This window comes from Aotus nancymaae, unplaced genomic scaffold, assembly GCF_030222135.1.
Source record: "Aotus nancymaae isolate 86718 unplaced genomic scaffold, 86718_ANA_hifiasm-v0.15.2.pri h1tg000006l, whole genome shotgun sequence".
Taxonomy (NCBI): domain Eukaryota; kingdom Metazoa; phylum Chordata; class Mammalia; order Primates; family Aotidae; genus Aotus; species Aotus nancymaae.
The window spans coordinates 32352481-32424569 of record NW_026988417.1 but is presented as its reverse complement, the minus strand read 5'-3'; positions in this window follow the sequence as shown (position 1 = coordinate 32424569).

The window sequence follows — 72089 nt, the reverse complement described above, 5'->3', positions numbered from 1 at the left end:
ATTCTGTTTCTTTGTATTTTGAAAAAAATAGGGCTGTTGTGGACTCCATAGTTCCCTCCAAACTTTCTATGTTGAAGTCCTAACTTCTAATATGTCAAAATGTGACTATATTTGGACTTAGGCATTCTAAAGAGGTCATTAGGCTAAAATGAGGTCATTAGAATGGATCCTAATTCAATCTGACTGATACCATTATATCCTGGAAGAGGAGATTAAGGCAGAGAGAGAAACAGCAGAGATGTGCACACTTGGAGGCGAGACCACATGAGGATACAGTGAGAAGACAGCCATCTTCAAGCCAAGGAGAGAGGCTTCAGAAGAAACAAAACCCTGCCAGCACCATGTTTTTGGACTTCTGGCCTTCAGAATTGTGAGAAAATGAATTTCCATTGTTTAAGCCACCCACTCTGTGGCATTTTGTTATAGCATCTCTAGCAAATTAAGAAGAAGGTCTAGAAAAGTTAGTTTCTCACAGTGAGGGAATGTCTTGGATTCAAATCAAGATATAGCATAGCCCAATGGCATCAATACAATATACACCTAAGACACTAAAATTAATTTTCCATCATACCGTTAGTTTCTCTTACTTGTGTTTAAAAACTGTGCATTGTTTTTCTTTCAAAATGTTGACTTAGAATATCTACAAATGAAATTATAATGCAACTATTACATGAGTTTTCACTCAGAAAATTTGGAAATTCATAGTTTTAAGCTAAAATATGACATTTATCTTTGAAATGTTGACCTTTTCAAATGTAAGCAAGTTTTTCTCAGTAACAAAACAGATTCTTCTCTGGGGAAAAAAAAAAAAGCATGCTTCTTTTGATCTCATGAAATATTCAAAGCGATAATGAAGCATGTTTTGCTTTCCTGTAAACCTGTTAAGATATTATTTTTCTGAGTTTGACAGTGGTGAAAATTTTATCACACAGCATGAAATGTGTTATTTTGAAACATCGACACCATTTCAAAACATATCCTTGCACATTCAAATTTGTGACAAAGAATATTTTCCTATGAACTTAACAGACAATTTCCAAGGGATTTTTAAAAAAATATTAGTTTCAGATGAGGACTAACTTTTACACTGTTAATTGGTAAGGACACACTGATTAAAGCATTGATGATGGATTAACATCACATTATAATTTAAAGGCAAACCTGAAATGTAATTTCTGACATGGATATCCAGATAAACTGGAAAAGAGATCTTTGGAATTAGAGTAATTAACAATCTTATTTTCCAACTCTATTTACAGAATGCTTACTAAAGTCAATATGAGCTTATGATTTAAATAGAAAGGAACAATGTTTACAAAAATTTATCACCATGAATCAAAGCACCAAGAGTGTAATCTTATTGTATTTCTTTTGTTCTCCTTTCATTATCTATCTATCTATCTATCTATCTATCTATCTATCTATCTATCTATCTATGAAAAATATTTCTACTTCAGAAATAAAAGATAGATATGTGGTAGAAGTGAGGCAAAAGAAAGAGCTCTCCATACAAAAAATTAAATAGTAACAGATAATAGAATGTTATTATTTTGAATGCTACCTTTTCTATATTTGTGACCACACATCTAAAAATTTCCAAGTTTGAGCTTTCTTATCTCCTTATCATTATTGCATGCTTATTAATTCTCATTGCCACTATCTTACTTATGTAAAGTTATCTTTATTTTTTAATGGAATTCAGCAATCACATTCAAACTCATCTTCTAGTTTTCACTTTCCCCTCCTTCCATCAAATACACTTTTAAAAAGAAAATTATGCCATTGCATATGTTTCTTAAAATATTTTCTTAAAATATTTCAATGTATTCTAACAACCTCATGATAAAATACTTACATTTGATTTACTCAATGCCTACTCTCATCATTCCAATTATCCTACCATTCCATCTTTTCATTGGTTTTTACATTGGTCTCTGTTTCTGGTATATTGAACTTCTCCTCTGACCTGGTGGTTTGCAAAGAACTGTCACATACTTCTAATTACATATGCCTGCTATCAAATATCTTCCTACAAGCTGATATTTTAATAAATAAAGAAATAGTGCTGCCCAATGCCATCAGTATGATTTTTTAAGGCTCATTTTTAAAGAGTAGACTTAAAAATTCTTTCTTCATGAAGAATTATTAAATAGTTTATGGCTTCTCAGTCAAAATTAACTATTTACTTCTCCAAATTCTTGTGAAATTTTATATCATTGAAGTAATGTATCCCATTCTGCCTGCTTTTATACTACATGTGTATGTCTGTTCAAAAAGTAACCAACTTAAGAGAAGCGTTTTAATATAATGAAGAATCTACAACAACTAATGGGCAAAATAGCCAGCTAACATTAAATGACAATATTAAACTCACAAATATCAAGATTAATACTAAATTTAAATGGATTAAATGCCCCAATCAAAGACACAGACAGGCAAAATGAATAAAAAGTCAAAACCCATCAGTACGCTGTATCCAGATTCATCTCATAAGCAAGGACACACAAACACTCAAAACAAAGGGTTTGTGGAAGACTTACCAATCAAATGGAGAGCAAAACAAAACAAAACAAAACAAAAAAAAAAAAAAAAAAATGGAGTTGTAACTTTCATTTCTGACAAAATAGACTTTGACAGTAACAAAGACTAAAAGAAACAAAGAAGGACATTACATAATGGTAAAATGATCCATGCAACAACAGGAGTCAATGATCATAAATATATATGCACCATGCACCCAATATAGGAACACCCAGATACATAAGACAAGTTTTTAATGACTTATAAAGAGACTCGGACTCCTGCACAATCACAATAATAGCGGGAGACTTTGACACCATAATGTTAATATTCAACGGATCAACGAGATAGAAAATTAACAGGGACATCTATGATTTGAACTCAGACCTGGAACAAGTAAACTCAGTGAATATTTACAGAATTCTTCACCCCAGGTCCACAGAACATACATTTTTCTCAGTATCACATTACACCTATTTTGAAAGTGACCACATAATTGGAAGTAAATTGCTCTTCAGCATTTGCATAGCATTTCACAGATTTAAATGAAATATTGGTTGGCTGTTTGTTTGTTATTTTCTTCTCTTATTTCTTCCTGTCTCTGCTGTTAAGCACAATTATCGGCAAAAAGGAGGTTTTTAACACCTATTTTTAGATTGCATTCCATCCTGGGCAATAGAGCAAGACTCCTGTTCTTTCTCCCTCTTTCTCTTTCTCTTTCTTTCTTTCAAAAAAAAAAAAAAAGAAATTCCTAATTTCCCACCTTTTTATTTCTCCAACTTGTACTCTTTCTCATTTCCTTTCTAAATTCTGCCTTTAAGGTCATTTTACTATCATATTGTTCCTTATTCTACCCATTCCTTCCCCTACTCTAGCCTCACAAAATAAATAAATAAATAAATTAATTAATTAATTAAAATAAAATAAAACTGTGACCAAGCATCAAAAAAATATATATATGTTTGTATAGCTTCTTAGGATTTAGCATAGTGTCTTTTATAGTATCACAATGAAAATAATTTTTAATTGAATTGAATAAATATTAATTCATATGGTAATTTCACAATTTATATCTGAATGCAAACATGCACACATACATATTTTCCTTGATCAAACCCTTTTGATAGGAATCAAATGTAGGCATGTGTATATATACAATGTGTGTGTGTGTGTGTGTGTGTATGTATATTTTATATATATATATATACACACTCTGGTATATTTTGCATATCTGTTTTTTGAGGAATAAATGTCTGCCTTTTGAGGAACAAACAACAAATAGAAGTGGCCTACATAAATACAAATGACTTTAGACATTTCAAGTACTGGAAAGCAAGATTATAACTATATATGAAGAAATGGAACATCCCTGCTGAAATCATCCTGCAACAAGTTGTGCTTTCATTTATAATTGAAATCACCAAACTCTAATGCTTAAAAATAAAATCTAATAGTAACTCTGAACTTTTACTTTACAAAGATCTCTTACTGCTACATAGGTTTTGGTGTCAGAAGGAAGATAAATACTTTCAGGTCACATTCTCCCTCAGGCCCATTTCTAGCTTCCCTGCTCTTTCATCTTGATAATCTACCTGAGTAATTTTAGCAAAGCCTGATTAAGCAGGGCTTTCCATCAGTTTAATATGGTGTCTGTTAATGAAGATTTAGAGCAATTTTGGGGCTGTGATTAACACCCTTTGACCTTTAGCTGAGAAACATAGGTGTTTAAATCCATGTAGTATATAGGCCTTTTGTACATGAAAATTGCTCCTAAGCAATGCATTTTGGTGACAAGGCAGAAAAATGTGAGCAGAATAAAATTCCTTTGTGTTTATTTCCTGTGGAATAGATGAATTGAAGAATATAAAGGTGTTCTTGAAATGACTGACAGAAGAAATCTTTGAGTTAAGAACATTTAAGTACACAAATGATTAACTTGAGTCTTGTTCAAGCATAACCCCCAAACCCAAACAAAATCATGTTGTTAATATAACCGAATATAGGAAATTAAATAGGCTCAAGTGGAATTTTAGTGAACTGAATTTATCTCGATTATTTCAAAAATATAAAGTGTTGGAGAAATTACTTTATAACAATTGGGCACTTGACATGAACCTTGAAGATTACTTTTGGGAATTCAAGTGGTAAATTTTTATCATTCTTGGGTCTTAGGTTGGTGGTTATAAGTACTTATCAATACCCTCCAGACACATTTTGTGCTTACCTGAAAAATTAGTCATATTGCTATTATGAAATGTTATTATATATAATAATTTGCCTCAAAGCTAATTTCACTCATTTAATTTCACTGGGTATCAGTGGGGGATTTGTTCCAAAACCCCACCATTGGATACCAAAGTTCACAGATACTCAATTATCTTATATAAAATGGTTTAATATTTGCATATAACCTAAGTAAACCCTCTGGTATACTGTAAATTATCTCTAGATTGCTTATAATACCTAATACAATGTAAATGTTACATAAATGATGGTTGTGCCATATTTCTTAGGAATTTTTAAGTCTGAATATGTTCAATACATACAACCATCTATATTTTTTGTTCTGCAAATTTTACATCTGCAGTTGGTTCAATTCCCTGATGAAGAACCCATCAAAATGGAGGGCTAATTGTAGCTTTTTTTGCTGATAATATTAAATTATTTTTGATATTAAAATAAATTAACTTTTATATGAAAATTCCCAAGGGAAACCTAGTCTGTTATAGGTGTTTTGTGCAATAAAGGCATGCATACAGGTTTTTCAAAAATGGGATATCCTGGTTAATTTATTATTTGTGTTAAGAACTACTATTGCTATACTAAAGCAATAACTTTTTAAGGTTTTGATAAGTCCCTGGAAACACTGCAGAATTTTGCTATATTTCAGCTTCAGCAACCTAGTTTTTAATATTTTTTAATTTAGTCTAATACTAGAAGTTCAAATGCTTTTTAATGGTGGCTTGAGGTTACTTACAATTTGGTTAAAAATTAATTTCCTGTTAATATGCAAATTGAGTATCTTATACAATGATATTCTGGTGATGGCAACAGAGTTCCCAGAGAAATGAACATTATGGATTTTTGGTGGCATACATGAAAAGCAAAAAGCATAAATTTTGTGCTAAGATCTGAGGCACCTTAGATAATTTTCTAATATCTAGTTAGCTATGAAGAAGCCATTGAAAACTATTATGTACTAATAGTAAAATGTATACATTTTTCTCTACGTTTTTTCATTCCTGGGAGTTCTTTCAGATTAGTATAGTCTGAGTGCTATTACGTATCTCTAATGTATAATGGTCATCAAATAGAAATAATGTATTAATTATCTGGGGTTGATTTAATGTTTTCAAGGTTTTGAAGTTAAGATTCTGTAACTCTGTAAATAAATTTGTTATATTTAATTTCTTTTGAGATTTCTGCCTGGTTTGTTTAATAGGAAATCACGTTTTATTGTATTATGTGTTAACTAGGCCCAACAACTGTATTTACTATGCCTTGTTTTATTTTGTTTTAATGCTTGCTTCAGCCCTGCCTACCTTACCCAGGAGCCCCTTTATAATTAGAAAATCTCGCTATCTTTGGGACACATTTTAACCTTCAAATTGCTGACTTATGATCGACCATAAATCATGGCAGAATAACTTTTATATGACTTCTCCATTAATAACCCATATTTCAATTTTTGAATTCAGCGGTCCATTGAAATGAGAAATTTTAAGGTAATATACAGATAAATTATATTCTGTAGAAAGCTATATGGTCTTATTAGAAAAAGAAATGAACTTGATCAAAGATGTGAATTGCAGCTTCAGATCCTCTACTTGATAAGTATCTTGATAATTCTGGATATCAATTTTGTCATCTGTGGAAATCGAAATACCAATCCCTTAGGATATTACTGGTCACTAATCCACTTAGCACATGATACATTATCATGTTGACCAAGTCATAGTTTGTAAATATCAGAAATTAAATTACTTTTCATTTTCTGTGAGTCATCCTAACTTACACAATCATACAAAGTAGTGTCAACACTATAGATTTCAAAAATGTCAAAGACAATGTTTTCAAAACATCAAAATTTAGAGGTAAAATTAACTTGGAAAGTCTTAAGGGAGATATATCATTTACATCTTCATGTACATGAAGGGCTATGTTGTCAGTTTAAATCTAGTCCTAAGTTTCACTTTCAACTTCAGTCCTATCATCCTGTTATTTACGGGTGACAGGACTGAAGTTGAAAGTGAAACTTAGGACTAGATTTAAACTCCAACAGAAATAATTGATACTAAATATTAAATATTAATAGTTATATTTGATAATATATTAAAATGGTTAATATTCGAAATGGATAAAATTATAAATTACTATTTTAATTATAAATAATGTATTTTGATTTACAAATATAGTGATTATTATCTTTTGAGGTTCTGGCCATTAGTGCGCACTTCTTCCTGACAATTTATTTATCATTGCTACATTTCTTGGGTAAATTTTCCTTAGTTTGTCTCTCCTAGTTTAGGTTCTATTTACTTTCTATTCTTGTACTATTATATAGAGAAGCAGAAATAATGTCTTCTGATGAAATATTTCAAATCATACTATTATATTATTTGTCCTCGGCAATAATCTAAATTCCTACTCTTCTTGATTCTATTGTCTTTTTAAAAATTTACTTTATTTTATTTATTTATTTATTTATTTATTTATTTAATTTTAAGAATTTTGTTATTATACTTTAAGTTCTGAGATACATGTGTAGAATGTTCAGGTTGTTATGTAGGTATACATGTGCCATGGTGGTTTGCTGCACCCATCAACCCATTATCTACATTAGATATTTCTTCTAATGCTATCTTTTCCCTACCCCCCTACCCCCCTACCCCCCAACAGGCTCCTGGATGTGATGTTCCCCTCCCTGTGTCCATGTGTTCTCATTGATCAGCTCCCATTTATGAGTGAGAACATGCTGTGTTTGGTTTTCTGTTCTTGTGTCAGTTTGCTGAGAATGATGGTTTCCAGCTTCATCCATGTCCCTGAAAAGGTCATGAACTAAACAAGCAATGGGGAAAGGATTTCCTATTTAATAAATGGTGTTGAGAAAACTGGCTAGCTATATGCAGAAAACTGAAACTGGATCCACTGTGTTAATATATAGTATTCTTTTAACTTGCACAGTTATACATCAGTCTACACATGCTATGTCTTTAAAAACTGTTGTTGACTCGAATTTACTAAAAAACTTACTTTTGGTTAAGCATATTGATATATTTTTATAGCCTATAGGTGCTAAACAAATTTTGATAATCCATTTAAAATTAAATACTGCAAGATAACTTAATTGAAAGATTATAAATACAATCAAATATGATGATACAAGATCAGTAACATGATAGAAACAAAGTCACAAAAATTTGTTTGCTTATTAATAATTAGTTTTTATCATTGAAACACAGCAAGTACAGAATGCATTTCTATGCTTTTTCATCTTAAGGAAACATTTCTATAAATAATAATTGACTGGAAGTTTGGCATAATGAAGAATGGTCTTCACTTAATACGTATAATTTGGAGGAAAGTCTTTGAGGAAGTCTTCCTTGACAATAAAATTGAACAAATCATTTAAAATTCACATATAAGTTTAGTTTAGAAACTTATTTACTGGAATATTTCACAAACACTATCAAAACTACCACATTAATTAGAATTTAAAGTGTTTTTTTTTTTTATTTCTGAAAGCAAATAAGTGGAGCACTATTCCCTAGTGAAAGTGTACCAGACATTGCCTACGGAGCCATACCTACTGATGTCCCTACAGCCATTAAATGCTAGGAAAAATTTCAATGACTGATCTGCCAAGTGTTAGGGTCCATCCATATTTTATATTTCTGTAGTTAGGAATAAATCAACTTTTTTATTATCTAAAATGTTACTTATTTTCTTTTTAGTATAACCAACTTTGACTTCTGAAACTGATATATTTGTAACAAAGCCAAACAACAACAAAAAAAAGATTTTTACACTACCATCTATGTTGAAAATTGTAAAGCATGCCAAGATGCTATAATGTTTAAAACAATCTGAAAAAGTTTAAATATCTTGTATTGTAGAAATAAATACATGGTCTTTTATGAAGCTTATATATGAACCATATTTAATATATTCCATGTATATACCTTCAAATAATAATCAGTTAAGTTTTAGCTATTTTCTTTCACTGTATCTGATGATTATCAACTTGAAAGTGGGGAAAAATCTACTCAGTGATATATGAAAAGGAGTAAACACTAACTGTATTAGATAGCATTTACCAAGAACAAACCACTCTAAAATTTGGTGGGTTGGAATAACAAATACTCCACTTATCTCTCATTTCTATAGTTGAACAATTTGGGTTAGTTTTTCACCTTCAGCTGCTCCATCTAGTCTCATTAATGCATTTGCCACCAGATAGTAGTCAACAAGATAATTGGGATATATGCTGCTGTTATGGTGGTTCACCAAGATTTCATATTATGCTGATACAAGATTTCCAAGATTATCAAAAGAGCAAGTTCTAATGCACAGGCAGTTTTCAAGCCTCTACTTATAACATTTGCTAAGGTTCTATTGTACAAAGCAAATAAGATGGCCAAGCCCAGATTCACAAATAAAGAAATAGATTCTTCATGGGAGAGCTAGAATACAACATTACAAAGGGGAAGATACTTGGTGAGAAATAATAATTGTTAACATTTTGTATCTATACCAAGAAAAATTCCAAGATAGCACCACAATAGAAGAGAATATAAAGAATAATACACTCTTTAGGAAAATCTGTGTTCTGAATTATGGCATACTATATAAAACTGTATGATTTTTGGCCACTTGACATTTGAACTTTCAAAGTTTGAAGAGTAAGTTACCTTGTCTTCATTTATACCACACTTAAAAAGCTTAAAACACCAATTCATTGACTTATTTCTTGAGCTTCACTTGTAGCAGCTAGAGTGTGGACACATGACCTTGGCTTTACCAGTCAAAAATACCTACCTTCTAAATATAGAGCTAATGATACAAAGCAAGATATACAGACCAGAAATAAAAACAAAATTACACAGTAGCAGGTGCAGCAACTTCAACCTGTTTCAAGGAGCAACACTGATGAAAATTCCAATGCCAGTTCCCCATGCACAATGTCACCAGTGTGATTGCAGTACTTCACAGATCCAGCAACGTGGTAGGGTTTAGATGAAATATTCCAGACTACATAGCTTCTGCATCAGATTTTCTTGTCCTTCTGAAATGTCTGTCATCTATCCAATATCTGTCAATACATTTCTGCCTACTCAGTCTTGGAGCACAGGGAATATTTAGGGAAGTGAAATTATTTTATGCTTGCAACTAAAATGCTAAACAAAATACTTGATAGAATACTTATACAAATTAAGCATGAATTGCAAAAAGTCTTTATACAATCATTTTTAAAAACATTTAGTTTTTCATTGGAATATTTTCAGACAAATACTTATTTGAAAATAAAAAGATGCTAAGAATCATTTTATATTATACCAGCTATATTTCTACAATGATATCAGTTCCACATGCTAGCATTGAAGAAAAAGATTGTGAACAGTCCACATATTAGATGTTCCATTTAAAGATAATTAATTATTGATTCTGTCAGTTTAGTAAATATAATTAAATATTGAGTAAATCTTAACAAATGTATCTTATTTCATAACTCAAGAAACTGTAAGTTATTGTGTTTAATGAATATCCTCTCTACACCTGAGAATTTCTTTATCTAGATTTTCTTATTATTCAAATTTTCATTCAAATATTTCTCCTGGCTGGCTATTGTGGCTCTTGCCTCTATTCCTAGTTACACTACAGGATTGGTTGAGCCTACGAGTTCAAGGTTTCAGTGAGCTATGGTTGTGTCACTGTACTCCAACCTGGGAAACAGAACAAGACCCTCCCTCTATTAAAAAATTATCAAGTAAAATTTTTTCGCCTCAGAAAGGGCTTTCATAACATTTCTATGTAAAATAAAAGACAGATTTGTTTGTCCATCAAATTATTTCTATTCCTTAGCCTGCTCCATCGTCTATGTAGCATTCTACAAGGCAATGTAACATAAAATACAATTTTGTCGACATGAAACAAATTAGAAAACAAAAACTCCATTAAACAGTGGAAAAAAGATCTGAATAGGCACCTCACCAAAGACAGATACAAATAACAAATAATCATATTAAAAGATGTTCAACATCATATGTTATTAAGGTATTGCAAATTAAACTGATGACATCCCTTTTAGAATGGCTAAAATACCCTTTTTCTAACATGACAACACCAAATGTTTCAAAAATATAGAAAAACAGGAACTCTCATTTATTGCCAGTGGGAATGCAAAATGATACAGCCACTTTACAAGACACTTTGGAAGTTTCTTTCATAATGAAACCTAGTCTACTTATATAATCTAGCAATTGTGCTTCCTGGAATTTGTCCAAATATGTTGGTAAAAACCTACACATGAACGTTTATAGCAGCCTATCCATAACTGACAAAAGCTGGAAGCAATCAACATGTCCTTCAACAGATAAATGGGTAAACAAATGGTGATACATCTGTATAATGAGTTATTATTCAGGGATAAAAAGTGAGCTATCAAGCCATGTAAAGACATGAAGGAACATTAAATGCATATTATTTGGTGGAAGAAGCCAGTCTTTCAAGGCTGCACACTGTATGATTTCATCCTTATGACATTCTGGAAAAGGAAAAGACAAAATTATAGAGGTAGTAAAAAGATCAGTGGTTTCAAGAGGGAGGGAGGAGAAATGAATAGATGGAGCACAGGGAATATTTAGGGAAGTAAAATTAGTTTATGACATTTTCATAGTACATATATGACCTTGTATAGTACATTTGCAAAAACACACAAAACTGTAAAATGCAAAGACTGATCTTGAAGGTAATGTGTGGTGGACTTTAGTTAATATTCTGTAGTTAATAATGTCTTAATACTGTTTCAATTGTGTCAAATGGGTCACACTAATGCAAGATGTTAACAAATAGGGGAAATTGTGAGTAAAAAAGAGTATGTGGGAACTATCTGTACTATATGCTGAATTTTCTGTGAAACTAAAAATCTAAGCCAATGAAGTCCATTAATTAAAAAAACAGCCTGGATTGAACCTCACCATGAGATGTTTATGCCTCTGTTTACTCCTCTGAAAAATCTGAATGAGCCAGGCGCGGTGGCTCAAGCCTGTAATCCCAGCACTTTGGGAGGCCGAGGCGGGTGGATCACGAGGTCAAGAGATCGAGACCATCCTGGTCAACATGGTGAAACCCCGTCTCTACTAATACAAAAAATTAGCTGGGCATGGTGGCGCGTGCCTGTAATCCCAGCTATTCAGGGGGCTGAGGCAGGAGAATTGCCTGAACCCAGGAGGCGGAGGTTGCGGTGAGCCGAGATCGCGCCATTGCACTCCAGCCTGGGTAACAAGAGCGAAACTCCGTCTCAAAAAAAAAAAAAAAAAAAAAAAAAATCTGAATGAAAATATTTCTTACCTGACAGTGTGATTGTGAAATACAACTAGAGTAACAGATGTAAATAGAAAAATGTCTGTCATATAATAAATACCTAACAAAACTTAACAATTACTATAGCATCCTCATTGATAATTCTCTCTCCTATTTATTTATTTTTTTCTTTTGGACTGCATCCTAGGTAATCTGAGAATCCATTAGTGCAGGAATATTTTCTGTCTTGTTCACAGGCAAAACAAAATGATTTTGAAGAGTGATTGACATATGGTAGGAATCAATAAATATTTGTTAAGTGAATAAAAGACTCAAGTGCAGTATTATTATTACATGTTTAATAATGAAAAAAGGAGCTACCACTTTGCTAGTGAAATTAATCTTGAAAATAATTTCTTCTTTTGAATTGAATATAAATTAGAGATCTTAAAATATTTAACATTGAAATATTACTCTTCATTTAATACTATAAATTCTGCGTCCTTCCCTAAATTACATTTTAAATGTGCAAATCTCCCCCTCCCTGCCCAATTATAGTGCTCAGCTAATCTATTATTCTGTTACTATGGTTTCATAAAGTGTTTTGGGATTACTTAAACAGGAGGTTCTGTTCTCATCTTTCTTAGGAATTTTTGTCAAGAAAAGCCTTCAACTTTTATTAGTCATGCTGCATATGAAGAATTATTAAAATGCTTTATAGATAGAAGTTCTTTAATATATAAGAACTTTCTTTGCTAAATTCTATTTTGCAGCCTGGCATACTGATATATGGATTTAGAACTTAACTCCAGTACTTGTTGGCTATGCGATCTCATATTACTCCTCAGAATTTTTAGCTATAAAGTAGAGGTAGTAACAGTATCAAATTCATAGGATAAAAGTGAAGATTTGGTTGTCTAGCAGGTACATATACATACATCGTATAGAACAGAATCCAGTACAGAGTAAACATTCAATGAATGTAAAAAACTATTAAAAAACACTTAAGATATATATAAATATACATATATATGTTGTTACTACATGATATATCTATATATATATACACATATATATATATATCTATATCTATATATATCATTAGTAGCAACTTTCTCATTCTAATATTTGGGGAAAAAACACATTTGAAGGTGCAAAGTAATTCTAATAACTTGGTAAAGTGGATATTAACAAAGCCTTTATTTTCATTCCAATGCCTTGCTATGCCAGTTCCTTGTTCAGTTCTTCAGCCTTTAATTGTTAATTTATCTCCAGCTAGCAATCTCAGATATTCTTTCTATTAATCACAATTTTATTGTGTAACAACCTATACAGATGAATAACAATTTATCACAACTGTCAATAGAACCAACATGAGTGCTCACAATTCTGGTAGAGAGGGAAGCCCAGGTAAACTGGTATTTTTTATAACAGAGTAAAAGTTATCTCTAAAGGATTGCCTTACAGAGAGAAGTAATCAAAGGCGAGCCTTATGGTGACATTGAGCCTAAGAAACACCATGTTCTAGAAAGTTTTTCCTGATACTAATGCAAGGATTTATATTCAAGAGATTTCTACATGAGAATCAGACATCAGAAAATGTCAGCTCTGTACAAAGTTGTGCAATTAGTGAGATAAATTAGGGTTTACATAAACATACTTTTTGTGCTCTGTTTCTTTTTTTTGATCCATATGTTATTTCAAAATGTGTTGTTCAGTTACATAGATAAGTTCTTTAGTGGTGATTTGTAGGATTTTGGTGAACCCATCACCTGAGTAGTGTACATTGTACCCACTTTGTAGTATCTTATCCCTCATTCCCTCCAACCCTTCCCCCAACACATATGGGGGTCTTTTGGAGGATGAAGAGTTGGAGGAGGGAGAAGATGAGGAAAAATAACTAATGGTACTAGGCTTAATACCTATGTCAAGAAATAATCTGTACAATAAGCCCCTGTGACAAAAGTTTTCCTTTTTTATTTTTATTTTTTTTGAGAGAAAGAAAGAAAGAGAAAGAAAAAGGGGGAGAGAGAACAGAAAGCATGTGTGGATTATTTTTTGAGAAATTAAGGTCGTAAACACTTAGAAGGTTACAAATATATCAAAAAATTTCAAACTGAGGTATTGCCTGTTTAGCCTGAAATTATTACTTATTGAAACAAAATAAGAACCAGAATCAGAAAACTTATCATAAAAATTGAACCAAAACAGAACATAATTTAGACTGAGAACAAGACAAAGATATATAATAACCATGTCATAATTAGTTACTGAGTTGAGTGAGTAAAACTTAACTGCAGAGCTATATTACATGATACATTCTGTATGTATTCAGTTTGAGTCCACTTTACTTTTTCTCTGGTCTTCACAAAGAAACAACTTCAAGAATTTATAAGAAGACATTTGTGAAATAAAATAAAATAAAATATTTCAAACAATATTAGTAGTGGTAAGTTGCAATTCCAAATTATAAATCACACGTTTCTTATTTATGTTTTAATAGCCACACTTCAAGATATGCTTCTCAAATCATCAATACCTGAATTTTGAAAAATTATTAACATATAAAATGTCATGTAAGGCAAAGATAAAAGACTAAAATTAAAAGAAAAAATTCTGCTGTCGGTTGGTTTTCTCATTGGAACAACTGAAATCATCATCAGAAATCAGAAATAAAAATTTCTGACATTCTCATGATAAATAAAAATTTCTGATCTTTTCATCAGAAAAAAGAAGAATCCCCTTAATATCTTTCTCTTCTTTCTTTCTGCATTATTACTTACCTTGTCTCAGCACTATGAGTGTCAAGAACTCAATTACTACCCTATAAATAGCCAAGTAATGAAGCTATTTTACCTTCCAAGTTCAAGAGAAACTTGGTTGTGTCATAGAAACACACACAAGCAAATGTTTCAAACATAAATTTAGAATGTGGGGAATGTATTTCTACAGAAAAAACTCATATATTCATGTGCGTTAATATTCATAAGTATCAGCCACATCATATATAAAATCCTGTTATATATTAATTTACTTATTTTATACTTCTCCCTACACACAATAATCATGAAATCTGTGAGGTTAGAGATTTACCTACAGCTCAAGTGCTCAATACTACTTATTGGAAAAATAAGAAAATGGGCATTAATAGACCTCGAAAAACTCACACACTGAATAACAGAGTCATTGGTTAAAATGGATTGCATTGATCTCGTAATAATATATCTACCATACTATGCATTGCTCACTAGACTCTCAACTGATAAAATTGTTATATTTACAAGACAGATGATAATAAATGAATATAGAAGAACCTGCATTTGATATCACTGAGTATTTATTTGGCAATCATTAGTGTTTAATATATGTCAAGAATTGTTACAAATGATTAATATAATCTGCACAGCAGTCTACTAATATAGCCATAGTATTATCATTCACGTTTTACAGATAAGAAAATGGAGGTATCAGAGGTCTAGGAAACATTCTTAATGTCATCAGGCTAAAATGTTTGAGGTTTGAATCCAAATTCCTGAAAGTAAATTCAAAATTGTACCTTTTCAAATACTCTATGTTGCTCCTGAATTTTCTCATGGATGAATTATATTTTTGGTAGCAGTAAATAAACAAAACATTTGGCACTTTGTTATTCTCTCTAATCTCTAAAACAATCTTTCTGTGCATTTGTATTTATTGTAGTTTATAAAGTAAATGATTATTTCAAAATGGAGAGTCTAGTTAAAGATACAGGATACCTATAAGTAAATGAAACAATACAATAGCAATAGCAGTGTATCCATGTATTTATTAATATTTTCAACCATTCACTAATATCTAACAAATATTTTAATACTTATTGTGTGCTATACCTGAACAAGACATTTGGGGTGCATCAGTGAATGACAGAGATGTTGTACACGAGTTCAAAAAGCTCACAGTTTATGAGAAAGAGACAAATCTGTATAAAATAATTATGGAAGTGTGACGAAGCTGTAGTCACATGAATACTGAAATGTATCCGCATTTTTTACATCATAACTTACAGAAAACTGATTAACAAAACTGTTATATACAGTGGAGGATATTTGTTTTGAAAATGATAAAAATATATGGTGAAATACACTAAAAATAAAATTATTTAGATATCAGTTTTTATTTTATTAATTTTTAAATTCAATATGGTGATTCTTAAAGTAGGTTCCACAGAGATCACTGGCATAAGAATTGTCTAGAGTATTCATTAATAATGTACATTTATGGTTTACTTCCTAGACACACTGATTAGAAATGCTGGAAGTAGATGTAGGCAATCTGTATTTTATTAGACTCCATAAATTATTTCTTTACAAATCTGAAATTTAAGGAACACTGAAAATAAACTTTAAGCTTAGTACTGTGTTTAAAAGCTTAATACATTTTAACAGTTTTGTGCAGTTTGTAATGTTTTAATTATGTTGAAAACACAATTTTTGAATTACAATATCAATGCATGCATTTTACAAAAGCAAACAAATTAAAAATCACAAAAATATAGACACCTATGAAGATCCACAATATTTTCTCCATTACTCTTTAATCCTTGCCAAATGATTGGACAACATCTGTCTATATCTTTCTCTCTCTCTCTGTCTCATGTGTGTGTGTATGTGTGTGTGTGTGTGTGTGTGTGTGTGTGTGAGAGAGAGAGAGAGAGAGACAGAGAGAAAGAGACAGAGTCAGTGAGAGAGAACTTATATTTATAATCTCATAAAGAGTAATAAAAACTATTATCCAGTTTTATATACCTAATATTTATAAGCTTTACCAATTTGGTCAATGAAAAATAATTCTTCAAAGAGCAATTTTCTTTTTAAATTAAAATGTACTTAAATATACTTTCATGTATTTATTGACCAATTTTATTCTTTGTTTTATTGCCTCATTTTAGTATTTTCTTTACTTTCCTAAGGAATCTGTTCTTTTTTATCCATGTATCATATGTGGTGATTGGATGCTCTATGTTTGATTTCTTCTCTGTGACATATTTTATATGTGTACTTTTTTCTCTTAAATAACATGACTATATTTCCTCTAGTTATATGTGAAACACCTTCCACTGTGCAGAGTAGTTGATGAGAAACAGCTGACCAGGTATAAACTATGTTTTCATCATACGTTTGAATCAAACTCAGGGAGATAGGGACATGTGATGAGTTCAAACAACATAATGTGAATAGAATGAAAGTGATTCCTTTTCAGGTCTGCATGTTTAAGAAGCTGGTGGCCCTTTATCACTCTCTGCCGGCTCAAATGAATGTGGGCCCTTTTCACGTCTGCATGATTAAGCTGGTGGGCCTTTATCACTCTCTGCTTCCTCAATTGCCAGCTGAATGCTGAGGACTATGAAGACCCAGAAAATTCTCTAGCCACAAGAGAAAAGGAAGGAGGTGGAGGCCCTGAATCACAGCATGGTAGGCTCCCCGCCATGCTAGCAATAAACTTTTACTCTGTGAAGCCACCGAATACTTTGTGATTGTTATTTACAGAAGCTAGCATTAACCTAACTAATAAAAGGGTTTTAAAGTTTTATTTGCTTCCATTTCATTTATGGCTCCTGGTGGTTTCTGTGCCATTTGTAAAAGTGCCTTTCCTATTCCTGAGTTAGAAACACATTTCTCCTTGTAAGTTTTTACACTGCCACATTTTACATTTAAATAGTTGATCCCTCTGGTATTTGTCAATAGGTATAATTGTTAAAGAAGTAAAGTTGGTTTCCTATTTTTTCTATTATACTTATTTAAAAAAATACTAAGCAGTCAATTATCAACGTTATTAAATAAAGAGGAAATACTTTCCTTACTATCTTGAGATGTCTTCTTTATCATCAGCAAAAATCTTATATACACGGCGTTACTCATTTTTGTTACACTCTCCTCATTGATTGGCAAGGCAATTCCTAAGCCAGTATTACACACTTTAAATTATTTGACTTCACAATATTTTGAAATATCTGGTAGTTTGTTATTATTATTCATTTTCAGAATTTTTCTAGTTAGCTTTGTATTTTTCTTTTTCAGATAGATTTCAGAATTATACTTTAATTAAAAACTTGTGATATGTACAGAGTAAGTTTGAATACATATCTTAAAGTTCATCCACTTCCATCTTTGTTCATTAATAGTCATATTTTAATCTGTCAGTATTCTTAGGCAAATGTCTTTCAAATCATAATGGTTCAAAATTGTTGATGTTTAAAAGTGTTAGTTCTTCTATGATTTTTAAATAGCCATTATCTTTATATACGATATTAGTTACTTATATATAGAAATATCTACATGAATTGTGTGATATTCATCTCCTTGTTTGCAAGTTTTAGATGGTTTTCTTGAGTCTTTTTTTATTACTATACTTTTAGATGTTGGATACATGTACAGAACATGCAGGTTTGTTACATAGGGATACACATGCCATGGTGGTTTGCTGCACCCAATCAACCTGTCATCTAGATTAGGTATTTCTCCTAATGCTATCCCTCCTCTTACCCCTCACCACCTGACAGGCCTCAGTGTGTGATGTTCCCCTCCCTATGTTCATGTTTTCTTATTGTTAAATTCCCACTTATGAGTGAGAACATGCAGTGTTTGGTTTTCTGTTCCTGTGTTAGTTTGCTGAGAATGATGGTTTCTAGCTTCATCCATGTCCCTGCAAATGACATTAACTCATCCTTTTTCGTGGCTGCATAGTATTCCATGGTGTATTATGTGCAACATTTTCCTAATCCAACCTATCATTGATGGCCATTTGGGTTGGTTCCAAGTATTTGCTATTGTGAATAGTCCTGCAATAAACATACATGTGCATGGGTCTTTATATTAGAATGATTTATAATCCTTTGGGTATATACCCAGTAATGGGATTCCTGGGTCAAATGATATTTCTGGTTTTAGATCCTTGAGGAATCTTCACACTGTCTTCCGCAATGGTTGAACTAATTTACACTCCCAACAGTGTAAAAGTGTTCCTATGTCTTCACATCCTCTCCAGCATCAGTTGTTTCCTGAGTTTCTCATGATTGCCATTCAAACTGGTGTAAAACTGTATCTCATTGTGGTTTTGATTTGCATTTCTCTAATGACCAGTGATGATGAAATTTCATTCACGTTGTTACCAGCATAAATGTCTTATATTGAGAATTGTCTGCTCATATCTTTCACTCACTTTTTGATGGGGTTGTTTTTTAATTGTAAATGTGTTTAAGTTCCTTGTAGATTATGGATATTAGCCCTTTGTCAGGTGGGTAGGATGCAAAAATTTTCCTCCATTCTGTAGGTTGCCTGTTTACTCTGATGATAGTTCCTTTTGCTGTGCAGAGGTTCTTTAGTTTAATTAGGTCCCATTTGTCAATTTTGGCTTTTGTTGTCATTGCTTTTGGTGTTTTAGTCATGGAGTCTTTGCCCATGCCTATGTCCTGAGTGGTATTGCCTAGGTTTTCTTACAGGGTTCTTATGTTTTTAGGTTTTACACTTAAGTCTTTAATCCTTCTGGAGTTAATTTTTTTAATAAGGAATAAGGAATGGGCTCACTTTTGGTTTTCTGCCTATGACTAGTCAGTTTTCCCAACACCATTTATTAAATAGGGAATCCTTTCCCCATTGTTTGTTTTTGTCAGATTTGTGAAGTTCCAATGGTTATAGATGTGCAGCATTATTTCTGAGGCCTCTGTTCTGTTTTATTGGTCTATATAACTGTTTTGGTACCAATATCATGCTGATTTGGTTACTATAGCCTTGTAGTATAGTTTGAAGACAAGTAGCATGAAGCCTTCAGCTTTGTTCATTTTGCTTAGGGTTGTCTTGACTATATGGGCTTTTTAGTTCAAAGATTAAAAAAGATGAACAAGTGCATTATGTAATGGTAAAGGGATCAATGCAACAAGAAGAGCTAGCTATCCTAAATATATATGCACTCAATATAGGAGCACATACATTCATAAAGCAAGTTCTTAGAGACCTACAAAGAGACTTAGACTCCACACAATTATAGTGAGAGATGTTAACACCCCACTATCAATATTAGACAGATCAATGAGACAGAATATTAACAAGGATATCCAGAACTTGAACTCAGCTCTGGACCAAGCAGACTTAGTAGACATCTACAGAACTCTCCACCCCAAATCAACAGAATATACATTCTTCTCAACAACACATTGCATGTATTCTAAAATTGACCACATAATTGAAAGTAAAACACTCCTCATCATATGCAGAAGAATGGAAATCCTAACAAACAGTCTCTCAGACTAAAGTGCAATCAAATTAGAACTCAGAATTAAGAAATTCACTCAAAACTGCACAACTACATGGAAACAGAACAACCTGCTCCTGAATGACTACTGGGTAAATAACAAAATTAAGTTAGAAATAAATAAGTTCTTTGAAACCAATGAGAACAAAGACACAATGTACTGGATCTCTGGAACACAGCTAAAGCATTATTTAGAGGGAAATTTATAACACTAAATGCCCACAAGAGAAAGTGGGAAAGATCTAAAATCGACACCCTAGCATCACAATTAAAAGAACTAGAGAAGCAAGCATAAACAAATTCAAAAGCTAGCAGAAGACAAGAAACAACTAAGATCAGAGAAGAACTGAAGGATATAGAGACACAAAAAAAACTCTTCAAAAAATCAATGAATCAAGGAGCTGGTTGTTTGAAAAGATTATCGAAATAGACCGCTAGCCAGACTAATAAAGAAGAAAAGAGAGAAAAATTTAAAAAACACAATGAAAAAGATAAAGGGGATATTAACACTGATCCCACAGAAATACAAACTACCATCAGAGATCACTATAAACACCTCTACACAAATAAACTACAAAATCTATAAGAAATCAATAAATTCCTGGACACATACACCCTCCCAAGACTAAACCAGGAAAAAGTTGAATCCCTGAATAGACCAATAACAAGTCCTGAAATTGAGGCAGTAGTTAATAGCCTACCAACCGAAAAAAAAAAAAAAAAAAAAAACCCAGGACCAGAAGGATTCACAGTCGAATTCTAGTAGAGGTACAAAGAGGAGCTGGTACCAATCCTTCTGAAACAATTCCAAACAATAGAAAAAGAGGGACTCCTCCTTAACTCATTTTAAGAGGCAAGCATCTTCCTGATACCAAAACCTGGCAGAGACACAAGAAAAAAGAAAATTTCAGGCCAGTATCCTTGATGAACATGGAAACGAAAATCCTCCATAAAATACTGGCAAACTGAATTAAACAGCACATCAAAAAGCTTATCCACCACAATCAAGTCAGCCTCATACCTGGGTTTCAAGGCTGGTTCAACATAGGCAAATGAATAATCATGATTCATCACATAAACAGAACCAATGACAAAAACACATGATTATCTCAATAGATGCAGAAAAGGCCTTCAATAAAATTCAACATCCCTTCATACTAAAAACTCTCAATAAACTAGGTATTGACGGAATGTATTTCAAAATAATAAGAGCTGTTGGTGACAAACCCACAGTCTATATCATACTGAAAGGGCAAAAGCTGGAAGCATTCCCTTTGAAAACTGGCAAAAGATAAGGATGCTCTCTCACCACTCCTATTCAACATAGTATTAGAAGTTCTAGCAAGAGCAATCAGACAAGAGAAAAAAACAACAGGTATTCAAATAGTAAGAGAGGAAGTCAAATTGTCTCTGTTTGCATATGATATGACTGCATATTTAGAAAATTCCACCGTCTCAGCCCAAAATCTTCTTAAGCTGATAAGCACCTTCAGCAAAGTCTCAAGAATACAAAATCAATGTGCAGAAATCACAAGCATTCCTATATACCAATAATAGACAAACAGAGCCAAATCATGGGTGAATGAACTCCCATTCACATTGCTACAAAGAGAATAAAATATCTAAGAATATAACTTATAAGAGATATAAAGGACCTCTCCAAAGAAAATGACAAACCACTGCTCAAAGAAATAAGAGAGGACACAAACAAATGGAAAAATATTCCATGCTCATGAAAGGAAGAATCAATATAATGAAAATGACCATACTGCCAAAAGCAATTTATAGACTTAATGCTATTCCCATCAAGCTACCATGGATTTTTTTCTGGCATCTTAAATAATTAAATGACTATGTACATATGATACACACACACACACACACACACACACGTACAAATATACACATATATATGTCTGCAAAAATATTATTTAATGTAATGTCATGGTTAGTTGTAATGTGCAAAGATAGAACAATATAAAAATAATATGTAATTTACTGTAAGTACTCTTTTCTTTAGCCTGTTTTCAATAAGAATGCTTCTAATACAGTCTCCTATATCACCATGGGGGCTTGATGTAAATTCTGGTCTGAGAGTCTCCTTGCAAAATAATTTAATAATTTTAAGAAAATTCAAGCTCTAATAAAACTATCATCTATTCTTTACAAACTATTGTATAACATAACTACTTTTTAGATGGATTTTAAATGTAATAGGATAATAATAGTATGTTTGATATTTTTGTCTGTTGACAGCTTTCCTGAGTTTCTTTGTCATAATGTCTTCAATTATAAATTGTTAAATAATACATTTTGAATGTTCTTTAAAATGCTTATTGTGTTTTTTGTAAATTGTCCTATAAGGGGCTATTGCAGTACAATCATTAATTAGAAAAACGAAATCAGGTGTGAGCTGTTGTGTTTTTCTTCAATGGAATTTTCTGAAGAAGCTATGGCAACTATAATATATAAAACTTACAACTTACAGCTTTCTAAAAATAAGATCATGATTACCATTCTCAGATTGTGTTGAATTTCCTTAAAACTGAGGTTAATAAACCTAGATAAGAACAAATCGATTTTCCATTGTGCCAGTGTAGAGATTGTAGAGGACTTTATATTTACCAGGCCAACTTAGATGTTTCTTATGGTCAGAGACAGGTTTATGACTGTAAATAATGATTATGACAATGATAGTAATACCTATCAACCAACATCAGCTTTGAGTGTGTATCTGCTATTTCCTTTGGGCATACATGCAAGATGTTAACTGAAATGAACATATTTACAAGTAAAACACTACAGTACTCTGAACACAATTAAACACATACACATACACTTCAGTGTATAAAAAATATTTCTTATGAAAGGAAGAAGACAACTTGGGGATTTGAGAGAACTTAATCTCACCAAGACATGAATTAGGAATGGCAGGTATCTTCAACTCTAGGGTCATAACCTAAGGACAGACAGCTGTTTGGGCGTTTGCTCTTGGGACTCTGGCCCTCAGTAAACACATTTGATGTTCATTCATGGTCTTTTGGTTGTGAATACTCAACCATCTGTTAGGATGGCATGGTGCCTGTTTACAAGTTGGTAAGCCTGTTCTACTAGGAGATGGGTGCCAAGTAAGCGTTTGGTTGGGTAGCTCTGTAAGTCTTGCACTGCAATTGCTATAACTAGACTATCCTCCGTGACAAGTATGTCTTTATTTGTGCAGGAATGTTCATTTTTGTTTCATTTTGTTTACTCTCAGAAGCCTATTTTGTATGTTAACCTTATATGTTTATTATTTCTTTAAGAAAAAGGATATATATTTAGCATAGCATAGCATGGCACGTCAACTTATTTCTTTAAATAGATGCTGTTCATATACTGTCATATTGTAGAAAAACAGTAAGACTGTATGATTTTTTTAAAATAACTATTGTCTGTGCATTGAGTAATTTTCCCAGTACTGTTTTGCTTTTTTATATTATTTTAGTTTTATATGGTTATTAATTTATAGACTCCTATCCAATATGTTAGAGCTGCATGTATTCTCTAGCAACATTTTAGAACAACCGTTGAATAAACACATACATTTAGGTGTTGGTTTAGCGAGAAAAAGAGTAAAATCATGTGTTGGTGTAGAATACAATAAAAATAATAGGGAACTCAGTAGTTTCTGTGCTATACTTGAGACATGATAACTATATGGAAAAAATATATTTAATAATTTTCACTTACTTAATTTGTCCTTGTGGCCTTTCAGTTAATATAGAAAATAGTTGTCTATAAGAAATGTAATCATCAGGTGTCTAATGTTATGATAACTATGAAGAAGTCATTTCATAAAATGTGGCTGTACTTTTTGTTTACTCAAAATATAAATTCACAACAAAGGATGACTATTTAAAAACATCCAGTATATCTATTTTAAGTATATGTTATGATCCCAAATGTACCACCTGATTTAGAAATTCATCATAAAAATGAAAGGAAAGCAATACTACCACTGGTTGCCACAGACTTCATGAGTCAGAAATTACAAAATGAGTGAAGTAGCATCTATCAGAGGCAGTAGAGGAACGCAATGAGCCCATACTAAAATTTTAGATCCAGATGCCATCTGTTAGCAATAACCCTTTGATGAGAAATAAATGAAAATGACTATGATCCCAACAGCCCTCACATTCTATCAGCTTTCTAGAGTTGCTAAGGATTCCAAATACATGTTTGCCAAATTTCCAGGCAAAAATATTTGTTACGATTAGCAAGATTCTGATATCAAATCCTTACATATTACCTTCCAGGGTAAAATGGGATTTGCAAGGCATGAGCATTTTATGTCTCTAGTCTTGAGATAGTCCCAAGCAATCAGCTAGTTTGACGATTTACCTAACTGCAGCCTAATTCATTTTATACTATTCTTTGATGACTGGGATGCTTCCCCTGCAAATAATTTTTTACACTTTCCTACAAAGGGTGGCAGTCTAAAAAGTTATCAAATGTGGCTTCAGACAAATCTAGCATAGAGTAGTTTTATTAAATGCCTCTTTACTTCTCCTTGGAATCTCCTTAGTCTAATATGTGCAATAATTTGTTCCTTAATAACATTTTGTTCTTGACTCCTTTAAAAACATTTCCACTTCTTCTTGAAATTAAAGTAAAATTAGAATAAAATATTTAGTTCTTCCTAAAATTAGAGAGACAATTAGTGAACTACCCAGAGGGTATTATCCTACTTTCAAGTATCTTAGCAAATAAAAACTCATATACACTGAAGAGGGACAATAGAGAGATTTCATCAGTTTGAACAGAAAGAAGTGTCAGGTCACGTGTCACAGAAGGTTACATAGGAAATTGGATATAAATAATTGAAATGGTGGTGATAACTCAGATAGAAATTATTTTCAAACAAGATATTCATGCAAAACATTCATGCTGAAGCAACAGTGAAGAGAGTGAGCTCAGGTACACAAAATTAAAATAGAAATGAGTGTTTATGGTATTGAAAGAGGATACAGAAATGTAAATGTTTATGTGGATATTCAGTGAAATGATTGCCAAATCATTTTTTTTTTGCAATATCTCCAAGGATTCAAGACACAGTAATTAATTGGGATTTGTTTTTCACCCTGCTATCGTTTATTTACTGATTCTTTTACTTATTTATTCATTCCATTGACCCAACGGCTGATTCAAGGAATTGGTTAGAGTTGGAGGAAGGATTTGTTTTTTTTTTTTTTTTTTGCTGTACTGAGAACAGATTTTTTTTTTTTTAATTGCATTTTAGGTTTTGGGGTACATGTGAAAAACATGCAAGGTTGTTGCATAGGTGCATACGTGGCAGTGTGATTTGCTGCCTTCCTCCCTTTCACCCATATCTGGCATTTCTCCCCATGCTATCCCTCCCCAACTCCCCACCCCCCCCCGCTGTCCCCCCCAAGATCAATGAGACGCAAAAGAGTTATTTTTAATATGTAGAGGAAAACAAACCTGTCAGCTTGCTAGGGCTACCATAACAAAATAGCACAAACTGGATGGCTCAAAGAACATGAATTTATTGTTTCACGATCTGCAGGTCTGAAGTCAAGATAAAGGTATTGGCAGGATTTGTTCTTTCTGGGGACTGTGAGAAAGAAATCTGTCCCACGCTTCTCTTCTACCTTCTTCTTGTTTGCTCTTAGCCTTTGGTGTTCTTTGGCATCTGCTTCATTACCCTAATTTCTTCTTTCATTTTCATATGGTGTTTTTCCTTTGTGCATGTATATGCTCAAATTTCTCTGTTTTATAAGTGCTGCAGTCTGGCTTACAGGTCTACCCTACTCCAGTGTGACCTCAACTTAGCTAATTAGATCTAGGTAAAGCCGATTGAACTTTTTGAAATAAATAAGTAATCACTGAAGTATTTTAAAGGAAGAAGTATAAATAGGCAGAAAGTTTTATATAATACTAGAGGAAAAGGAAAATTGGAATGGTTCCTTTTAGATTGCAAATAAATATAATTTGTAATGTCAGTAATATTTATAGTCATATTCATATTTATGCAGATACCTTTTATTTTTGCATAATACAAATATTGCCTTAGGTAAGGCAATTTATGTTCATTCTCCAAGTGCCCAAGTAAGCATGTCCTCTTATTTTCCTGGAGTAACTCTGAAAAAGAAAACAGGTGGGACTAGCCTTAGTTACTGGGAAAATTTATTGGCCACATAGTATCTACTACTCTTTGGAAATTAATAGATTTCCAATGCAAATGTTATTACATTAGAGATATTGTCAAAAGTTATATGATCTCCAGTATTATCTTTTACTTTCTTCCTAATTTTGACCCTCACCCATCACCAAGGAACAAAGTAAAACATAACCAAAGTGGTACGAGTACAGCCTTTGATGATTATTATACCTGAGGACTGCATCTTCTTGAACATTCCTGGACAGACATTTTAGCACCAATGCCAACATTGGAATACATAAAGGAATAATGTCCTGTTTTTTAACTGAAAAAGATGAGAAACAATATACCTCCTCTAAATAAGGATTTACAGCAATAAAGAGAGGAAAAGGAAAATTCTTAGAGTTAGCTAGTCATAAAGAATGGCACAGGTGCACAATTAAAGTTTTCTGCCCCCTAGAGTTTCCTCCAATTTTTGTCTGAGTATTAGGTTTGTTTTTGGTTTCTATTATGACCCAGTAGCATCAACCTTCTACAAATTAGCACATTTAATATTCCTCAATCCAAATACATTTGGAATTTATTTCCAGTTAATAAATTATGTTTATTTTTAGCTATTTTTTCCTATTTTTGCCATCTTGAATTATAGATTTTTCTCTAATATCTGGTTACCCTCTAGCAAATACTATTACAAGTTTTTTGTTTATATTTTTCTTTTATTTGTATTTAAAATGTAATTATCATATCCTATTGAAAACTGTTATATGAATTTTCCCTAATTATTGAAAGCAAAGCAACAAAAAGTAAAACATCAAATTGAAATGAACAGAATAAACATATATGTATGATAAATATGATATGCTACATAAGTAAAGCACACATAACAATTGATGATAACAATGGATATGTCAAATATATAGTTGGAAAATATATCCATAAGAATAATTTTCCCCAAAATAATATTAATTATTTCATGTATACTTGCAATGTATACATATCAAGTACCTACTTTATGAAGGATTTTAAACTGCATTCTAGGGATATAGTGATGAAAGCAAACAGAACCCCTGCTTTCATGAAACTGTAGGCCTAGGAATAACGACAACATTAAAAAAAATTGCTATATTGTTAAATGCCAACATGACACAAACAATTAAATAAGACAGTGATCTGTACGAATATTGAACTTAGGTGATACTAAGAAAGTGATTTTAAGTATAGACCTCATCAGGAAGTAGAGAAAATTGAGTTGGTACAGAGGAGGAAATACATGCAATGTTTTGGGGACAAGAAGTGTTTACAGATTTAAGAAATAAAGGACAATATAGCAGAAGACTCGGATAAGGCTGAAAATGTAAGAACACAAGTCATGAAGAATTTGTGTGTGGCAGAATGTATTATTTGCTCAGAGTTCATCATTCCCTTTCTTTCTTTGTTGTTATTCACTGTGAGTGGAGTAAAATTATTATCACTAAGCATGACTGTGTGACTTAGTTTAATCAATGTAATATACACAGAAGTGAGAGAGAGAAAGTTTTGATTCCAAGTTTTAAGAGGTTGAGCTTCTGATCCTTGTTTGTGATGAATAACACATAGCCATGCTTCTTCAGCTCAGAGCTAGGGTGTAAGTCTCCTGGATCTCAGACTGAGCAGAGCACAGCCTAGGTAATAAGGCCAGCTAAGAGAAACCAAATTACAACCAACCCACAGACCCATGAGTATGAAATTTATTATTATTGTTGGAAGCCACAGAGATTGTTGATTGTTTACTATGCAGCAATGTAGTTTCTGGCTATTTGTGTTTTATTTTTTATATCTAATATGCCTGTTAACATATGTTAGGATTATTAAAAAATGTTGGGATTGTTGACTCATGTTAAACTTTTAAGTTACCTTAAAAAATTGCCATCTTTATTATTTTGAGTCTCTCAAACAATCCAAGAATATAGCTGGTCTTTCCATTTATTCAAGTTTCCTTTTGAGTAATTTGTTAGTCATTTATTCATTTTTCATACTGTTATTATTCATTTTATAAAGTATATTCCTTAGTATTTAATCTTTAATCATGTTTTTGTTATTGCATTTGGTGTTTATATAAAACTCTTTAGTGAAACTTGTATCAAAAGTAGAAACAAATTATTTATACAGATTTGTGCATATGAGTTTACTTTTTTAGCTGTAATTTTATATTTTTAGGGTTATGAGTGAATTCTGATTAAATAATTTGGGCAATAATTGGTACAGCTATGGAGTAGCTGCAGGTTCAAATAAATAAACATGAATGGTTTTAAACTGTTCTCATAATATAAGGTCAAATTTAATTAAACAATGCTATTTAGAAAATTTTTGTGGATTCAGAGATAAATTGATTAATTTAATAAAAATTCTGAATGCATTGATGTATTACATGTACATGTGTGGAATAGTATACATTTTTAAAAGTAACTTATTAGTTATTATTAAGAACCAGGCAAATTTTTATACCTTTTATTAGATGTGTTACCATATTCAGTTAAGCCTCATTTCCCTCTCAGACTTTTGGCTGCCTGTGGCTACCTCCTCATTTTGCAGAACATTTGATTACCTTGGCTGCTTTGCGGTGAGTACTAAGTCTCTTGCATGGCTTCAATGGGGTCCACCTTTATGGAAACCACAGGATAGTCAATGCTCAGTTCCTACTCAACAAGTCTCATTAGGGTGCTGGCTTACACCACTTCTAAATGCAAATAAAATAGCATCAGAGAATCCTGGATTCTTAAGCTTCTGTCAGAAGGACTAGCTGATATATATCAGAAATACAAGGAGGTTAACATCTCATGACATAAACATTGGCCAATGAGAAACAGGAAAATAAAAAAAATTGGCAGAAAAAAATTATCTTTGTTCCTCCCTCTGATGGACTACTCCATGACTCAGTGCTTCCATATCTTCCAAAAGATAACTCGTGTCTTGGTCATATAGGGCCTGTTCAGAATGCCCTAAATGATCAAGACACAAGTTATCTTTTCATTTGAAGTAACAGGTCACCTTGTATTTGCATACATATTTTCTCTGCATCACATCTAATTTCCCTTACTTGCTGCCTGGGAGTTACAACTTCAATTAAGCATACCATGTGAGTTATGCTCAGAATTTTGTTTTTTTCCTAGGAAACCAAGGCTAAAACATCTACGAATTTTCAAATTCTGCTCATTAGTAAAAAAATAATTGTACGTATAAAAGCTATTCTTTTAACATAATTTGTAAAGCAGTTAGATAATAGGAGGCATATTAAATACCTAACAGCAACAAATATTTTAACTATTTTTTGGTCTACATACTGAGATTTTTCTCGTCGTTAAAATTATTATACATAGATTAGGAAATAATACTATGAGGAAATTAGGTAATGTTAGTGAAACAAGCTGAACAGAGAATTGTTTATACATTGATTTCAAAACTTAAACAAAATTTGCAATAGTTATAATTTGGTGAAGAATATGCACAAATATTTTCTTACATGAAAAATATTTTTAATTATGTACATCTTTCTTGCTTTTGTAATCAACACAAAGGAAATTTTATTTGTAATATGTTCAGTAGTAATTCTCTAATTTATCAGAATCTAAACCAAACTTGCATTTGGCTAGTTATGTCATAGGAGGAATATATATGTGGCAAACACTTTGAAATTATTTTCTAAAAGTTGGGTAAAATTCTTAACATTGCATAAAAATGCAAAGTAATACAGTGTTCTAGAGGCATGAAAACAGCTTTGTTCTATAAACTGGAACAAGCCTTCAAGGCTCAGAAACCAGGCATTTTTACTACGATTAAGAATAGGAACCAATTCATAAAATGCAACTAACTCTAAAGTCATAAACATTAATCTTCAAAATGAAAACCCAGAGTACACAAGTAGGAATAAATATGTAAAAGTACAAAGTATAAAATTTTAAATAAAGTTTAATTATATTCATACAGCTGTTTATATATTATTCTATACAATTTCTTTCATAGAAATATTAGTATCCTTTAATTTTAATGGTCAACAAAATATATTAATTATAGCATAAATTTCAAAACTTATTAAGTTCAAAAATATAATTGTTCTTATAGTTAATGTTGTAATATTCATACTTAGCACCATATTATTCTACAGCAAAAGTTTCTGATACTTTCTTATCTGTAATTATTCTATATATATTATTATAGATGTTCTACTTACTGACACGAATTATATAAAGGAAGCATTGACAAGATGATTGCTCTCTATAAAATATGAAGATTATTAAGTGCTCTTCTTAGATATTCCAAACTTTTTTTTAATTTAACTATACCCCATACTTTTGCTACTATATTTCTGAGTAGATGATAAACATTGTTATGACTGGACTGGTATATTTAAATGTTTCTGTAAGGATTATGTGTGATAGAAATCCTCACAATGTGTGATTTACTAAAAATAACCTTTTGTTTCGAAATGGCAGCTGTTACTTCCAAGATTTTCTAGGTGTTGTACAGCCAAAGAGTTTTATTGCATGACTTTGTATTTTTCTTTCCTTAACATAGACAATACAATGACCACTTATAATGAGGATTGCTATTCAACACATGGATGGCCACACCTAAAACATAGCAGCCAATCAGTCACAAAATGCAAGATTTTAAATTACCAAATATCACCTTATCATCGGTGATTTCCTTTCTATCTCTCTGTCCAATTACTCACCTCTGTGCTTCAAGATAATTGTTAAAGAGCAAGAATTCAAACACATGATAGATGGCTGACAACATATAGGTAGAATGTATCTCTTAGTGGAGGAGGTACAGTCTACCTATATGTAGTCAGCCATCTATCTATATTAGATAGATATATAAGAGGAGGTACATTCTACCTATATGTAGTCAGCCATCTATCTATATTAGATAGATATATGAGAGGAGGTACATTCTACCTATATGTAGTCAGCCATCTATCTATATTAGATAGATATATGAGAGGAGGTACATTCTACCTATATGTAGTCAGCCATCTATCTATATTAGATAGATATGTGAGAGGAGGTACATTCTACCTATATGTATTCAGCCATCTATCTATATTAAGCAGAATTGTAAGTAGATACATTTCAAACACATCTGCTGGGATTCACAAGAGAAATGACAGGAAGCACCAGAAGTAAGTAAGGAGAGTGTTCGAGGCAGCTTACTTGTCAAGAGACTGGCTGACAGCTATGAGAGGCTCCTGCACGTGGGACATTAAGACAGAAACCCCCAGGGTTCCACAGTTCAAAATGGACTTTCCTGATCAGCTATGGGAGATATCCTCAACCCATTAGGGCCTCTGCCAGACATATGAAGTTGCACAGAGACATTGCTCCAGAAAGGAAACCCACAGGCATCCAATCCTTAAGCAGCTTCAGCTGGGTGTCATTTTGAAAACCTAGATGCTGGGTATCAACAGACATGGCTCCTGCTTCATTGCTCCAAGAAGGGAGAGAAAAGACTAGGCACACCTATGAAACCCTGGGAGGGTCCCTATCACCCTGCTGCAGGCTGCAGTTAAGACTGAGTCATGAGAGGATCACACTCCCCACAGTTTTTTACCCAGGATGCTAGTCTGAGAGGAGCCCTGACCTCTCTGGTCCCAGGCCCAACACACCATTTTGAGAATTTAATGCTGGGTTGTGCCCTGCCTCCCGGATGAGTTCTGGCTGATGCAGCTGCAGCTGCTGTCCAGCTGAGGAGCAACAAGGAAAGAAGGCTTTTTGACACATATCTGAGACAATACCCATCACCCTGTTATGGGTTGCTGTGAGAACAAAACTCAAGTGGACGGCACTATCCACAGCTTCTTGCTCATGCTGCCAGCCTGAGGAGGCCCTAACCTCCTTGGTCACAGGCCCACAGCTGGCATCATTTTGAGAATTTAATGCTGGGCTGTGCCTCATCCTTGTGCCAAGTTTGAAGGGATGCAAGCTGAAATCACCACCCAGACTGGGGAGGAACAAGGGAGGGACAAGCTCTTTTAAGCAAACTTTGCAAATGCCAATCTCCCTTGCACAAGAGACTGTAGGACTAGGGACTAGCTGACACAACATATCACAGCTGCCAGCAACACCAACATGTACACCTTGGGTGCACTGCTTCACCACCTTTACCGCTTCAGCTCTCTCCAGGGAACAGAGAACCCACCTACATATGTGGCTCACCACTTCCACTAGTGGTTTTCAAGCTAGCCAACTGAAGGCCCAAGAACCAGCCCTCTAGGACCCATTCATATGGAAATCTGCATAAGCTGGTCTGAGGCCTAACAACAGACACATTCAGGCCACTGCTGCCACCACTGTGTCCTGAAAACCATCTCAGATGGTGCCCAAATTCTCGGCAAAATTAAGCCATAACATAAATTAATAACCTCACCCAAAGCCACCAAGGAAATCACATATACCACTGAACCTGTGTAGTGCTGAAGAGGTCATACAAAAGCCACAACACTGAAAGCCACCAAAATCAAAGCTATCTTACCCAAACAAGAAAATAGAAGTATCGTAAGAAAAATATTCTTCTCTACAAAAGCATTTTTAAAAAATAGAAATAAGAAATTGCTTCACTAGAAATACAGATGTCAAGGGAAGGACATAGGAATTATAAAAAAGCAGGAAAATATGACACCACCAAAAGAATACAACAATTCCCCAGCAGCAAATCCTGACAACAAAACATTTCATTAAATGCCACATAAACAATTTGAAATATTGATTTTAAAGAAGCTCAATGAGATACAAGAAAAATCTGGAAACCAATATAAAAAAATAAGAAAATCAGTTCAAGATATGAATGAGAAATATAGCAAAGATATCTTTAAAAACAAAAACTATGCAGAAATTCTGAAACTAAAAATTCAATGAAGAAAATACAAAATGCATTCTAAAGCTTTAATAATAATCTAGACCAAGCAGAAGTAAAAAATCTCAGAACTTGAAGACAGGTCTTTTTAATTAATCCAATAAAACAAAAATAAGGAAAAAGAAATAAAGAATGAACAAAGATGTTAAGATGTCTTGGAGTACATAAGTGACTGAGCGTATAAATGATGAATATTCCTGAGGTGGAAGAGATATCAACAAGTGTAAAAATTTTATTTAGAAAAATAATCAATGAAAACTTTCTACGTCTAGCAAGAGAATTAAGCATTTAGTTACAGGAGGCCCAGCAATGACCAGGAAATGCATTGCAAAAAGGCCATCACCATAGCATATTATATTAATAATGTCTAAAGTCAAGGTGAAAAAAATAATTTTAAAATTTGCAAGAGAAAAGCATCTAGACATCTATAAAGGATATCCTCTCAGAGTAACAGCAAACATATCAGCAGAAACCTTACTGGTCAAAAGAGATGGCATTTTCAAAGTGCTAAAATAAAAAATCTGTTTGCCAATAATTTTATGTCCTGCCAGAATAACCTTCATAAGTGAAGAACAAATAGTCTTTCCAGACAGGAAAATGTAGAGGGAATTTGTCATCACTAGACTGGCACTACAAGAAATGCTCAAAGGAGCAGGTAATGTGATATCTCTGGCTTTGAGATCTTTCTGACTTTTTGAGGTCAGTGTTTAGTGATATCAACCTTCATCTTATGCTGCTTTTGCTGCATCCCAGAGATTTTGGTATGCTATGTCTCTGTTGTTATTTATTTTGTCTTAATTTATTTGTTTACCTAAAAGTTATTTACTTTCCACTGTGGTTTTGAGAGATCTTCTTTTTATTGATTGCTTTTTATTCCATTTGATCCAACAGAATGGTCAGTAGTATTTTGATTTTTTTGAATTTATTGAGACTTGGTTTACAGCTGAGCATGTGGTCAATCTTAAAGTATGTTCCATGTAGATGAGAAAAATATATGTGCTGTGTTTAATGGGTGAAGTATTCTGTAGATGTCTATTAGGTTCGATTGCTCAAGTGTCAAATTTAAGTCCAGATTGTCTTTGTAAGTTTTGTGTCTCAATAGTTAGTTTTTGTTAGTTCTCTGTCTTTGTTAGTTTTCTGTCTAATACTGTCCATGGGTGTCAAAGTTTCCAACTATTATTGTGTGGATGTTTGTTTGTAGGTCTGAAAGTACTTTTTTTATGAATCTGGGTGTATGTCTATATATTTAAGACACTTATGCTGTATGTCTATATATTTAAGACAGTTAAATCTTCTTGTAGAATTGAATTTTGTATCATGATAAATGCTCTTTTTTGTCGGTGTTAGTAAAAACAATGAATAGGTACCCCAGCTCTATTTTGTTTTCTGTTTGCCTGTTTTTTTCCAACTTTAAATTTGAATATATGGATGTCATTACATGTGAATGGGTCTCTTGAAGATAGAAGATAAATGGGCCTTATTTTTTTATCCAACTTTCAACTCTGAGCCTTTGAAGTGGGTTGCTTAGACTATTTAAATTCAACATTAATATCAATATGTGAGGTTTTGTTTCTCTCATGAAGTTGCTAGCTGGTTGCTTTGTAGTTTTTATTGTGTTGTTGCTTTATAGAATCTGTGGGCTATGTACTCAAGTTTGTTTTTGTGGAAGCAAGTGTTATTATATCAAATTCTCTTAGTGTTTGCTTGTCTGGAGATTGTATTGCCCCTTTACTTATAAAGCTTAGTTTATCAGGATTTGAAATTCTTGATTGAAATTTCTCTTTTTAAGGAATACCAAAAATAGGCCCCCAATATCTACTGACTTGTAAGGTTTCTGCTGATAAGTTTGCTGTTCAGCTGATGGGTTGATTTGTATATGATCTGACCTTTGTCTATAGCTATCTTTAAGATTTTTTTCTTTGGTTTTGATCTTGGACAGTCTGGTGACCATGGTGATATTTGTTTTACATAACATCATGCAGGTTTTCTTTGGATTTCTTGTATCTGGATATCTATATTTCTTGCAAGATTATATTTATTGCAAAATTTTCTTAAATTATCCTCTTGAATATATTTTTTAGGTTGTCTAATTTTTCTCATTCTCTCTCAAAAATGCCAATAATTCATGTTGGGTTGCTTTATATAATCCCATATTTCAAAGACTTTATTCATTCTTTTCTCTTTACTTTTGTCTGACTTTGTTAGTTTGAAAGAGCGAAATTCAAACTCTAAAATCTGTCCTTCATCTCAGTCAAATCTACTGATGACTCTTTCAATTGTATTTTGAAATTTCTTTTTCTTTCTTTCTTTTTTTTTTAGAAAAAAAGGAAGAAAGAGAGAAAGAAAAAAAAAAGAAGAGGAAGAAAAAGGAAGAGAAAGAGGGAGAGAGAATGGGAGTATTGCTTTATTGCCCAGGCTAGAATGCAGTCTAAAAATGGGAATTGAAAACCTCTTTTATGCCAATAATTGTGCTTAACAATGGAGACAGGAAGGAATAGGGGAAGAAAATAACAAACAAACAGCCAACCAATATTTCATTTAAACCTATGAAATGCTATGCAATTATTGAGGAGTGATATACTTCCAATTATGTAGTCACTTTTGGAATAGGTGTGATGTGGTACTGATAAGAATGTATGTTTTGTGTATTTGAAGTAGAGAGTTCTATAAATGTTTATTAAGTTTACTTGTTCCGGGTCTGAGTTCAAGTCCTGGATATCCTTGTTAATTTTCTGTCTCGTTGATCTGTCTAATATTGACAATGTGATGTTACAGTCTCCCATTATTATTGTGTGGAAGGCTAAGTCTCTTTATAAGTCATTAAGAACTTGTCTTACGTATCTGGGTGCTCCTGTATTGGGTACGTGTTATATATAGGATCGTTAGCTCTTCTTGTTGCATTGATCCTTTTACCATTATGTAATGTCCTTCTTTGCCTCTTTTGATCTTTGTTGCTTTAAAGTCTATTTTATCAGAGGTGAGAATTGCAACTCCTGCTTTTTATTTATTTATGTATTTATGTTTGCTCTCCGTTTGGTTGATAAATCTTCCTCTGTGCCTTTGTTTTGAGTCTTTGTGTATCGTTGCATGTGAGATGGGTCTGGATACAGCATACCGATGGGTTTTGGTTTTTTATCCAGTTAATAATATATATGAGTTTAATACTGCCATTTGATGCCAGCTGGATATACTTTTGGAAAGGCTGATACTGGTTGCTCCTTTATATGTATAGCGCTTCTTTCAGAAGCTTCTGCAAAGCAGGCCTGGTGATGGTAAAATCTCTAAGTACTTGCTTGTTTGCAAAATATTTTATCTTTCCTTCGCTTTTGAAGCTCAGTTTGGCTGGATATGAAATTCTGGGTTGAAAGTTCTTTTCTTTAAGGATGTTGAATATTGGCCCCCACTCTTTTCTGGCTTGTAGGGTTTCTGCTGAGAGATCTGCTGTAAGTCTGATAGGCTTCCCTTTGTGGGTAACCTGACCTTTCTCTCTGGCTGCTCTTAGTATTTTCTCCTTCATTTCAACCCTAATGAATCTGATGATTATGTGCCTTGGGGTTAGTCTTCTTGAGAAATATCTTTGTGATGTTCTCTGTATTACCTGGAGTTGAATATTGTCCTGTCTTACTAGGTTGGGAAAGTTTTCCTGAATAATCTCCTGAAGAGTATTTTCCAACTTGGATTCATTCTCTTCATCACATTCAGGTACACCTATCAAATATAGATTAGGTCTTTTCACATAGTCCCATATTTCTTGGAGACTTTGCTCATTCTTTTTTATCCTTTCTTCTCTAATCTTGACTTCTCGCTTTATTTCATTAAGTTGGTCTTCAAACTCTTATATCCTTTCTTCTGCTTGATCAATTCGACCGTTAAAACTTGTGCTTACTTTGTGAAGTTCTCATGTTGTGTTTTTCAGCTCCATTAATTCACCTATATTCCTCTCCAAATTGTCTATTCTCGTTAGCATTTTGTCAAACCTATTTTCAAAGTTCTTAGTTTCTTTGCATTGGGTTAGAACAAGTTCTTTTAATTCACAGAAGTTTCTTATCATCCAACTTCTGAAGCCTAGTTCTGTTAATGGAACGCACTCGTTCTCCATTAGGGCTTGTTCCATTGCTGATGAGGAACTGTGATCCCCTGTAGAGGGAGAGGCATTCTGATTTTGGGTATTCTCAGCCTTTTTATGCTGGTTTCTTCCCATCATTGTAAATTTATTCACCTGTCGTCTTTGTGATTTCTGACTTTCAAATTAGGTTTCTGAGTTGATGTCCAACTTGTTAATTCCCAGCGCCGAAATCTGAGCAATCCACTGCGCTTACCAAAACAGCAGTGTTAAGATTGATGGTGCTTTTCTGCCTGGGAATCGGCCAAAATGGGACCCAGTCCCGCTCACTCTGCACCAAGAACTGCCGCACCGAGGTGCCAGCAAAACCACCGCGCAGGCCACAAGAGTCGCCCTGGAGACCTGTGGGGCTCCTCCGCTGGGAATTTCCTGGTCCGTGAGCAACAAAAATTCATCTGAAAGTGTGGCGTCCTCTCATTCTCCGCACTTTCCCACTGGGAGCTACAATCCTGAGCTGCTAGTGGTCAGCCATTTTGGATCTCTCCTCGTATTTTGAAATTTCTTAAGTAAATTTTTCAAATGCTGAAGCTGTGATTTATTTCTTTTTAAGATGTTTATCTTTTCCTTCATTTATTGAATTGCTTTAGAAGTTTCTTTGTGTTTATTTTCATCCTTGTCCTAGATTTCATTGAGTTTTCTTTCTCCATACTTTGAATTCTGTATCTGTCATTTCTGAGTTTCCATTTTCATTAGGGACCATGCTGGAGAGTGTGATTATTTGGTTTGCCACTACATTCAGGTTTTTCAATGTGCTGCATTACCACTGGTTCCTTCCTTCTCATCTGGAGACTCTGGCACTTCTGATTCCTGTTATATTTCATATGAGAGAATTTTTTTCTTTTCCTTTCTTTCCCTAAATTAATAATCTTATTATTATTTTTTCCTTTATGTGTTCCTCCCTCCCTAAGGGGTTTGACTGTAGAAAATAATGGCTAGGGTCTTTTTACTTGGCTTCTCTAGCCTTATGCACTTCTTTCAGCAGGTTTCACATTGGACTGTCTGATTCAATCTATAAATAGGTAGATGGCCCTTATGTGTAACATCCAGTGCAGCCAACGTGACTAGATATATACTTGATCCTTATTTACTTGGAAAAGCTCTGTGTTACCTCAGGCAATGGACTTATCCACGAAGTACACAGTGGTCTGAGCTACCTACTTATCCCTGGGTGAGTGACAGGCAAGATGGGCAGAGCTGGACACGGGCATGGACACCTACAGTTCCTCTTATGGCAGGCACATGCACAAGTACCATGGGAATATCCAGTGGGTGGCCACAAAGCACCCAGCAGTGTGCCTATGCATGGATCTAGGAAACCTCTTTGACCCCAAGTTCTCTACATGGGGAGGCAGAGCAGCCTGAACTCCTAATTCAAGATAGTGGGTGCTCCAGATTCCTGGAGATCTGCCTGGCTGCAGATTGGAGAAGGTCCTGGAGCACTATAATCTCTGCGCAGGAAGGGTGGATCAACTCAGTCTCCTGATTCAGGAGAATGTGTATTCAGAATGCTTGGATATCTGCCTGGGCATTGAGTGAAGAAGGCCGAACTGCACCATAATCTCTACATAGGAAGGGTGGGGCAGCTTAGGCTGTTGGTCTAGGCAAGCAGTTTCTCCAAATGCCTGGAGATATGCTTGGGTGTGGAGCAGGGAGAGTACCACTGCACCACAATCTATGCCCTGGAAGGATGGGACAGCTCAGGCTAATGTACCAGGTGATTGGGTTCCTGGAGATCTGCATGGGCATGAAATGGAGGAGATCTGCTTGTACCAGAATGTCTGCACAGGAAAGGTAAAGTGACTCAGACCTCTAGTTCATGCATGTAGGTTCTCTGAATGCCTCAAGTTCTGCTTGGTTTGTAGTGGCAAGGGCCCCAGTCTACCATGATATATGCAAAGGAAGAATGAGAGTAGCTCAGGACTGTTCCAGGTGAGGGGATTCTTTGAATGCCTGTAGATTGACCTGGGCATGGAGCCAACAGGGCCCCACACTGGAGCATGATCTCAGGGGAGTAGGTTGGGACACCCAGCAATGACACATAGAGACTGGTTTTACCTTGTCAAGCTGGCCTTGACTGCATATCTCATCACAAAGGAGAAATTGCAGCTGTAGCAGCTCTCCTCCAGCCTCAGTTCTGCAATGGGGGGAAGCAGAATTCCAGCACCTACTGCCGAGGTGCCTTCCACAGTTCTGGCCAGGGAGGCATCCTGCTCCAGAGCAAGTGGTCCAATCTCTGGCCAAAGCCTGAAATGCCTGCATAGCCATGCTGTCAGTTTGCCAAAGAATGACTGGCTCTGTATGCACCTGAATTAAAAATGGTGTCCTGCTCTTGGTCCCTAGTATTGGAAAACACCTGCAGCTTTTTCTTCTTTGTTTTTACTTCTCAGTATCCCTAAGTCTCTCCCCAAGTCAGTTCCAGGGCTTAGGAGAAATAAAATGTTCTTCCTCAGTCTGGGTTTCTTAGATCCCAAGTGGAAAGATGAGTCACAGAGGGAGGCTCTCTGCCTCTCTTACATACGAGGCCTTCACTCACTTTTATCAGCCAGACACCACCAAGGAAGATGTTTGTCCACATTCTCCACCCCAGGATTAGGAATGTCCTTAATAATTCTGATGGATTCCCATTTACCCTCTTGAAATAAAGCTCGCATGTTGATATTTCTGCACTATCTTGCTATTTCCAAGTGACTGAGGCACACTCAAAGCCTCTTACATACCATCTTGGAAAAAGGAAATTAGGTCTAAAAAGTGACAAATATTGAGGAAAAACATTATTTCTAACTGCTCTGCCTACAAAAATTCTATTTCAGTTCTGTGACTGGGCCCAAGGCATAAACTAAGGGATTTAAGTTTTCTGCTTCTGTGAAGACTAATAGCATTGGGGTGAGGATTTTTTTTAAGTGACAATAATAGGAAAAGAATAAAAATGAGTTATCTTAATTGCATTTATTTATCTTATATCAAGATTTTTGACAATCTGGACCTGAAAGGCCTGTGCACTAAAACTTTATATATGATTAGCATTATTACCGCATTTTAAAGGCCTTAATATTTTCAAAATGCATTCACAGTTATCCCACCAAATCATATATAGTACATCAATAATCCACAAATTCCTATGGATTACTTTGTGATCTAATACATCTTAGTTTGTCATAAAATACCTCTAAGATGACTTATATTAAAGTTTTCCTGCATACTTCCTTATTTGCTACTTTATACTATACATTCTTTGAGAGAAGAAACTATAATTTATCTTTGCCTATGTTAAAGCCAGAGCCTAATTCTTTGTTAAATAACTGGTAAATTGTAAGCAAAGAAATTAATGAATTAACCACTTAGAAGACTATGGGGAAATTGGCCAGCTATCAGGTAAATATGATGAAGTGAAGTGGAAGGAATTCAATGTCCATGTCCTAGGACATTGTCTATAAAAGTAAGAAAATAAAATAATGCTAATGTGTAAGATGAAGAAACAAAGAAATCTTTACATATTTTGGATTTTTTAAGGTAAAACATTTACATAGCAAAGAATGGATGACCAATAAGCAAATGTTATCTTCCTTGCAAATTAGTCTAAAACCAATTCTGCCTAAGATGTATTTGATACAAGTATCTGGATGCAATAGTAAATAGCTTGCATATGTATTAACTTTATCATTGAAAAATACATTATCAAATCTCTAATTGAGTATATGCATATTCTTATTCAAAACTGTGTCTGGGGCTACTGGCAGATATCAAAAGGAAGCCAAGTCAATATTTTTGCTTATGTTCTTAAAGAAATTAAAACAACTAATTATCTAAATCAAATGTGAATTTCAGGTAGAAATTATAGTATGAAAAGGGCATTGTATAACAAAACAGACTGAAGTTTATTTCTAACATTCACTTTAAAGATGATTTTTCTTATACTTTCATAGGAACTTTATGCTTTTTATATTAACTGCAGTAGAATAGAACTATACATGTTTTGAGAAGAAAATAAAGGCTTTTATTTCCATAGGTATATTAATTTTTCAGAATCACTGACATTTATTTCTTTACTTGTAAAGAAACAGCCTCTCTCCATTTTCATTCAAAAATCTTGATTATTATTTTGCTGCTGTCTCTGAAAGATAGAAAGCCTGTATCTTTCCTTCTTGACTTCATTACTTCAGACAGTGACTTCTAAAGAAGTTAGGTGACTTACTAGGGATTACAAAAAAGTTCAAAATTATAGCAAGAATTTCTGGTCACCCATCTTTTATTTTATGTTTTAGCCTGAACTCTCACCCATGTATAAAATAAAAACAGAAGTGGTACGGATTCTATCTGCTCCACAAATTTACTTTTTAACAGCGGGAGCTATGGGATAAAATTCATTGTGGTATCCTTAAGGAAACTGAAGGTTTATCATAGAAAGAAGAATTCAGCAACTAAAAAGATCAACTAATTAAAAATTTTTAACAAAAGGCCAGTATACCAATTTGTACTGCGTTTGTATAGAGGTCTCCAGGATTCCTTATAATTGGTAATTAACTATGAGAATATTTGATCAAAATGTACCAAGGGAAGTTAATCTCTTTAGTTATAATTTAACATAGAGTTATATAGGCACCATGTCTTTTCAGGTTATAATTACCTATGTAGTTTATTCTCTTTAAGATGGCTTATTTATTGATATTTATAATAGGATAATTTGATTCTACTCTTCCATATTTATGTTCCCATAAGTAAGAAAGTAAGTTTAATCTTTTTCAGTTCACAGTTAATATCAGAAATAATAAATGATAAAGCATAAATACAGAAAAAATGCCAAATGCCTAATAACCACAGAATCTCCCTTCTTTAGATTGTCAAGTGACTTCTGTAAGAGCTAGTTGCTGCCTTGTTTCAACTTCCAAAAGTTTACTCGTATGCATCAAACTGAATATGATGTCTGGTGTTCATGAAATGGCTCCCCAGTTATTTGTACATGTGTGAAATTCCTGACTCTACTGATTATATTACTATTACTGCATTATTGACAATCATAAGGCAGTTAAGATTTCTAAGTCCAAAATATTTAATTAGTGTAATTGAGTTACTGATTAAAGTCAATGACTCACTGACATTATCTTGTCAAATAAATGGGCAAATTTTCCCTTCTTACTTAACAACTGCATTTGAAATAATTGACTACTCTCTCTTTCACTGAACAAAATCTTCTCTAGTTCTCTGCAATGTCATAACAGCCTGACTTGTTCCTAGTCACTATTCATTTCCCAAGTTCCAGAGTAGTGTAGCCAATAGTCAATGTATGCTATTGAGATGTCTACAAGCGTCTCAAAATTTCAGTTATTGATTCCCACACCCACCACACATGCTGATATTCAATCGGGGTGGCTGGTAAGATATTAATGATTAAGAAAAGTTATAGATTGTTATTGAGGCATGCTGAAAGCAGCTGCTTAATTAATACTAGCATAGGAAAGAGATAGGGAGGCCTTCCAAGTTTAAGTCTGCTTACCCCACATCCCTTTATCTCCACTCTGTTTACTCATGTAAATTTTGTACTGGGTGGTCCTCTCAGGGGAAGATCAAAGAAGAATTACCTGTTAATAGTATTTACTCTGGGCCCCAGAACCTAAAACTTTTATCAGTCTTGAAACCATTCTCTTAATCATGTTAATTATCCACAAATGTGTTCACTTAGGAGCTCTATTGTAACATCTGGGGAATAAAAGTGTGGATGAACAGGGAGTCTTGGTCAAATGGTTGCATTTCGCCCTCTGAAAGCAGCCAACAGTCATCCCTAGCCCACTTGTATCACTGAACCAGGTTGGAGAGTGCATTCATTCATCTGCCATTGAGTCAGGGTCTGCAGGCCAGACTTCCTCAGGTGGTGGTCAGTGTCTCACACACACATATACCTACTTTACCCTCAGATTTGCTTCACTTAATAATTAAAGCCAAAAATCTAAGCATAACTCTATTTTATTCTTTTCCTTTAAATTTCTTATCCAATGTGTAAGTTCTGCTGGCTCAGTGTCTAAAATATATTCTGAATCAGATCTGTTATTCTCTTCAATATTACAACCCTATCCAAGTTGCCAATGGCTCTTACCTGAACTCTTTACTGCAAGAGTCTCTATACTGAACAGCTTGACTCCACAACTGCCCTACATGATTCAACTTTACAAGGCAAAATAAATCATATGTTCACTGTTCAAATATTTAAAATCCAACAGTTTTATAACAATGTGAATAAAATTGAAGTTATTATGTCATAGAAGGTCTTTCACTAACTACTCTTCACCTTTTCTAAAGTATGGCTCAATGGGCCTTTTTCTGTCTTTAAAAGTGACCAAGCACATTTTTGTGTGATAGCTTTTCGATTTATATGTCTATTTCTTGGAAAGCTTCTACACACGTCCCCAGGTCTTTGCACACCTTTCCTCCCAACTCAAATATCAATAAATATTTTTCTGATAATCTAGCTAGAACAGACTTCAAATATCCTCTGCCACATCACCCTATTTTACATAATTCAGAAGACTTACCATTAATTTTTAAATATTATTTTAGAGAATTTGTAGATTTACAGGAAAATTGAGAAGATTCCTTCACATACATAGCCTCCTCCCTTATTAACATTCCCCTCCACAGTGGCATATTTGTTATAAATGCTGAACCTACATGGACAAATCATAATAACCTAAAGTCCATAGTTTACATGAGGGTTCACTCTTGGTGTTATACATTCTATGGATCTGAACATCTAATGACATGTATTCATCATTATAGTACCAAAAAGAATATTTTCACTTCCCAAAAAAATCTTTTTTGTGTCTATGCTTTTGGGGTTTTCTTAGAAATGAAATATTTTACAACAATTTTCCTAGGTCCTGAAAGAGTACATATAAATATGTGTCAACTGAATAAATAGAAAAAAAGTTACTATAAATACATTTTAAAAAATATGTGTCAAGACTACTCCCACAGTCATCAACTGACCTAGCATGCTTCAATGCTGCATTGCTTATTACACTGGAGTAAACAAAAAATTTCTAAGCATCTGTTCCATAAGTCACTTTGTTCTCAGGATAGCAGTTGACCAATAAAAAACAGCTGGAGGAGACACTTTTAGCAGTCCCAAGGCAAATCTGTTTCTATTACATTAACCCCAAGAGGTTTAAATCAGCCCAAGGATATGCCCAAACAGTTTCAAGAATTTTATGCTCACTCTAAAGTATCAAGTTCTGAAAGAGTAACTGCAGCCACTTAATATCTTACTATAAAAGTATAATCTAGATTTGGATGGAGGATTTTAATTAAAAGAACTTTGATTTTCAGACCCAAAATTTTCTGGCACAAAGAAAAATGGAATGGTAAGTTAACAATTTGCTTTTTCTAAATTTTATATAATTCTTGAAGAAGGAATATTAGTTTGTTTATTTGAGAGAGAGTATTCACTTTTGGTTGCTAAGCATTACTTAATGAAAAATCACATCATTACTTTGATGAATATTAAATATTTGATATGTGAAAGACAGAGTTCAGGTAGTTAAAAAAGACTTAAGTCCAAATCACTTGAGTAATGTTGAACAAATAATTTCACTTAGAGCTCTACACTCATGAATGTCACCATATGTTTTAAATTCATTCTGTTTCTCCCTGATGAGACACTCATTACCTCCTGAAGAAGTCCAATTCAATCTTTAAACAGCTCTAACCTATAGAACATTCTCTAGACAATTATAATATGAGGAATTTTAACTAGAAACTGCCTATGTTTTATTTCAGTATAAACATCTGTAAGAGATTTCCTTTAGTATTTTATTCCTAATTTTATAAAACCATAATTTCATTCTATGTGAAAGGGATTTCTGGCAAAGGAAAAAAAAGGAATTTTAATATATTTATGTAAGCAAAAAAATCTGAGAAAAAAAATTTCTCCCTTTGCTACTTCAGATCACAGGGTAGTGTGAAATACTGATTTTTAAGGGTTATAAATGTATAATATAAAAGATAATATAATTTGAACTGTTATATAGTTTAAACAGTAGAATTAGGAAAAATAGTTAAATGACCTCTATTTTTTTTTCTGTGAGTGAAAAGAAGTAAGCCAAAATATAATAATAAAAATGGAGATACGAATCATTTGCCTCATTGCCAAATCTAGTTAGAAGTTTCACTTAATTCTAGGGCTTATGACATTGGAAGAAATAAAATAATTTAAAAATATTTAATTTTAAGCTAAAAAAAAAGTATTTCTTATGTTTCTTGTTGCACAATTAAATCCTACATTTTAATGTCCATTCCTGACTGCTCTTCCATGATTCAATCATTGTATTTCAATTCTGGATTGCAAGTGTTCACTTAGACACATCAAAAGTTCTTTCACCGTGGTTGATTTTGCTAGCAATGATATATTCATTATGTATTATTATTTTCATAGAAAAGCTTTATTTTCTATTTCCTCAACAACAGTTGTAGACAAACCCATTTTTGGCTTAAAAACCTTTATCATGGTAGTTCCTTCCACCAATAATGCCCTGCACTAAACCCCTTGTCTCTTATCTATCTGATACATCTTCCCTAGTGGACATTTTATTACCCCATTGCTAATCTTTTTTTAGTATTTTAAAAGACTCAGCTTAATCATAAATTTCTTGGGAGTAAGTTTCTTATTCTCCTTTTCCTCCCAGAGGCATAGCGAATCACCTCTTCTCTTCTCTCTTCCTCTTTTGCTTCAAAACATACTTCTATCCTTTCCCTACTACACTGAAGGGATACTGTGTGAATTTCACATCTCCCCAGAGGACCATCGCATCTTCTTAATCATGGTTTCCTAGCATTCACCATATTCCTGGTACATCACAGGTACTGAAAATAGATTTTGTGAGAAAATTGTTTATATAGCTGTACAATATTTATTCAAATTCATTTGTGATGTATTCAAACTCACAAATTAATTTGTTCATTTAAATGAACAAATAATAGATTATCACCAAGGTTTCTTGTTTTCCTGATTTTATCCTCCTGCCCATTCGGCAGATAGTTCTACAAAATTTGAGGATGTTGAGAGCAAGTTTCTCTTCTGTAACAACTTTTTAAGGGGAATTCTAGTAAGATGAAGTAGCAAAAGATCTTTATGTAACCTTGCATTGCTATGTACATTTAACTGGGCTCCAGTAATTTTAAAAGTTTCTGTCCCCTCTCTGTTTGTCGTGGCTAGATCTTTTTTCCTAAATAGAAGTTTTAAATATGCCACTCCCTTGATTGGAACTTTTTAGTAATTCCATACTACCTATTACACAAAATCCAAACTCAGAGCCCAATCATTAGCACACTGAAAAGTCTGTTCACTCTCAGTGTTTAGAGTTTAATATCCTATTGCTTTCCCCTTCAAGAACCCTACTTTGTCTCAGTATTAATTACTAGTCTCCCTTACCTCCACACTTATTCATAACGAGGTGTGTTTTGGTCATCAATGGACTGCACATACAACTATGGTACTACAGGATTATAATGGAGCTGAGAAATCTCTATCTCCTAGTGATTTTGTAGTTGTAATGTCCTAGCACAATGCATTACATATGTGTCTATGACAATGCTGTTGTAAACAAACATTCTGAGCCATGAGTTGTATAAAAATATAGCACAAACAATTACATACAGTGCATAATGCTTGATAATAATAGACTACATTACTCACTTCTGTATTTTATAATAATAATACAGTAATAATAATAGACTATATTACTGATTTATGTATACTATATTTTTATTGTTTTTTTAGACTTCTACTTATATTTTTTAAAGTTAACTGTTAATCGGTCTCAGGCACATTTTCAGGAGGTATGCGAGCAGAAGACATTATTATCATAAGAGATGGAAGCTCCATGCCTGTTACTGTCCCTGAAGGTTTTCCAGTGGGACAAGATGTGAAGGTAGAACACAGTGATATTGATGATCCTGACCCTATGAAGGCCTAGGCTAATATATGTGCTTGTGTCTTAGTTTTTAACAAAAAGTTAAAAAGTAAATAAAATAAAATAAATGAATTTAAAACTAGAACCAAGATTATACAATAAAGACATAAAGAAAGAAAAATATATTTGTATATCAGTATAACATATTTGTGTTTTAAGCTGTGTTATTACAAAAGAATCAAAAAGTTAAAATTTAAAAGTTTATAAAGTGAAACAATTACTGCAAGCTAATTTTATTATTAAATAAAGAAAATTCCCTTCTTTTAAAATTTACTGTAGCTTAAGTTTACAGTGTTTAAAAGGTCTAGAGAAATACACAGTAATGTCCTAGTCCTTCATATTTACTCACCACTCACCCACTGACTCACCCAGAACCACTTTCTGTCCTTAAATCTCCATTCACAGTAACTGCTGTACCACGTTTTAACTCTTATACTGCATTTTCATTATACCTTTCCTATGTTTAGATACACAAATACTTACCATTGTCTCACAGCTTCTCATAGTATTCAGTACAGTAACATGCTGTATAGATTTGTACCCTAGAAGCAATAGGATATCACACATAGCCTAAGTGTAAGTAGGCTATCAGGTCTAGTTTGTGTAAGAACACTCTATTATGTTCACACAGTGACAAAATTGCCTAATGATGCCTTTATCAGACCATAACCCTGTTAAGAGATGCATGTCTGTATTACACTTGTAACATTTGTTTTTATTATGAACACTCCCCAAACACACTAATCCAACTTACTTTGTGCTTACTTTGTTTACTGTGTTTAGTCTCTCTTAAGCTTAGACTGTAAGCTTCTTGAGGACAGGACTTTCCTTTTGCTTTATTTATTTCTGACTTCCCACTGCATAACATTTTTTATAGCATACAGTATTGAGTTGTATAAATAAGCAAATATGTCAAGGTGTGTCTCCTAACATTCCTTACACAGTACTTCAAATGTTTATAAATTATTCTTATACCAAAATTTTAATATCCATTTTTTTGCATGACTCATGTTAAATAATTATGCTTTTCTGTCTTTTTAATTTCTTTGGTTATTACTATTGGTATTCGTTTTGCCTTAATATTTATATAATAGGTCTTTTTGTCTTTGCTTTTTCCTAAATAAGTAGTAAACTTAATAGGACAAAAGTTATGTCTAAAATTTTCATTTCATCCCTAACAAATTTAAATAAAATATTTCATAGAAATTTAGAGCTGAACAATAATTCAGAGATAACGTAGCTTGATCAGAGATACACAGGTTCTTGCAAATACCTGAAGTGTAGTGGAAAGGGCTGTAGACGTAGGCTTAAATAAAGAGTGTTCTATTTCTTGAGGAATTACATGTTGTGGGAATTTTTAAAAGACACTTTACCTACCTTTTCCTCTTCTTTTTCTTTCTCGTTAGAGGAACTCAGCAGAGCAAATATAGCATGATGTATATTCCAACTGATCTGGATCCTCTGGTCCACCTGCAGTCTTGGCTACTGTACTCACAGAAAAGTTCTGCAGGATACACAACTCATGGCTCACATAGAACCTAACAGTTTTCTCTGGCTGACTCTGTTCAACTTTGGTTCCTACTGACTGAGACTGGAGATTATCTTTGCAGTGCCCCATTCATTCCTGTTGGTCAGTCTTCTCCCAATCTTTGTATATTCCCTAAAAAAAAATGTACCTTATGGAAAGGTAATTGCCTAACAATTCAGCATCCATGCCTGATGAAAACTGAGGAAAAGGAAAACTGAGAGAAAGTAACCTCAGGTCCACAGACTTTTGCCAAGTTATTTTTGCTTCGTACACGGTGAGCATTTAAGCTTCGTATATGGTGACTCAAGAGTTAATTGTCTTTATTCCTGACAAAAAGAGAGGACATGTTATTTTTTTATCATTACACTTAACTCCATCATGTACCCTATCTCCTGCTTACCAAACCAAAGACTGAAAAGAAAAATGTCTACTCATCTCTGATTGTTTCATTCTTCTTCCTTGTATCTTTCTTTCCATTAATTCTCATGAAAATGAAAAGATGTTTACTTTTTAAAAAATCATGTTAAAACTGTGTTCAATAGAGTAACATACCCTCAAAGCTTTAATGTCATGTTTATACAAGGTATTGAGAAGATAAAAGTTAAGTAAATTTGGAAAAGAATTTATTTGTCCAACATTATTTAATCTTCACATCTAGTGTCTTGTTTCATCAATTTATATATGGAAAAACTGAATATGACATTTAAAAAATATTACTTTTGTAATAAATCCTAGTCTGCCAGACTCTCCATGAAGATGAATACCTCTGGCAAATTGGGCCAGAGGACTTGTTCTCCAAATGATAAAATGAAATATTTATCATTAAGAACTATCAGCCTGTTTCTTAAAACATAGTGAATTTGGCTATTCCTGTATTTCACATTTAGATTATACTCAAGGAAAGATTTGGGAAATGACGCTCCCAATAAAACTCATTTGATTGTGGGTCAAGATGGAATTTATACTCAGGATTTGTTATTCTTAATTGCCATTTGGCTGTTGCCTTTTTTTTTAACCACACAAAGAAGTGTGCAAAATAAAGTTACTCTAGGATGTTGAGAAATAAAACAAACCTGATGGAAGCAAAAGACGGATACTGTCCCTGAGCACGATAGTTTTACAAATATTTTCTGGAGTTGTTATTTCCTACCAACAAATGTCCTAGTCATTTGGCATCAAAGGCTAAATGTTAAGACAGAAAATGCAATTCAAAATTTAGGATTAGGTGGCATATCTTAGAGGATTAAAATGTATTAATCTTTGGTAATTGATTTAATTCTCCAAGCAATGAAAAGCTATTTTTATGGTAGCAAAATTTAAATGTGTGCTATGACTTTAAAACCAAGAGAAGATTATCCATTTCGATCCAAATGGAGGTACAGGAAAATATGAAAATAAAAAGATGTCTGATATTGTTATTTGATTGTTGATTTTTTTAAAACAAAACCTTTAAAATGCCACCTAGATTAACCCATTGTTCTTCTGTAAGATTCAAATGATTTTAGAAATTAATAGCATATTTTTTCTCTGTGGACTAATAAATTATTTTTCACCTGGCATACAATAGTGTATTTATATCCATGTCACAAGAATTAGATTTAAAGTCTGATTTCCTTCTGGGTTACGTAGGTCAATATAGGTAACTAATGGTAGTCTTATTTCTTCCTCGTCAAAATCAAAGGCCAGTTTTAATATCCACTGTTGCTTTTGTTGTATTGTTGTTACTTTCTAAGATCGTTTAAGGACATGTTTACAACCTGAAGGGATTTAAGCAACCATCTATAAACACCTACACAGCATAAAGCTAATGACAGAGGCACACATGTATATGTATATATATATTTTTATATATATACAAAACATATACATATATGTATACAAAAATATGTACACATATTTTTATGTGTTATATATTTAAACCTCTGAGAAACTCTAAGGCTTTTTTTTGTTTTTGGAAAGTCAGGAAGGATGCTCTGTCTCTTTGTATGTTCATTTTTCAACTATAAAAAGAGTTTTGAAAGCCAGACTTTGAATGTTGTGGTAAAGAATAAGCAATAAATTAGATAATACTTTACAAGTATGAAAAGGCTTAATTGAAATATTTTGTAATAATATTTTTAAGAAAGCACCTATAATTCCAGCTACTTGGGAGGTTAAGGCAAGAGGATTGTTTGAGCCCAGGGGTTTGAGGCTGCAGTGAGCTATGATCACTACACTGCACTCCAGCCTGGGTGACAGAGCAAGTCATTGTCTGTAAACAAACAAAAAGAGTGGAAGGAGAAAGAAGAAGAGAGAGAGAGAGAGAAGGAAATAAAGGAAAAGGAAGGAGGGAAGGAAGGAAGGAAGGAAGGAAGGAAGGAAGAAAGAGAAAGAAAGAAAGGAAGGAAGAAAGAAAGGCAGAACAAAAGAAGGAAAGAAGGAAAGAAAGAGAAAGAAAGTGAAAGAAAAAAAGTGAGTGAGGGAATGTATGCTTTTCCTGGTCCACAAGGGGGTGTAGTTTCAAAGGAAGCACTTCCCAGTGCCATACTTGCACCCACATCTCCATCCGGGGACTCAGAGTTCTTTGTTTAACTTTCAGGCACATTGGAAAATAATCAAAATCACTCCTCAGAAGTTTAAAGGAACTCCTTTCATAGGATGGGAAAATTGAATGGGAAGGGAAGATCTCCTAGGTTAAAAGTCCCCTTCTCCCTCATCTGAGTGGACTTCATATCTGGATCCCCTTGCATGACCTTATGGGAGTTGCTCTTCTCTCTATCCATTTCTTTCTCCTTTTCTTCTCTGCCTGCCTAAATAAATCACTTTCTGCAAAACACTTTGGGGTCCCATATTTACTTGCAAGTGCACCTTGCCTGGCAGGGTCCTCTCTCCCATTCTTGGGTCAGTGAGGGCCAAGAGCCTGGAAGAACACAGCCCACCCAGGAGCGAGCTGAGCTTTCCCTGGGTCCTGGAACCAGGTTTCAGAAGGAAGAAAGGAAAAGGAAGGAAGGAAGGAAGGAAGGATGGAAGGGAGGGAGGGAGGGAGACAAAGACTATGTAACTCATTTTAGTTCAATTATTAAACAACTATTAGGGAGTTTTGCAACTTCTTCAGATAAAGGTTTTCCCATTTCCAATAATAAATTTTAAGTGAAATATTTAGTAGAATGAAGCATATTTCTTTTAGATATAAGTCTGAATCTGTGTTTGTGATTGTGTCTGTGTATGTGCAGTATGTGTGTACAGAAGCAGGAGATGAATGGTGAGGAGGAAAAAAAAAAGATGAAGAGAAGAGAGAAAACGGGTTTTTCCCAACCAGCTTGCTTCAGTGAATGAACTGGCTTCACAAAGTTCTAGTTTAAGGCTTAGCACTTAAGCCAAAATGTGATCGCTCATCTTTTTTTCTAACTAGGATAACATATTGCAACAAAAATGTAACCATATAATTTACCTCATAAAATATTAATTATGGGAAAACAGGCATCACCCTATGCTAGAGATTAAATTGTAATTGTACAGAGTGTTAAAGGAGCTGAAAGTTAAATTTTATACATACACATTAATCCAGCCAGTCTGCTATTAGAAACTTAACAGGAGGAATTTTAAAGACTTTATGTAAGTCTTTAAATATGAATGTAATTTATAATAGCAACCAAAAGTGAATAAAATCAAAGTTATAAGATTTGATACAATACTTAAAATCATATTCACATAATAATATAGAGTAAATTATGTATGATACATTATTAAAATTGTTCATCAGCTATTAATTGAAAAACACCAGATTACAAAACTGTCACCGCATACATATTGTCAGTATACAATTATGTATAAATTAATATATCATGGCAAAAAGAGTATAGTTTTACACACTAAAATGTTAATCTTATCTCTAAACTCATGGGAATTTGAAATCTTTTAAAAAATTTCTTACCTACTCAAATTTTTCTTCATTGATACAAATAAACACAAATATATACACATACTGCATATGTATATGTGTGTGTGTGTGTGTGTGTGTGTGTATATATATATATATATGTAGAGAAAGAGGGCAGAGACAGGTAATTACCCCTACATAAAAATCAATTATGTGTCAAATAAATAATATGAAGATCTATTTTTAAAAGGAGCTATACATATTTGGAGAACATGTAGTTCTGGATTGGTCGAAAAAGAATAATTTAACTTTTTAATTATTTATCCTTTCCATTAGTTGGTAACACTCATGATTTTATATATTCATTATACTTTAGTTTTTCCAAAAACAGTAATATTAGAAAGTAGACTTTCACTTCTTAAAACTTTAATGATTTTGGATACATCTTTATTTCTTACATACTGTATATATAAGGAGAGAAAATCTATATGTCCAAATAAAGTTAGATCATCTTTCTAATTTTAGTTTTAGAGTTTTTAATGATCCTATATATCATTATATTAGTCCTTTTTCTTTTTAACCCTAGGCATCCCCAGAGACCAATCTGCAATAACAACAGAGTTTTTTCTTGATAGTGATAGCAGCAGAAGACAGACAAATTCATAGGCAGACAGTGACAGGTCCCAGTGAAACCCAACTTTCATGCCTCCAGCCTGAACCTGAGGGTTCTAGGTGGAGTCCACAAACAGAGTGAGATCTTTCTGAATGTCTTTTAGCCAATCAAATGGTGATCTTTCCAGGCATACTCATGAACCAATCAGCACACCCACCTCCCCTATTTTGAGCACATAGAAACCCCAGACTCAGGCTCACAGATGGCTACCCACTTCCAGGCTTCCTCTCATACACAGGGCTATGCATTCTCAGGTCCCCTCTCCATTGAGAGCTTTCCTTTTGTTACTCAATAAAATTGTTCACTGCCCTACTCACTCTCCAGTGTCCACAGACCTTATTACTCTTAGTCATGGGACAAGAACCCAGAACTTGCTGAACTGTCAGCATCAGGACTAAACAAGTTATAACACATTCCCATTTGCCAAGCTACAGGTGGCAGGAATAAACAAATTGTGATACACCCACATTTGTCTAGCTGGACGTTGTAGGAACAAGAGGCAGCTATAACATTTCCTGGGGGCTCGGACCTCAGGACTCCTGAGGCGAGAGCTGTAATGCCCCTTTAGGCTCCATGGTTGCTGGCATCTCTGAGTTTTCAGGCACCACCACATTCCCCTCATCTAGATGCAGGCACCCAGCATGGAAGCCACTCATGGCACACCAGGTCCAGGCGTGGGCTGAGTGCAGATCCTGTGACAGGTAAAGGATCTGGGCAAGGGTGTAAGCCAAGCACACCCTGCCAGGCTCAGTGGGAGGAATGAGCCTGGCAAGCCTGAGTGAAGACTTGGGCAGAGGTCATAGCAGTCACAGAGATTTCTGGCTTACAAAGTGGCACCAAAGGAATCCTGTAATACTGTATCCCTTCCTCCCACTTGCCAAGCAATGTGGGAGAAAGAAAAAGTCATTAGGTACCATTTTATCCTTTTTGCCAACCTACAAAAGCTGCAACACTAGCCTGGTTTCATTTTGATAATTGTCATTTAAATAATTTATCTGTAAGCATATTTTTTCTATAAAATAGTTTGCTAGGTGTAGTAGTCCCTTTTCACACTGCTGATAAAGCCATACCTGAGACTAGGTAATGATAAGGAAAAATAGGTTTAATGGACTCAAAGTTCCATGCAGCTGGTGTGGGGGACTCACAATCATGGAAAAAGATAAAAGTCACATCTTACATTAGCAGCAGCACAAGAATGAGAGACAAGCAAAAATGGTAACCCTTCATTAAATCATCAGCTCTCATAAGACTTATTCACTACCATCAGAACAGTATGGGGGAAACCACCCTATGATTCAATTATCTCCCACCAGGTTCTTTCTACAATACATGGGAATTATGAGAACTATAATTTAAGATGAGATTTGCCTGGAGACATAGCCAAACCATATCATTCTACCCCTGTCCCACCCAAATCTCATGTCCTCACATTTCAAAACCTATTATGCCTTTCTGGTATTCTCCCAAAGTCTTAACTCATTTTGGCAATAACTTAAAAGTCTGAGTTCAAAGTCTGATCCAAGATGAGGCAAGTCTCTTCTGTCTATGAGCCTGTAAAATCAAAAACAAGTTATTTACTTTCTAGATACAATAGAGGTACAGGCATTGGATAAACACATCCATTCCAAATGGAAAAAACTGATGAAAATGAAGGGGCTAAAGGCCCCATACAAGTCTAAAATCCAGTGGGGCAGTCAAATCTTAGAGCTCCAAAATGATTTATTTTGACTCTATGGCTCACATATAGGTCATACCAATGTAAGAGGTGGGTTCCCATGGTCTTGGGCAGCTCTGCCCCTGTGGGTTTGTAGGGTACAGTCTCCTTCCCAGTTGCTTTCATGGGCAGACATTGAGTGTCTGCAGCTTTTCCAGGTACATGGTGTAAGCTGTCAGTGGATCTACCATTCTGGCATCTGGAGGACAGTGACCCTCTTCTCCCAGCTCACTAGACTGTTCCCTTGTGGGGATTCTGTGTGATTCTCCAACTCCAAATTTCCCTTCCACACTGCCCTAGCCGAGGTTCTCCATGAGGGCCTGGCACTTGCAGTAAACTTCTGCCTGGACATCCAGGCATTTCCATACATCCTCTGGGTTCTAGGCAGAGGTTCCCAAACCTCAGTTCTTGACTTCTGTGTATTCACAAGCTCAACACCACCTGGAAGCTGCCAAGGATTGAGGATTACACCATCTGAAGCCATGACCTGAGCTGTACCTTGGCCCCTTTTAGTCATAGCTGGAGCAGTTGGAGCTACAGGCACCAAGTCTCTAGACTGCACACCGCAGAGGACCCCTGAGCCCCACCCATGAAACCATTTTCTCTCCTAGGCCTCCGAGCCTATGTTGGGAGGGGCTGCCATAAAGACCTTAGACACTCCCTGGAGACATTTTCCCCATTATCTTGGGGGACATTCTTCTCTTCTTCACTTATGCAAATTTCTGCTGCCTGCTTGACTTTCTCCTAAGAAAATGTTTCTTTTTTTTTCTTTTTCTATAACATTGTCAGGCAGCACATTTTCTGAACTTTTATGCTGTGCTTCCCTTATAAAACTAAATGCTTTTAACAGCACCCATGTCAATTATTGAATGCTTTGCTGCTTACAAATTTCTTCCACCAGATACCCTAAGTCATCTCTCTCAAGTTCAAAGTTCCACAAATCTCTAGGACAGGGGCAAAATGCCGTCCGTTTCTTTGCTAAGACATAACAAGAATCACCTTTGCTCCAGTTCCCAACAAGTTCCTCATCTCCATCTTAGCCTGGGATTTTATTGTCCCTATCATTATCAGCATTTTGGTCAAAGCCATTTAACAAGTTTCTAGGAAGTTCCAATCTTTCACACATTTTCCTGTCTCCTCTGAGCCCTCCAAACTATTTCAACCTCTGTGACCCAGTTCTAAAGTTACTTCGACATTTTCAGGTATCTTTACAGCAGCATCCCACTCTACTGTATCAATTTATTGTATTAGTCCATTTTCACACTACTGATCAAGACATACCCAAGACTGGGTAATTCATAAAGAAAAAGATGTTTGATGAACTTCCAGTTTCATGTGGCTGGGGAGGTTTTACAATCATGGTGAAAGGTGAAAGGTCCTACACTGGCAGCAGGCAAGAGAGAGAATGAGAACCAAGCAAAAGCAGAAACCCTTTATAAAACCATCAGATCTCATGAGACATGCACTACCAGGAGAACAGTATGGAGGAAACCATCCACATGACTCAATTATCTCCCACAGGGTCCATGCCATAAAATGTGGGAATTATGGGAGCTACAATTCAAGATGAGATTTGGGTGGGGATACAGCCAAACCGTATCACTAGGGGAAACATTAGAACCTTTATACATGAATAACTACTTTTAGTTAAGAAGGGCAATTCATTCAAATACTCAGTAATACTTTGCATTTAAATACATTATGTCTAATTTACTGACAAATTTTTGCTCTAAGTCAATCTGCATAGCTTTTTTGTGATGTGTATATACATTTTGTAAGTACATTACATATATAGAAATATCATTCTAATGTTGTCTTAAATTGGATTTATTGATAATTATGTATTTTTTTTCTGTGTTATACTCAATTTGTCAGTTTACCTGTTTTTCAAGTGACAGTCCTTTCTCAATTTGGTACTTTATTTGATGAACAAATGGCTGATTTTCCAACTTCTTGATGATGTATAATGCATTACAACATAAGTTAGTAAAAATGATTGTTAGGTTAATTAGCTACTTAATTTATTCATCTTTGTCTTACTTTTGGTCTTGCATCATATATACAGTGAATGCTATAGTGAAAAATTCAGAGCAGGAGGCAGAGGCCTTAACTTTACAGAAGGATGCTTGCATAGGTAGGATTCAATGAGAATGCAACATGTAAGGAAAGGCTTGGGAGAGGTATAGGTGTCTAAGAACAGAATGATAGTAACAAGAAGTAGTATAGATGGAGAAGAGTTTAGACAAGTAAATAGGGACAAAATGCAACGGACCCGGAGAGTTATTCTAAGAATATTTTATTTTATTTGAACTAAATGGGGCAACTTTGAAGAGTCATGAGCAAAGGTGTGACTTGATCTAATATTAGACCTTACAGAATCATTCTTGCCTAGTCCTAACATTATAACCCAAACCGGAAAAGGTTAAATAAGTAATGAGTGTAAGTCACAAAAATGACCCATGTCAGAGTCTAAAACAAAATAGAATCCACAAGTTGTTATTTTCCAAGAGTCAGCAATTCAGCATTACTTACTTAGTGACAAAAGCAGAATATCTTGTCTTTCAGGTATATTATTTTAAGAAATTCTAAAGATTATTGAGAATCTATAGACTCAGTTCTTTTTGATCCTTTATTAGCATTACTTAAGAGTAATAGGGGAATTATTTTAAGGAAATGGTCTATATTCTTCAAAGAATCTTAAAATGCTTTAATATAATCTAAATAACATTCTGAGAAAACTGGTCTGCGTTTGACAAAACTGAATTTTTGAATGTGTTCATGTGGGAGAGCTATAATATGTAAAATCATGTAATTATAGTTTTAAATGTTTGAAATATAATTAATTAAATGAGATAACTTTCATAAACAAGAAGAGAAAAAGCATTTAACAAAAATTAAAACCCCTTTGAATTTTCTACTGCAGAGCTGACTAGCTGACTTCTGATTTCTATATAAGTCCCTTTCCACTGGTTCTTAATCAGATTACCTGCAGGATTTACTAGCAAAGAGCAAAGCCTGTTCAAAATATCCAACTGTTCACAGTGAATGTGAAATGGGCCCAGATGGAAAAATCTATTCTCACGTCTTGCAAATATTTCTTCAATGCAACAATGTTTATTCTTGCAGCTTTTAAAAGGGTGGTGCTGAGTTAAAATAGCATTAAGTTTTTTGGGCAGTATCTGTTGTATCTCTCTTCTACATGGATTTCTCTCAGAAAGCACTATAATATTTAAAAAGAAAAAATAAAAAATTGATACTTTTTTTATATTGTATGCTTTTTGTGGCAGGCTTTTTTTTTTTCTTACACTTTCTATAAGGCCATGAGGGTACACTTAGATTCAAGAAAGTAATCCAAGAAGAAAACTAAGGTCTAGAAAACTTTCTTATCTGTTTTCAGGACTATGTAAATATTCAGTCAGCATTAAAAGTCCTGTTTTCTGAAATCGTCCTTTAATATCTACATGGTGACATGCTAAACCATTAGAAATTATTTTTTAAAAAACTTAGATTTAAAATTTCCCTGTTCAGATAGGATAAATAGAGACATATATAAATTTTGCTTTCAGGCCACTCATTCATTTGATAATTGAATGTACTAGAGAACTTAAAATAGTTCAAAAGTTTTCAGGAAGTCATGTTTTTCAAAATAGTAAGCTTTAAGTAAGTTGTGTTTCAAGGGAATCAAAAAAGTATTTCTCTGTTAGGAAATAATAAGTATAATAAATATAGCTTGACAATTTAAAGCATCTAGGGTACTTGATTCAATCATGAATTTAAAAATATAGGAAATTTGAATATGCATTCTAGAAATGTGATGTTATTTTATCAGTGTTAAATTCCTTGAAGAGATTGGTGTATTATGATTTGGTAGAAGGATGCCTTGTTTCTCTGGGCTGAAGTTTCATACAGGAAGAAGAGGGAGAGTGTGAGAGAGAAAGAAAGAAAACAAACGTGACAACGTCTTAACGGTTGATAAATTTAGGAAAAGGATACATTTCAACATTAACTTTCAATTGTCTCAAAATAAACAGCTCGCAAAAACAGCATTAATTATGTGTCTTAATCCATCCTTCTTTTATTCAAGCAATTATCATTGAGTCAGACATTGTAGTAGACACTGGATATATAGGGATAAGTTAGATAAGAATGGGTTTTTCCCTCTGGTGGCATACACATTAGTAGGCAAGGCAAACAAAAAAAGCACACAAATAACTCAGTTGCAGAAATCACAATCAGTAGAGAGTGCTATGAAAATATATATCAAGCGATACCCTAGTTACAGAAGGATTGGATAGCTTCCTTGAGGGAATGACAGAAATGATTGAATATGTAGAATGATGCAATGTGTTTCAGAAAGAAAGTTTAGCAGGCAAGTAAGCTTAGAGTGATGAGGAACTATCACTCAAAAGATGTTTGTGGCTGTTCTGGACTATGCATGATGGCTGATTGTCGGTGCAGGAACTTAACAAAAAACCTTTGGCTGACATATTTTTCCTCCTCATAGTAAATTCTTGAGGACAAGGAGTACAGATTATTTCTTGTTGAGCTAAATATCCCCAATAATGTCTAATAGAGTCCCATCCAAAGTGTTAATGTTCCATAAATATTGTTGAATTGAATAAAGTTGCCTATTTTTTGCTTCATAAAGTATAAGATAATCAATCTGATTTTTCAGCAACTGAAATATCTATCAAACGTACTACATCAAGCATTATTTCAATGTAATAACTTTGTAATAAGTACCCAAAATATGAAATATATCTACGTTTTTGCAAATATTAGCAGTCTGATTAACATAATATAATGGGAAGTCATGCAAATGTATTGGTAACAGAGTAGTGGAATAGAGAGAAAAAAATTTTAGAAATATTTTAATTCTAACATATTTTTATAAAACAGTAGATGTATCTTATTTGAAAGCAAAGCAAGAAAACAGATATATTAGAAAAATTAAATTTTTGAATACCCATCAGTAGTGAAACAAAAATCAAGCACAAATTTTAGTAATCAGTACAAAATAATTACATTCCTACTTCTAAATAAAAACAAATGCAAAATTTCACAAACAAAAAAGTAGTCACTCATTCTGTATGATCCTATTAAACATATTAAGAATATATGTGTTAATATTTTTGTCATTCCACACCCTAAAATCTAGTATTAAAGTATAGAGAGTACAAGAAAGATAAATTATCAATATATAAAATTCTCAATCTGCAAAAAACAAAAATTATAAGGTCAGATGATAGAAGTAATTGTTGTATATACAATTTTAATTGTTTATTTATTTTATAATTTTCATGTAATTTTTGACTGTGAATTGTTTTCTTCCTTTAATGATAGTGGGCTGGCAAATGACTTTGCATTTTTACCCAGGGCCAGCTGAGTCCCTATCCCCAAGTCTTCTTGTTTTGTTCTTTCTAGTGAGAGAGGAAAGAGATATGGGCTCTCTACCAAATGAAATATTTCCATTCTCCTTCCCAAAACAACAGCAGATTCACTCAAATCCCATTTGACAAATCTTGGTCTTTAAATTGGAACTGAAAAATAGAAATTAAACTGGAAAAATAGAAGATGAATATTTAGAAAAGTAGTTCATAGCTCAAGATAGGTAATCATCTTAACTTCTTTATGTGGATTTCATCACCTATTATGTTGCCACAGTTTTACGGTCCAATCTGAGAACTGTCATCAAAAGCTCTTTGAAATAGATTAAAAAAAATAATGAATGGAAAATATTATGAGGATCCAACATGTGTTTCCATAAATAAGTAAGCCAAACTTACCTCATTTTAATTTGTAATGATATTATTAACTAGAAGGTTATGGTAATACCATAAATATTAATCTCTAATTTCTCAGAAGGCATTTTGTTTCCATAATGTATTTAATGTATGCTTATCTTTGGCAATTTATTTTATAAGCCCCCATATTATTCAGGAAATAAACTGAAGAAACAGGGGATGATGAGGACAGAGTTTGATGTATTTCTACCTAGTTGAACAGCCTCATCTAAAGATGGTTGAAATGATATTTTCTTGCAATTTTACACAGCTGTTATTTGGAAATGAACAAATTTATTTTCTGTAGCTTAAGAAAACAGAATTATGACAGTGTTTCAAAGTAAAGAGAGTAAAATCTTTCTTTAGTTCAAAATAAGAAATAATATTATAACAATTAGAATTGTCAAATCATGGGGTGGGGTGCTTTGAAAACTCAAGAGCTCCTAATTATAAAAATAATCATGTAGTGCTTTCAATTAGAGGTTTTTCAAAAGGCTATAGAAAGTTTTATTCTATATTAAATTTTGAACAAGATAATAAAATATCACTTTTCTTCTTTTTTTATTATATACTTGAGTTTGCAAAACATGAAGGTTTGTTACATAGGTATACTAGTGCCATGACATAAGATGGTATCTTATTGTGATTTTGATTTGCATTTCTCTAATGATCAGTGATGATGAACTTTTCTTCATGTGTTTGTTGGACACATAAATGTCTATATTTATTTTTTTTTAAGAAGGCAAATGGACACAAATCTAAAAGATAAACCACCTCTTTGTATTTAATATGTATTCTTTACTGGTAAGATTGAATATTCACACACTGAATACATCATTTATTAAAATTTTAAGTACTAAATATATGCTAAAAGAAAGCAACACTTTTTTAGCGCATACTATGAACCAATCAGTTTGCATAGTTTATCTCATTTACTTTGCACAAGAAGCAAGTAAATTTTGTATCCATGTTATTTGACAGATATAGATATTGAAGTGAAGAATAGTAAAGTAACTCTTCCAAGGTCGCACAGTTGGAATGTGGAGTATTTTAAGAGAGTGCAATATTAAAAATGAATATTGACATTTAAAGTTGAGTAAGATATCTTAAAGATAGTGTTTGTGGCTTTTTAATGGCATCAAGAAGCCTTATTGATATTCTAAGTGTCATGGGAGGTAAATAGAACTTTTATACATATAGTAACAATCTGCTTGGGACATAACATTTTGACTTAAAATTCAAACAAAATAAGACCAAGAGTTACATAAGGCACACAATGGAAATTAAGAAACTGCCAATGCATGAAACAGACTGTAATCATTACAGAGATCAGAAAGGGGAAACACTGGGGTAGGTAGGCCTTAATCAGGAACTTGCTTGAAGGATCAGGGTTTGAACCACATTCTTGATCTTTGGTATTCACTCACATACTATAAGCTAATTATCAATCACTCTAATTTTCTTTAAAAATCATAAAACTTATTTGAAGTGACCTATTCACTGGCAATTACTTTCTAGTCAAACGTGTCACTATTCAAGAGGGAAGTATTAAAAGTGTTTTAGGTAGAATGTTTTATTTGACACATCAGGTAGAGTAAATTAATTTCTAATCATTCCTTCTCTTTCACAATATAAAATGATATGAGAAAAGAAATAGAGAGTTCTGAGAAGAATACCCACAATATTATCAAATTAAAGAAAAACATATCAAATTATGTATAGTGTTTGAAGTTTAATAGTTTAATAGCCAAGAAATGGATCTTTGGATTTGTTTTGAAAATGTCCCCTGTTACCGTTTGGATATTTGACCCTCCAAATTTCCTGTTGAAATTTGATCCTTAATATTGGAAATGGGTCCTAATGGGGAGTGCTTAGATCCTGGAGGCTGATCCCTCTTAGGTGGCTTTGTGCTGTTCTCAGGGTCATGAGTGCGTTCTGGTTATTAAAAAGAGCTTGGTTCCCTCCCTCTCTCTCTTACTTCTTCTCTTGCTATCTGATTTTTACATACAAGAGTTCCTTCGCCTTCCACCCTTAGTGAAAGCTTCCTACAAGAAGCAGATGCTGGTTTTATGCTTCTTGTACCCTGCAGAACAATGAGTCTAATACACTTCTTTTTAAAATAAATTACCCAGCCTCAGATATTCTTTTATAGCAACACAAACAGACTAAGACACTCTCAAAACTGTGCTTTTTAATTTATATGCCCTCATTAACTCTGCACATTCATGAGTGTGGTGGATTCAAAAAGGATGAAAATGTTCTAGGAAAGGGAAAAGGCCAAGTATTTTTAAGTATGCTCTCATTCATTATAATGAATGAGAGCATACTTAAAAATATAAATATAAATATATATATATATATATATATATATTTTTTTTTTTTTTTTCCTAACATGAAGACAGCTCTCTTCCTTCAGGGAAGCTTTCTGTTCTATGCTGGAACAGTTCCATCTCTTCAACATAATTATTTGAATTCTATTTCCTCTATATCAGGGGCAACTTACATTGCTCTGTGCAATAGACCAAGAGCTACCCACTCCCAAAATGCTGTTAACCAACTCCTTGAGTCACAAATGTTGAGAACTTGGAAAAGCAGGGTATTACAAGGAAAAAGAAGTTTTTGATTCTTCAGAGACTCATTAGCTGCAAATAAGTAAAGTACAGCTTTAAAAAAAACTGGTAGACTTTATAAAAGCCGTGGTAAGTTTACAGGAAAATGAGTGGAAAGTACAGGTGAAACCAGAGTGTTCCCTGATCCTCCTCACAGGCTGTGTGACAGGGGTGTGGCTTGTCTGCTTGGCCACCATAAACACTCAAACCCCTTTGGAAGAAGGAGCATGCAGAAAGGCCGATGCAGGAGCCAGGGTGGGCACTTTTGGGCTCAGGCCTCATGGTAGGTACCTGCAGCTCCTGAAGCCCAAGTGGGCATGTGTTACAGTGAGCTCTTCTAGCTTTGCTGTTCATGGATGGCTTAAGTGTTGAATAGCTTAGGGGACCTTCTGCCTTTTCACAAGGACATAGGGCCAGTGTGACAGCTTTCTGTATCCCAATCTTTTGTCCAGTGTCCAGGAAAAATCAGATCCCACACGGACTAAAGAATGGTAACTGTGGGGATTTTATGGAGTGGTGGAGGTGGCGCTCATCAGGATGGATGGGGAGCTGGAAAAGAGATGGAATGGGAAAGTGATCCTTCCCTAGAGTTTGGCCACCCAGAGGCTGATCTCCTCTCCAGCCATCCCCACCTGAATTTCTCTCGATGTCCAGATGCTCCTTCTCTTCTCTCCTTCTCTGCTGCACTGCTTTCTTGCCCTTCTATTCAACTGCTTTGTCTGCTTGTGGAGCCTGGGGTTTAGGGTTTATATGGGTACAGGATTGGAGGGGCACGGCAGGCCAAAGGCAACTTTTGGTCCTGAAAACAGAAATGCCTGTCCTCATTTAGGCCTATGGGTTTTCAGGCTTGAGAGTGGGGCCCTTGCCAGGGAACCACCTTCTTCTATACAGTATTTTCCCATCTCCTACTCATATCACAAGAGTTTCCATATGCCCCTTACCCCATCCCCATGTCCCCCTATTATCATTTTGAATTAGTGTGTTACATTCATTTCAATAGATGAACCAAAGTTAATACATTATTATAAACTGAAGTTCATAGAATAAATTAGGATTCATTCCTGGTGTTGTACATTCTATGGGTTTGGGCAAATGTATAATGACATGTATCCACCATTACAGTATCCCACAAAACAGTTTCACTACCCTGAAAATCCCCTTTGATCCACTTATTCATATTCATCTCTCCCTTTTTTATCCCCACTCCCCTGTATCCCTAGAAACAACTGCTCTTTTCACTATCGATATTTTTGCTTTTTCCAGAATGTCGCATATTTGTTTTTTTGTTTTTTTCCTTTCTCACTCTGACAGTTTCTGACATTCACCTGGTCTATGTAGACCATTTTAAGTAATTATTGATATAATTGGATTAATATCCTTCATAATCATTACTATTTTCTATTCATTGCCCTTGTTCTCAGTATCTACTTTTACCTTACACTCTTTTTCTGCCTTCATTAGTTTTCATTGAGCATTTCATATGATTGTGGGTTTTTTTTTTACTCTTTTAGCATATCATTCATTTATATGTTTGTTTTTATTTTTTAGTGGTTCCCCTTGACTTTGCAATATATATTTTCAACTAATCCAAATCCTCTTTCAAATAGATCTTCTCTGACCCATATCAGATTTCTTCCTAAAGAATTTCTTTTAACATTTCTAACAAGATACATATTCTAGTGTCAAATAATTCTGTCAATTTTCATTGACTGAGGAAATCTCCATTTCTCCTTCACTTTTGAAGGATAATTTCACTGTATACAAGAATTACAGGTTTTTTTCTTCTTCCGACACTTTATATCACTCTCCTCCCTTCAAACTTGCATGGAAGAGAAGTTGTGTTTACTGTTTTCTGTAGCTGTAGGTGTCACAGGCAAAAATTTTCTCTCACGTCTTTGTTTTTCATTTCCCTGTTGTCTTTGGAGTTCTCTATGGACTTCTGCTTAAATAAGGTTCAAACTGTTTAGTTTTTTCAGTTGCAGTCCTCTTTATTATATACGAGTATTATTGATATGTAGGGCAAAAAGTGAGACAATGAGCTTTATAGTCCTATGATTATGCCTTAGTCTGTTAGTGAGCCTAGACTGTAACCTTCACAAGTGTTTCTCAGATTTGTTTTGTATTTTTCACATCATAGGTAAGACAGAAAGGCTAGATGGGGCTGGAGTCGAGTATTTTAATTCACTAAAGTTAATCACCTAGAGTACAAACAGAGACTGGTTAACAACTGGTGAACTGGTTTATCTTGATGCTAGTCTTTATTAAAAAGAACGGAATATTCTGGTCTTATTTCAAAATAGCTACTATTCTCCCCATGTCAGAGCAAGAAGTTTTTTCTCTGATTTTCACTCTCAGAGCTGGAAGAACTCCTGTAGATAATACTTGCACAAGTTTGAAGGACCCCCTAAGTCTGAGTACTCCTGGAGTTTTTAACTCTCAAGCTTGCCTACACTGAGCCTCCAGCGAGTTTTCAATTGCTACATAGGTTTTCCTGCCTCGATGTGGGTTCCCACAGAGGTTTCTGCTCGAGGGATTCTGCCCAGGTGAGTTGTGATTCTCTGCACACACCTGCATATATTTCCAATTGTAGAAGCAGTGTTTTGCCTGTAATCTTATTTTCCTGATAGGTCTAAGAATTGTTGATTTTTAGGTTTGTTTAGATTTTTTCTTGTTGTATGGACAGAAGTGATGACTTCCAAGATATTTATATGCTGTACCCTAAACAGGAAGCCTAAACCATTTTTCTTACAAGTTTTGCATAACATTTTAGGTAACTCACAACTTGTTTCATTGTCATTTTTTGGTTAGTTTGTTAACTTCTGTTAAGCCTGCCTTGAGTCCTTAGAGAATCTTGTAGATTCCTGAATGTGTGTTTATAGTCAGAAGACAGGACAGACAGAGGAAAAGAGTATATATAACAAAGAGTAGAAAAGGATGCGTGGCCAAAGGTTGGGACAATGGAGGCAAATAGAAATTAACTCTATTCACTGGGAGTAGAATATAGTAAAATCACAGCAGCAGACAGTTGATTTGCATAAATATACATTGAAATACACACACACAAGCATTTTAATGAGAAGTTGTGACATAAATGCCAAATAGTGAGAGAAATAATCTAGAAATGCCATTTAATTTCTATAAATATGAAAAGTTAGACACATTTAATTAGAAAAAAAGAAAATTTAAGTCCAAATGCTTGCACTTATGAACGTGTTTTTTAAAAAATATTTTATTTCAGAATTAAGAATATGCTACTAAATAATACACTTGATTATGTGACATTTTGACACTTACATCTTCTTTATTCCTAAGAATTAAATTTAATACTCTATAATATTGTGGTAATGAAGTATAATGTTTAAATACATAAGACACTCAGAAAATGTTAGATAAAATACATGCAGCCAACTGCAAATGTATATATAAATACGTTAAAACACTTTCAGAAGTTTTAACTACATTAAGATTTGAAAATCAGGCTCTATTGTTTGCTATTTATAATTTATGTGATAAATTCTTTTTCAAATCCTTATGTGTTAAATATTTTAAATACATCACAGATTGTTATACTTTTAATTTTCATATGTTTCATGTTGAAGTTTGGACTTACATAACATTTTATAGTTAAGGAGGCACATACTTAAAAGAAAAACAATGACTTAATGATAGCATTTATTTATAATTAAACAAATACTATAGTAAAAACTAAATGCCAATTTGATCTCTTAGTAGCTATAGCAAAAGAGAAATATTATTATCAGACAGTTAAATGCATAGAGACTGAAGCAATCCACAAGGATTAACTTCAAAGCTCTATAAAATCTTAGCATTTTCATCTAATTTCTCTAGATGACATAACTGACTTCAATTTGTAAGGGAAATGGCCTCAGTTTTTAATCCAAAGAGATATTGGGAAAATGTCTTGGAAAACAGATTAAAGTATAGGCATGTGTTTCCCTCTTAATGTTCTGTTCCTTAGCAACATGAAATCATTCTCTCTTTATCAGCTGATGATGCCAATCACTGGTGCAGACGATTTGTCTGAAGTTCAGCCAAAAGCTGATCTTGCTAACCCCGTCTTGCTTGCTTGCAACTAAAAGAGCTTTTATTTCATGCTTATGCTGACCACAAAGGCAGGGCCTTTGTGAGTGAGGGCCTAACAGTTCAGCTGAAACCACAAATCCACCCATGAAGGAATTGTTGAATTTGCCAAGGGTAAATCACGGTTTTCTCTCATCATCATTAGAATACCAACTTCTAGGCTCTATTTTCTCCTTTCTGAGTCACACGTACCAGGCCATCAACAGATGTACAGTTTTTGGCAAAGAGATGATTGTGAAGCCACCAGAAGATAAGCTATTTGACTGATACATTCCTTACACCTTGTATCTTTTTATCGAAGAATAGTAAATCTCATCATTTTCAAGTAAAAAGTCATTGCACTTATTTTTGTTTTAAGCAATCTAAGAAAATAGAAGAAACTACTTTTATGAAGAAAGGTAGATAATCAGATATTTAGTCACCAAGCCAAATGCGGTGGCATGTACCTGTAGTCCCAGCTACTTTGGATGCTGAGGTGGGAGGATCGCTTGAGCCCAGGAGTTTGAAACTGCAGTGAGCTATGATGACTCCACTGCACTCCAGAAAGACCCTGTCTGTACTTAAAAAATTAGCCTGGGCCTGGCATGGTGGCTTATGCCTATAATCCCAGCATTGTGGGAGGCCAAGGCAGGAGGATTGCTTGAGACCAGGAGTTTGAAACTGCAGTGAGCTATGATGACTCCACTGCACTCCAGAAAGACTGTCTATACTTAAAATATTAGCCTGGGCCTGGCATGGTGGCTCATGCCTGTAATCCCAGCATTTTGGGAAGCCAAAGCAGGAGGATTGCTTGAGTCCAGGAGTTCAAGACTAGCCTGGGAAACATAGCAAGATGCCATCTCTACAAAAACTTTTTTTAAAAATAGCTGGGTATGGTAGCATGAACCTGTAGCCCCAGGTCCTCTGGAGACTGGGATGGGAGGATCACTTGATCCTGGGAGTTCCAAGCTTCAGGGAGCCATGTTCACACCACTGCACTCATCCTGGGCAAAAAAACAAGACCCTGTCTTAATAAATAAATAAATAAATAAAAAACAATGGCCAGGTCTGGTGACATCTGCCTGTAGTCCTGCCTACTCAGGAGGCTGAGACTGGAGGATCCCTTGAGGCCAGGAATTCATGGTTACAGTGAGCTACGATACTACCACTGTATTCTAGTCTGGGTGGCAGAGTGAGACCCTGGTCTCAAAAATTATCAGTAAATACAACAAATACTTAGTAGCCATAAACAGATTATGAGAGAAAAATAGTGTGCTGTTTGACTATAACAGCAGTATTTCGCAGAGTTCCTGGCATATAGAAGTACTGTATCTATTCTGTTTAATTCATTCCATTGGGTGATGAATAAGATAATTTTACCCTTCAAAATCGCGTTAAAATAAAATTTCTTTAAGAAATTGAAAACTGCCTATCTGGTATTTCTGCCACTCTCAAAGCCACCTTCAAATCATTTCTCGACATAATAGCTATGGTGATCCTCCTAAAGTATAAAACAGATCATATATTCACTGTCATGCTCCGTATTCTCCAATACTTCCCACCTGAGTCAGAGCATGGCCTTTTCTGTGGAGCAATTGGCCAGTCTTTGTGATCTAGCATCCTATTATCACTCATCTCTCTAAGCTTTCCTAGCACCACATACCTCCTTGACTCACTTATCTTCTCCCTCTTCCTCCGTCAGACCTACCAGGTTCCTACCTGAAGGTTTTTGCAAAAACTCTTTCCTCCACCTGCACCCGATACTCACATAACATGCTTTCTATCTTTTTTTTCAGGCCATTACTCCATTGCCATTTGTACAGAGAAACTTTTTCTTACCACTGTATTCAGTATTATAAACTCTGCTACTCCTCTCCCTTCTTGGCTTTATTTTTCTCCATGACACTTACGATCTAATACAATTTATATTTTACCAGTACTTACTTATCTGATTTTTTGTTTGTCTATACCAGGGGCAGAAAAACTATGGCCCACAGGCCCAATCTGGCCCTCCATCTGTTTTCGTAAATTTTTATTGGAACATAGCACAAACGTTCATTTATAAATTATCTCCGGCTGTTTTATGTTCTAGTGGCAGAGGTGAGTAAACATGACAGGGGCCACATTGCTTGCAAAGCCTAAAATATTGCTACGGAAGTTTGCCAATCCCTGGTCTGTACAATAAACAACAACAACAACAAAAGAAAAATGCTCCATAAGAGCACACATTTGTCTGTATTTTTGACTATGACATTCCTGGTGTTTTATATATTCTTGGAACATGGTAAGTGCTCAATATATATTTGTTGAATGGAAAAAATGAGCAACTCTTCTGCCTCAATCTTTAAGAGTGATACCTTTAGAATCTCAGCTGTAGTATTTACTGTTTTTAACCTTGAACAAGTTATTTACTATGCCTAATTTTGCCTGTCAGCTTGACTGGATTAAGGAATATGCAGATAACTGGTAAAACATTATTTCTGGGTATGTTTATGAGAACGTTTCTGGGAGAGATTACTATTTGAACCAGTGGACTGAATAAGGAAACTTCACCCTTAGTGTAAATAGGCATCATCCAATTGCTTTAGAGCCCAAAAGAACAAAAAGGCAGAGAAAAGGTAAATTCTTTCCCTCTCTTCTGGAGCTGCTGACACCATTCTCCTGCTCTTGAATGTCAGAACTCCAGGATTTTTGGTCTTTGTAATCTGTACTTTGCACCAGCTTTCCCTGATCAGTTTCTCAGGCTTTTGGCCTCTGACTGAGAGTTATACCATCAGCTTCCCTGGTTCAGATGCCTTTGGACTTGGACCGATTCATGCTACCACTTTTCCCTGGGTCTCCAGCTTCAGGTGCCCTATCATGGGACTTCTCAGCATCTATATTCTTGTGAGGATTACAAGATTTTCCTAATAAATCCTCTTTCCTACATCTATCTATCCTATTGGTTCCGTCTCTCTGCAGAACTTTGACTAATACATTACTTGATGTTTCTGAACTTCCATTACTTCATTTTGACCTGAGAATAACAAAATAACCTGCCACATGTAATTTGAGAGTTAAATAAGTTGATCAATAATGTGCTTAGATAAGTAACTTCTACAAGATAGTACTCATGTGTACCTATCTTGGTAGGAAACTTTATTGCTTGCAGTGGGCAGTGGTGAAGTGACTTTGTGTCTTTGCATTACTGATTTAAAAACATGCATTTACATATACAACATGGAGTACTATGCAGCCATAAACAATAACAAAAATTCTTTCTTTTTATCCATATGAACATGGATACAGCTGGAGGCCATTAATCCTTAACAGACTAAGGCAGGAACAGAAACCTAAACACCACATGTTCTCACTTATAAGTAAGAGCTAAATGATAAGAACACACATGAACATATAGAGAACAACAGACCCAGGGGCCTATTGGAGGGTAGAAAGTAGCAGGAGGGAGAGGAGCAGGAAAAATAATGAATGATTACTAGGCTTAATACCTGGGTGATAAAATAATCTGTCCAGCAAACCCTCATGGCAAAATGTACCTATGTAATAAACCTGCACATGTACCCCTGCACTTCCAATAAAAGTCAAATAAATTGTATATACATATATATATGTGTATATATATATATACACCCCACACACATATATATCTTTGAAGTTTAATACCTTCTGACAACCACCTCTTTATCCTTACAGTTGGCTAAGAAATAAGTCCTGTTTTGTAAATGCATTTACTATGAAGTAAATAAAACAACAGACAAAACCAAGAGAATAAAGGTAGAATAATGAAAAAAGCCAGAGAAGCAAATAAAGTGATTAACAAATAAACAGGAAAAGCAATTATTTGGAAATAATGGTAACTTCCATTTTGGGGGTAGATAATGTGCTCCAGTCAGAATATATAGCTACGTGTGTGTATGTATCTACATATATGTATATGCACATACACATATATGATATATACTGTGACTGCTATAACAAATTATTGGAAACTGGGTGACTTAACCTAATAGCAATTATTATCTCAAATTCTCAAAGCTAAAAATCTAAAATCAGCATCACTGAGGCAAGAACAAGCTGTAGGTAGGGCCATACTGCTTCAGAAAATTCCAGAGCAGCCAGATAATCCACTCCTTCTTTCTTCCAGCTTCTTGGGGCTAGCAACATTCCTTGGCTTGTGGCTGCATCACTATAATCTCTGCATCCTAGTCACATTGGTTCCTCTTCTGTATGTTTAATCTTTCTCTGCTTCTCTCCATATAGACCTTTGTGATTGCATTAAGAATTGCTTTGAATAATCCAAGGTTTCTTCTCCAGATCCTTAACGTAATCACATCTTTTAAAACCTTTACTTTTGGATTAATTAATACTTATAGTTTACCAGT